The 72,089-nt window shown below is 40.3% G+C and overlaps 1 pseudogene; it reads left to right on the top strand.

Annotated features, from left to right (window-relative positions):
• The first annotated feature begins 12,290 nt into the window (after positions 1 to 12,290).
• LOC148039864 (uncharacterized) lies at positions 12,291 to 24,071 on the top strand (annotated as a pseudogene).
• The last annotated feature ends 48,018 nt before the right edge of the window (positions 24,072 to 72,089 follow it).

Here is a 72,089-nt window from a genome sequence, read left to right as displayed (position 1 = left end):
ATACCCAACTCATCATCAATGCTCTGTTCTGAGCCACTGGATTCACCATCCACATAAGAGTGACTTGCATTCACATCAAACATGGGCTGATCAACCTTCTCTTTTCCTTTTCGTGATACCTGCATACCACTATCTGCATTGCTTTGAGAAGATTCTCCTGATCTCAATCTGCCTGTCCATGGCGAAGAATGTGAACCACTGCTAGAGGACGCTCCAGGTCCACTAATATTTTGTGACTGCTGCTGTGAATTCTGTGCAGCATTACCATTTTGTGCATCTACATCATCAATCACATTTACTGGTTTATACCAGCTACTCATCTCATCAAAAACAACATCTCTGCTCACTGTAAACTTACGAGTAGAAGGGTTATAGCATCTATACCCTTTTTGCTGCAGAGAGTAACCAATAAAGATGCACTTCTCAGCTTTTGGATCCAACTTGGATCTCAACTCATCTGGCACATGTACATAGGCAATGCAACCAAAAATTTTCAAATGAGAAATATCTGGTTTCCTACCAGTATACCTCTCCTCTGGAGTCATCCCATGTATTGATGCAGTGGAAGTCCTGTTCATTATGTAGACTACTGTAGCAACTGCTTCAGCCCAGTAAAAATCTGGCAAGTCTTTTTCATTGAGCATGGCACGAGATACCTCTCCAATATGCTTGTTTTTCCTTTCTGCAATTCCATTTTGTTGTGGGGTATGACTGCATGAATATTGCTGCTTTATGCCATGCTCCTGCAGGAACCTTGCAAACTCATTTGAGGGGTACTCTCCCCCTCCATCTGACCTTAGGCATTTTATTTGCAAACCTGTTTCTTTTTCAACCATAGCTTTAAGAGTTTTGAAATGCCCAAAAACTTCACTTTTCTTTTTCATAAAATACACCCAAACTTTTTTGCTATAGTCATCAATAAAAGTGACAAAATAATGACAGCCTCCAAGAGATGCAGCTTTAGTAGTCCACACATCAGAGTGGATTAATTCCAATGGCTTCTCACTCTCTTGAACATGTCTGGGAAATGGTTTCCTTGCCTGTTTTCCAAACTGACAGGCTTCACATACCTTATGCATTTCTGCAACCTTGAATTTGGGCAATCCTGCAACAATATTTTGGGCCTGCATTGATTTAAGTCGCTGTACATTAACATGACCAATGTGTTTATGCCAGATATCAATATCTGCAACTACACCAGTCCCATGTGCAAACATTGCTGCACTCAATTCAGACATGTCTGCATCCAATGTAAACATTCTGCCCTTCTTCTTTCCTTTTGCTATCAAGCGACCTTTATTTTTCATATCCTCAACAAAGCATCCATGAGGATTAAATCTGACCTGCAAGCCCTGCTCAACCATTTGACCGACAGAAACCAGATTCTTGGTGATATTCGGGACATGAAATACATCGGACAGGTATTTCTTTTTCCCATCCTGCATAGACAAGGGAATTTTTCCAATCTGCACAATAGGATGTGCAGTATCATCACCAGTCTCCACAAATCCTTGCGTATTTGTGCTATACATTTTTGACAAAGTATCCCATGCCTCCTTTGGCATACTTGCATCCTGAATATGCACAATCATAGAGTCTGAAATGTTGATAGACAGCCAATACATAACTTTCCTGGCTCTCTCATGCCATGCTTTAAATGCCTGCATTTGCTGTTGATTGGGAACATCAGGAAGAACTGGTTCTTCTTCATTTCCTGCAACAAATTCCCAATATCCTTTTCCCATAAGGAAATTCGTCATTCTAAACTTCCATGCTTGGAAGTTGTTCTTGTCAAGCTTTTCAGTGACAATCTGTGAAAGAGAATCAGATGCCATTACAGAAGACTGCAAAAAATTCTGTCATTGCAAAAACCACAGTTTCACCCTCACAAGGGAAAATCTGCAAAACTGGTGAAAGTGGTATTTGACCACACAGTCACTTCCTAGTGACGATTTTGCATCAACAGGCAACAGGGATGATTCTATAACTCCCAACGTCTCTGCGCACAAGCATACAATGCAATTTTTACAGTAACTATTCACCGATCTGTAGAACAGTGGCTGCACAGCATAAAACTGGGCCTTTTCCTGAGTGCGTGCAGAAAACTTCCACCTCCAAAACAGGCCCCGAAATGGCCTCAAATCAAAAAACAGGGTCGCCTCTCCCGCAGCATATACTGCCCTCTTGCTTCACCGCGAAGGGCGTCTCAACCTGAGACAATGCACTCCTGCAATTCTCGGCTGTGCTACCTGTAGAGATCTGCTCCCAAAACAGAAAATGAAAGCAACACTGCTCCTCTTACCAGAACACCGCGAGCTTGGCTTGCTTTCTTGAGCTCCTTACCACGAACAAGGCTCTGATACCATGTCAAGATTGTGGGAGAGAAGGAAGGAGTCTCGCTTGAAGCTTTCTTGCTTGCACAATGGGGGAAGACACACAAGGGTGGAGGCTGAAAACAGTTTTCCTCTTCTTAGTTGTGTAAGCCAAAAGAACTCAAGTACAAAGAAATAGAAGAACCCTATATATGGGTCTCAAACCAAACTCAACTAACTAAGGTGGCATACTAACTGAGCCACGAACTAGAATAGATAAGGATAGCTATCATGTAGCTATTATTCATGGGCGGTGTACCAATCGCATCTGCAACTGACACGTCGGTGACATAAATGGACAACGGTCACCCTGGCGTATCATGAGTGGAGCTCGATATCTCAACAGTCACGTCCTTGATGATCAACAAGTTGTAATGCCTAGCCAAGGAGTCCTTGAGCTACGGCTTGATAAGATCTTAGATGTTAGGGAGAGGCATTTGAGATCCAAAACCTTGAGAGAATACCTCGTCCAGTGGAAAGATTATCCCGAAGAGAATGCCACCTACATGGATGAAAGTACTCCCAACCAACAATACCCCCGGTTCTTCTCGAGATGAGAACATCTTGATTCCTCTAAGGGGGAGAGAATGTAATATTTTCGCACGAAATATTAATGATCCTACAACCCACACACCCCGCGCAAGAGCAATTTCAAGTAATCTCCCGCAATGAAGATACACTGGGCTAAGTGCTCCCTCCGCGTGCCTCAATAAACACCAACATGCGTTGCATTTAGAAGGCCGTGGCTCAAAATTCGTAGTTCCACGTAGAAACACACCCTCAAGGAACAAAAAAGGGATAATGGATAATGAATTTGGTGCAAAATTTTTTATAATAACCCCCTCCCCTTCAACTGTTGCATGGTGAGGGAGAGGGAGTGTGAGAGGAGCTTGGGTTAAGTGGAGGAGGAGCATGGAAGGAGGAGGCATGCAATCTAGCCATATGTGTGGCTATTTCCCCCCCCCCCCCCCCTTCCACCTATATGAACCCCCCCCTCAAGCTTGAGGGGAGGGAAGAGAGAGAGGATAGGCTGCTGCCCTGCCTGTGGAACCAGGCTGCCGCCATGCTGCCTTCACGCTGCTAGGCCACACTACTTGCTACTGTGCCATGCTGCCTGCATCACCACCATCATCATCATAATCATCATCCTCTTCATCTCCTTCATCGTCATCCTCAACATCTTCCCAATTATTTTTATCCTCCACGTCATTCAGCCTGTTACAGAGGCTTAGAAGCTTCTTTGGAAGCTTTCACTAAAGGTTTCCATAAGCCTTGTTTACGTGTGCCTTCCCCGGTTTTTAAAACCTTGTCCTGTAAGGCTTGTGTCTTGTGCGGAGGAGGAGATATCGGACAGAAGTGGCTTCATAGCGCGTAAGAGAGCCAAGAGGAAGATTTGCTAAGTCGTGATCTACATCATCGATGGCTCCTAAGCAAAAGTCACGAGGCGCAGACACAAGAGTTTCCACCCCGAGTACGCGTGTGGATAACACCCCGAATCTTAACGCCCAGGTTTTGATAAAATTCTTGCATGAAAAGGATGCATTTAAGCATGTCTTTAATTCTCATAAGCAAGTTTAAGTGCATTGGAGGATTTATTTGCTCGCGCAATTATAAAATCTAATTGCATGTCGTGCATTTGAAATCGCTTGCACTTCCTTGGTCAAGTTGCAAATCCTAAACGCATGATGCATAAGTAAATAGACAGAATTGTGCAAAGGCACCTTTGTTGCATCGCACATAGGACAGGTCATATAACACATAATGCATAGTTGTGAGTCGCATAGAAAATAATGTCCGAATAGTTGCAATGCATGGAAAGGAATTATGAACTTGCAAATTGCACGCGAAGATGCTTACATTTTAGATCCGGTTAAGTGCCAAAAGAAGGATTAATTTAATGATGGACTCATGGCATTCGCACATGCATGGAATTCTCTTATCAAAGTTTGAATGCATCTTCATTAAAAGTATTAAAGCCTGATTTTGTTGCATCAACATAGGGCCATAAGAGTTAGTTCAGAATTGTCAATCATTCTACTTTAGGCAAGGAAAAGTAATGATCATTGTAGATCTTATAGCTGCATAGAAGGAAAAAGTCTATGGTCTTGAAATCGCATATTTGCATGGAATATTATATCTTGCAGTTATTTGCATCTTCTAGGGAAAGGTACTTACTAACTTAGAAGGAAGTAATTGCATCTTTAAAAAGGATGATCGTCTCTAATCATGGGTTAATTAAATCAACTAAGTAATTCGAGTATAATCCAGTAGCTCACGTGAAAATCATAAAGGTACGATTAGATTGCTTATGATGATTACCCCAAAGTGCTAGGTAGGGTTAAGTTATGTTAAAATTCTGCCTAGTATCGCACTTGGGATGCCGATTTAGGACTTTCGATCCCAAGATCCTATCCACATTCACGCAATGTTAGGGTTAGCTAAACGGCTATTCAAGAATGATCTAGGGTTCCCACCCTAAGGATCAATTGACCAAATGCTAGACTTCCGTAAGGGAATTAGGAACCCTAGGGCCAAAGCGCTATTGGCCTAGTCAAGTTAGGGTTTGATTGGGTCAAGAGGACTCCCAAACCCTACATCTTGACCAAAGGTATTCGTGACCAAGGGATACCAAATGATGGGAAAATTAATCCCAGAAGTTAGATGCGATACCTATCTCGTGCAACAAGTTGCAACGTTGCATGATTTGCGTCTAAATCACAAAGTAGTATTGCCACTCCTTAGAATAAGGTTGGCAAGTTCTAAGTACAAGTCTAATTTTTTTAGAGGATGAACAGTCATCCTACTACATCACCCTTCCTTGAGGCTGAATTACCAAGTTAGGGTAATTATGGATTGCCTGGCAAGCAATTGACCAATCAAGTGAGGACAACGAGATTATCTAGGATTTATTGACCTTAATATAAGGAAACCTAAGGCATTCACAATTTGAGTCAATAGGGTATAAACCCTAACCCAAGAAAAGAGGGTAAATAAGCAACTCAGATTATGAAACCCTTAGGATCTTGCCAAGTCGCGATTGATCCCAGATCAAATGCTGGATATATTTGGAGAGAAGGAATCATACCTTGGTAGTTGGCCGTATAAACGACCATTGGAGTGCTTGTGATTGTACACTTAGGAGCACTGTTTGTTCTTCTTTGCTCAAGGAACTAATGTTGGAAAATCATTAATGCTTCAGGTTGATAGCCTGGAGGGAGACGCAGCATCAGTTACCCCCGACTGTCTGCCTGACCCTATCTAAGGGGGTTTTTAGCCGCGCTGGGTACATGGACTGAACCCACCGCGAGAGGTCTCTCCGTGGGTGCTACTTGGAGCAGGAGGATGCTTGGGTGCCAAAGGGGGATTTGGCCATAAATTCCTTGCCTCCAGACCTTGCACAAGAGGCCAACATGACTCGAGATGGGATTTCGAGGCCCGCATACTAGTCTACAGGTGGAAATTTGGAATAGCGATCCCTGAGGATTGCTAGAATTGGCTTCGGGTGGATTATGGAATAGCCTTCGGGCAGATTAGCCTTCGGGCTGGATTATATGATGTATTCCAAAGGCTGATAAATAAATATCAAATGTTGAAAAGGAACTTGCTTGACATTATTTTTCTATGTCAGTGCCTAAGTTACGTAAAGGAACAAGTACTTTATTGGCTAATTAAGGAAGCTATTTTTGCTTGTCAAACTAAATGTGGTAGGTAATTAGATAACTAAAGCAACCTAAGGAAAGTGCGGTGGATGTGACCCTGGGTCTGTCCTACGGAAGGGTAGTCCCGGTTGGCCGGGAACTTTTCTCAAAGGATTTGATAGCAAGGTAACGATGACCTAGAATCTAGAAAGCTAGAGTCCCGTTTTATAGTGTTTTAGGGGAACGGAATGGGACTATGCCTTACGGGCAGAGAGATCAAGCTTTACATCCCTCTCGTTTCCCATTCTCCTTGAACCAAGTGCAGTATAAATCCGCTTTGACCTTGATGTTTCTACATAGAGTAGTTTGTTTGGGGTTCGATGCTAGCTACCATTCTAGGAACTTGACCATTAGGAAAACCCTGATTCAAGTCGGTCCTAAGTGGGAATGGCCAGAATGCTTCCGCTTCGTGGTAGACTCGGGAAGACCTAGATCACAAACCCCGTGACATTTCGTGGGAGTGTCAAGTGGCACTTTCTGGACTCTCTTCCTAATGGGCTGCTAAGATGTGTCCTGCAAGTGGACAGGGGGACACGTTACATATTGTGACTCAATAGTGGCTCCAGATTACTACAACTCACCCTCATAGATATTACCAAGTTTGATCACTAAACTAACCACCTTTACAAGGGCATGATCCCGTTGCTCGGCACTGGAAACATATCATGTGAGGTAAGCTAGCTTGTCTTCCAAATCCTTAAAGGTAGCCTTATGTGAGTCCATGATACTCGTAGCTTCTATCGTCTGTTTATGGATATCACAGAGAGTGGCTTGTTTTGAAGCTAAATCTTGGGAGGCTTTCCTCAGTTGTTTGGTCAAGGAATCCACCTTGTCATACCATAGACATTAGAAACATACCATGTCATACCATAGACACTAGAAACATACCATGTCATACCTCTTGCAAAAACATAAGATAGAAACATTACTAAGCTGACCCTTTTGGACCTTTTGAAAATGTTGATCCATTTTTGTGAACATAAATAAGGCCCAATTAAACATAGTGTCATCAAGAACTTTGAACATAGTGTTGTCAAGAATTTTGACAAAGTCAGTAAAGAGTTCTTTTTACATATATTTTGGTAGGTGGTTGCTAGACATGAACCAATCTTGAAGGAAGTGGCATAGCTGCTTCCATAAGGGATTAGAAAAAATGGGCCACAAATACACCAAAACTACTAATGACTTTGGTTGGCATCAAAGGTGAAAAAGCTTCCTTCTATAGCACTTACACAATCTACTCAACTAACAATAGATGGTCAACAGTAGGCACTAATGTAGAAGAGGGAGGTAAAGACAATGCTTTAGTGATATTGGCAGAGGAGAGGGTAAAAGCACAATCAAATGCCCAATCGATATGGTGTTTATAGAAGGTCAAAAATGAATAATGGAGCTTAGTATACATCAAAGGGAACTCGAGAGTCATAAAGCTGCATATGGATGCATATGCTTCCAAGAGCATGGAATAATCATGAACTAGTGGGATATGCTAAACCAATATCAGGGAGGGTGAGGGTGCCAATCAAGCTACGTAGGACAACTGCATACAGGCATCACAATTAGGAAGCAAATACCACAGACCACAATTGAGAAAGAATCAAAGAAGAGATCCAATGTTGATAGGACGTGACTAGACATCCCCAAGCAATGCATAAGACTACATAGAATATTGGGCATGGCATATACACATATGTGATCAAAAGCTTGGTGAAATACAAAAAAAGGCATCCAAAACCTTGTAATTAAGGATGCATTTTTTTTTTGGTTGTTTGTCATTTTTCTATGGATCTTTGTATATGTGTGTTTACTTTTTGTTTTTAAATAATGGATTATAAAGATGTGTCTAGATTTTTATTTTCTTTTTCCTTTGCCTACTAAGAGAAAGGATGCATGAATTTATTGTAAGAAGAGGTGTCTATCAAGTATGAAGTGTGTGAAGTTGGAAAGTAAAATAGGTTGTGAACAACAACGTCCATGGCACATGAATGCAAGAACAAATACTACCACGTGAACCAGCATGTGTAGTTAACCATGTAGGAAATGGGCAACATAGTGGCATGTGTAAATAGTAGCTAGAAAAAGGGGAGATCTCGCAAATACATGCATGGCATGCAAACAACTATCGGGTCATTTGGGAAAGATGGGGGAAAATGAAGAAATTTTTAAGTTACCATAGGGAAGGGGGGGCCAAGGCTCGTTACATACTAGGTGATGGATGGCCAACCCCACTCAAAGTGTGGGCAAACACTTTTGAAACTGGGTGTAGACATGAGTACAATACCTTTACACACCAAATGGAAACAATTTGCAAAAAAAATAAAAAATAATAAACTTAAAATATTTTGCTTGATTGCAAATGCAAAAGGCACATCCTTGTTTTCCACTTTACAAAGTGGAGAGGAGAGACTCCAGGTCCAAGGGGAGTTCACCTCTTTAGTTGATAAACGAGGAAGAGGGGGGGAAGAGATTATGAAGAAGAAAGGAGGAGAAGAAGCAACAAAGAAATAAGGAACACCAGAGGAGGAGAGAAGGTGGAAGAGAGAAGGAGAGGAAGGAGGAGAAGAAGGAGAAGAGGAGGGGAGGGGAAGGAGATGAAGGAAGGAGGAAGGAGGGAAGGAGGTGGGGGGAGAGGGTAAGAGGAATCATAGATGCACAACGAGGGGTGAGGAGAGAGAAAGAGAGAGAACGAGAGAGAAAGAGAAGAACAAGAGAGAGGGGGAGGAGGGAAATGATGATTGAGGAAGGGTAGTTTTTTAATTCGTTAATTAAATTAAATTAATTTGATTTAAAAAACTTTGCATGTAAAAAAACAAAGAAGGATGGCTCTCCCCTTTCTCGAGTGGGGGATTTTATTTTTGCGGGCTTTCATTTTCGTTCTTTTCTAATCAATCCGTTTTTTTCGAGCTTTTTCGTGCAATATATCCATTCTGCATATAAATATCTCTTTGTAGCACACCCCACATGGAAATATCTCATGTCATGTGTGGTTTGCATGTATACATTCATAGCAAGATTACTAATTCACAGTCATACTACCTGTGGGCATAAAGTGACACAAAAAGAAAATAGAAATTATTCACTCTTACTTAAGGAGTACGACACGTTGCATTTACATGAACACGCATCAAGAAAACAAAACCAACAAAAAACTAGTAAAATATACGTGTCAAATAGTCGCAAGGTACACTCTCCTAAAAACAAATCAAAGATCCCAATGCATGTAATCTCTTAGACAAAATCGGACATAGTCACATGATGAAGTGTATAATAAACATATAAAAGTAGTAACAAAATGAAATGTCTAGAGTCTCTCGAAAAAAACACACACTCTCTCTCTCAGCATGGTACCGGTCCACACACTATGGTGGACAAACACTCCCCATAGAGCACACCATCTATTTCTAAACACATGCAATGTCTCATCTCCTCTGCACTGGCCCACACCAAACCACCACACCCCGCAAACACATCCAAAACATAGTCGTAGTGCTTCGTAAATGCAGCCAGTAACCACCTAACCATATCACCAAAAAGAAAATGAGTGCATAAGCCCACCCATCATCCACGCGGACGCGGACGATTGGGGGGCTTCAATGTCAAGGATTTGTGCTGAAAAAATGGGCTGCATGACGCCACACATCAACGAAATGACTCCACAAAAGGAGAGAAATGACTCCACAAAATGACGAATACGAGGCGCATTATGCACATTTTTGCATTTTGAATCGGAGAGGTGTACCTCAACAAGGGCGAGTTGATGGGGCGAGAGCTGCGAGCTGATGGGGCAGGAGCTGATGGGGCGAGCTGATGGGGCAGGAGCTGCTAGCCGACACACTACGAGCTGATGGGGCAGGAGCTGCGGGGCGTTCCTCAAGGGTGGAGCCATGGGCAGAGGAGGGTCCAGGCTACAGGTCTACAGAGGAGGGACGCGGGTCAAAAAACACGTGAGAGAGAGTGTGTGTGTGGGGGGGAGAGAGTGTGTGTGTGTGTCGCGAGAGAGAGAGAGGGAGAGAAGGGAGAGAGAGAGTTAGTGTCTAAGTCTTTTTGCCTTGGTCTAGCTAGAGAGAGAGAGAGAGAGAGAGAGAGAGAGAGAGAGAGAGAGAGAGAGACTAATAAGCTAGTTAGTCTCTCTCTCGTAAGTTAGCTAGTCTCTGATCGGTTAGTAGTCTATTAGAGTCTATTACTAAGTTTATTAGTATGTTGGCAGGCTCAGTATGTGTATTAGGAGGCTTATAGGGATAAAAATAGTTAGATATATAGTTAGACACGTATTAGCCGTTAAATAATTCGGTAATTAATACAACATAAATAAATCTTTAAAAATTAATTTAATATAATTTACAACATTATTTTTAAAAACTCATAAATAAGAACTCTTAATTATGAGTGCATAGTTGGTTATTTAGTTAGATATATAGTCAGAAATGTAGTTGGACGTTGAAAAACTCACAAATAAAAACCTCACAAAGATAGAGAATGAGAGAATGATAGAGGGCAATAAAGGTGAAGGATGGTGGGTGATTGAGTCATAAATTTTGCTTTTAATTTCTGATGATTATGCTTATTTATTATTGCTCTTAAATGTCGATGAATGACTGTGGCTCTTAAATTTTGATGAGTGTGCATATTCATTATTTAGTCATCTCTGCTTGTAGTGACGGTTGCTATAGCTTTGAGGTTATTCTAACCCTCTTGTAACTTCCTCCATGCCTCCCTTTTTCCTCTACACAGTCATCCGACGGTGAACTGTTGCCTTCTCTTCATCAAATACACACTGTGAGCTCTATTCAGAGTTTTCTTCTCTTCATCAAATACTAACCCACCAGAGGGCACAACATGTCGAGTTTTGATATTTTGACATGGATACTAGCCATTGATTGCTTAGAGCACAGGATTTCATTAAGAAATGGAGAGGTTCTTTTGAGTGAGTACTACCTACAGAATCTATTGCCTCCAACACAAAAATTCCAGGGGTTGCAAGCCGTCATAGAGAATGATGGTGGAGCAAACAATGTCACTGTGTCTCCAAGATGGGATCATCAAGGGCATGCGCACTATCTGATTGATAGTACATTATCAGTCACCTACTCTATCATGCACTCAAATGACTATGTGTACATCTCTAATAGTATTGAGTCAATAGAAGATGAGATTGACAACTACATTGATTGTACTCCTGGTTGTAGCAAATCAACTCCAGTGTGTCTTGGCATACCCTCAGATAACAAGAAGGATGTTGATGAAGTAACAATTTCAATAGGTGCATGCAATGACGGAGGGATCCATAAGGATATACATGAGACAAATGTCGAGGAGGAGCTATGTGTGGGCAGCCAAAGCGAGGACTTATCTTCCTATGATAACTCCATTGCAGCCTTCATTGAGGAGAAAGCTAGAACAGGTAGATTGAAAAAATTACTAGCGCTCTGTGGACCTCCACAAAGGGTGGATGAGCTCCCAATCGAGTATAATGGTACAGTTGCTTTTGAGCTTCCAGCCACACATAGCAAGAAACGAATGATGGGTATGGAACAAAAATATGATGGTCACCTGTGGTCGCGGCCCTCACAAACAAATATGGCAATTGAGTGCACTGTGCGCTTGAGCTATTGTCTTGGAAGTCTTCAATGTCTCAGGATCACTTGTCCTTACTACATAACTGAGAGAAAATACAATGATGTTTTTTTCCATGGTCACTTGGATAGAACCGTGAGCATGGGTTATCCTGCAAGCGAGGGAAACTCCAAGATAACATGTCACTATTGTCAAAATGTTGCTACTTGTGCAGCCATTTGCAAATGCATGATCTATTATGTGTTGCCACTGGATCCTACAATGACACGTTTGGTGATCCATGTTGGGGAGCATGCTCACAGTGTTCAACAAGGCACAAAGAGAGCAACCCTTGACAAGGTGCGGAGGCTTGTGAGCACGGTCCTAAAGATCAAAAAGGGAGGCCCACGAAAAATACAGATGCTAATCGCTCGGCAGATGTTGTTTGAATCTTTAACAAAAGAAGATGAGTCGGAGGCGACTGAGGTGAACCTTAATCATTTTCTAGAAGAAATGATGCCACTTGTGCAAAATAAAGGGTAAGCTTGTGCATTATTATTTTTTGCTTACAATGTATGTCCTGCATTTGAAATAACCATCTAATAAATACATAGATTCAAAGGCATTGTTTCACAAGAGAGAGCCAAACAAGGTCAGGTGGTTGGTGATGGGTATGACAACATACTTCTTTTGCAAAAACGTTGTCTTTCCATTTTTCCGTGGAAGTAGATTTCTAGGACAAGGTGATGCCAAGGAGAAGTGCTACTTGTTTAAAATGTCCACCAAGGGACCAGCATCAGGGGTGGACTTAATGAATCGTATGAGGCGAACAAGGACTAGAGATTTACGACATGCATGGGTGCACTTTGATCATACCCATAGGATTGATGGGTGGGCAACTATGTCTTGTTCAGTTTATGATCACGGGTATGTGGCAACATAATTAAAGCTTGTATTGAAATTAAATTGTTGTTAATGAACACTATACTAATGTATCAATCATGAACTAGCATGAGAGCATTACAGGTAATTGCAATATGTGAATTTAAAGAGGAGGACGAAGAGTCTCAAATCTTGTTTTGGAGAAATTTGAATTCTATCATGGTTCAATACGGCCATGATCCACCTGACTTTGCTGGATTTATGTCCGATGAGGCAAGTGCGAATTGGATGGCAATAAGGGCTGTGTACAATGGAGGACCTCATAACATAATGGAAGGGAGGGAGCGCTCTTGTCTTTTTCATTGGGAGAAAAGTTTGCAAAAGCATACCAAGAAATTAGTCACTGTGGATAAACAAATGCATCACATTGAATTGTGTGAAGCATGGAGGCTAGCAACGACAACTCAACTAGCCTCACTTCAGGCCTCTACTATTCGAGATTGGTGGGCATGAAATGTAAACAAGGAACACATCAAGGCTTTGGATAGGTGGTTGAAATGGTGGGAGCAAAGAATTGCCCACTAGGGAGGAATTGAATCTCATGTAAGTGTGTCATTTTTTCTAGCTCATTAAGATCTGTTGCACAATGTAGCAATGGGGAGAGCTACTGATTCTATTTTTGGATTTGACCCCGCAGGCTAACAAAAGTCCTTGGGAAAATGCTCAAATTCCAAGCATAAACTTATCAGAAAGTGTCCATGCTAGTTGGTTAGGAGGTGAGGGTGGAAAACAAAAGATATCACTTTATGATGCATGTGTTAGTGATGTTTTGAATGCATATATTCAATGTGCAAAGAGGTTGGGCTATACCACAAGGAGGTTTATTGGATCTGGGCCTTCTATGGAGTCTTTGTTGGCTAGTGCCAGCAAAAGGGAATCCCCAAATCCCACCTCTGTTGCACGTGCGTTGCAAGGTGTTGTAGCTGGAAGTCCTTTGTACGAGGAGCCTATAATGCAAGGTGATAGGGAGACTGTGCAAAGAAAAAAGAAGGGAGGTGGAGCAACTGTAAGTTCTCATAGACCAAGGTACGTGATGGAGTCAAGGCAAAGGAAAATCAGGGGCAAGCCACGGAGTATACAGTTTGACAATGGAAAGATGGAAGAGATATATATCCAGGAGGATGAGGAGATACCAATCAAGCCCTTTGCAAGTGGAGTAAGTGCACCAGATGCGGGAACATCAACCCACGTAGAAGAGGTAGAAGTGGCACAGGAGGAGTGGGCTTTACGAAGGACACCACCTAACTGTGTGAGTGAGAGCAGAATTTTGGTGCCGATAAGTGCTTAAAAATACCTAAAAATTATGAATATCAAGGGAAAAATATTCAACGTTGAAGGCGGCGGCCCGATCTAGGACGATTTTAAGCGCCAAAGTGCTTTAAAGACACCCGAGCGACACTTGTTGATTTTTCATAATTTTTCAGACTATCATGCGGGTTGACATGAGTTACCGGCCAATGCAGGATGCCAAGCCGGATACCCAGGATTTTTCAAAGCTCAATTCGGAGCCCGAACGGGGAAATGGCCAAGGAACCGGTCAAGATGCGAAGGGGTGGACAAAATTTGGCCAAAATGGGCAAGTGACCCTTGGGAGCCCAAAATTTAAATGTAGCATGAAAATTTTTCATGAAATGAAGGAGAGAAAAACGTGGAGAGGGCATGAGCAGGAGGGCGCCGAAATTTGCGCCCTCTTGTTGATCATGCCTCTCCCTGCCTGCAAATAACCCACATCAATGATCATGGGGCTTCAATCCCCCCTAGATGCTGACTCTATCACCGTGCTTCGCTCCTCCAATGGCGGTCTCTATGAACAATTCTGATTTCAGTCTTTCTCTCTCCTCCCTCTCTCTCTCCTAAAGGCAGATTCATGTGGTGAAGAAGAAGAAGAAGAATGGATGACGGAGGCTTGTCCAATGAAGACCGGATTGCTCCGTGGTGCAAGAGGAGGAAAGATTTCTGATTGTGGACTGTCATGAGCATTAATGGTGGCTGGAAATCAGTCCCGAGATATGGCAAATAAAAACCCGCAACCCACAAAGAACGGTAATCTCATTTTTACAAAGGAAATTGATGTTTTATGCAATTTGCTTCATGAATACTTGTTCCCATGGGATGATTATGCATTATGATGTTGTTTGCAATGTCTTCCAACTATTTGAAATCAGAAAATTAGAAAATCATAAGCGTTGTGGATGAAATTAGTAGAGTAAAACCCATAAAACACGCTAAATATGGGGAAATTGGGTGTTTTTGAGATATCAATGGAAAATATAATAAGACACACCAACTAAACTTGTATTTTTGCTGCAAATGAACCTAAGGGCCACAGCCCACAATTCACTTTGTATTTTCAGTCATTTAATATTACAAAAAAATAGGAAAATTTGATAAAAATAGGGAAAAAATAGATTTTGAGTGCCGAAAATTAAGGAAAAATAAGAACCATGTTTGTGGATGTATGGGGGGTCTGAAGTATGAGGTTTAGCCTCAGTTCAGCCCTACCTTTATGTTTTAGTGAGTTTTTATAGCTTTTTATACAAAAAAAATGTGGAAAATGAACCCTAAACCGGTCAACGATGCACAACCTAAACGGGTGAGGGGGTAGAGTGTATAAAAAGTGTTTAAATGCTGAATGAAATGATGGAAAGCTTGTTGGTTTTTATGCATACCATTTAGGTTGGTCGATAATTAAAAATTAAGGACCTACTAGCACGAGGGTTTCTCGGTGCTAGGTCCATGCAACGCCGTATAGGAGTGATAGTCAAAATCATTGAAAGAGATGCTTTCCACATGTGCACCAATGCTGATTTTCTTAATTGTTTGAGCACATGGACATTCACAATTTGCACGAATCATAAAGAAATTTAAAAGGTATCAGACAATACCTCTTGGATGCATGGCAATTGCTTTCTAGAGGATATGACCAACGTTGAGTGAGTAAGGTTGTCCAAGCTGTAGGCTAGGCGTTGGGTCTAAGGGGAAAGAAAGTGAGGTATGGTACATTCCTGGATCCGATCAATCGGTACCTTGAGTGGAAATGTGTGCGATAATGTGTTATATATGTTTAGTGACACATCGAGGGGCCAATCCCCAAGGTGTAGGAGAGTCGAAGTGAGGTAGCGGCAGTCAGCCGTGGGAGGACCTCCTATGTTTGTACTTCGTGCTATTTGGAAATGTGCTAGGGACTCCCTCTGAGAAGTGTTAATTGGGTTAGAGTTGGACTACGAGACGTGATACAAACGCAAGATGTTTAGGAAGATGATGTGTGTGTCATCCACGCTCCTGGCCACGAGGCCATGGGGTTGTTGAGCGCATGATAGAGGTCCGGCTAGTGCATGAGCCAATGCCGGCCCGTTTTAGGTCCCATCAGTGAGAAAGTGTTTTGGTATGGAGGGTAGAAAGAATTGCAGCAGCAAATTACAGAGTTGGCAAGTGGGGTTAGTCGCGCCATGCTTTTGGTCTGAGAGAGCCTATAAGAACAAGGCCATTGCACAATGGATATGGTTCTGTAATCATGATGTCAAGCATACAAACGCTATGCAGAAACAAGTGATAGCATCACCAATTGTTCCATCTTTGTGGCCAGTTGATATAGGAACAAATATATCAAGGAAGATTGTAGCAGCCTAAGACATGCTGGTTTCAAGTTTGCCTACTTTACAGCACCACCAAGCCCAAATTACAAAATAGCAAGCTTTTAGCTTTTGAGTTTGCTTTAGCACAAAATAGGAATAAAGCTAATGGGTGGTGCCCAATACAATGTCCAAGTACAAATAACATAATCGTGCGCCCATGCGCATACAAAATAATAATAAATATCCAACGCCTCAATAAATAGACGCGACAAAATATAGGCACCATGCCTAAGGTATGCGCCCATCAAAATATAAATGATAAATCGAATACTCGCTATCCTCCAATGCTTTCCTCCGCCAACTGCTGCTATCTCTACACATCAACTGAAGCATTCACAATCGTTAGTAAAATAATACAATTAAATCGACAAAAGTGAATACCTAGCAGTCTTCAGCTACATAAATAAATCAACTGGTTAGAAATCAATCCTAACCTTAATTTATTACGAGTGCGCACTCTAAACTCATAAACGTTTATTAATTTAATATGCATTTTGCGGAATCACCCGCTATGGAATCACCCATGTACACATTAAATTAATGAAATGCCCGAAAAGGACAGGCGTCCCCATCAACTTCTCACACAAAGAATCCACTTTTTGTATGAGCCCCGGTCATCAAAGTTTACGGAATCCACCGTGGCACGGAATCCACCGTGAAATATGCCTCCTGGCATCATACCCCCAGGGTGGAATAGCAATTGACCTCAATTGCTATTAGCTCAATGTGGAGCTAACAGAGTGGAGAAAGCATTTAAGTCTCTAGCATGCATCCATTGTGCTTCTTCTACAGGATGGTTCTTAAATTTAACTAGATATCTAGAATATATTCGGCCAGTTCTAGTGGTCATAAAGTCAGTGTCTATGATAGCTTCAGGTTAAAGTATTTCAATCTCTTCCTCTAACAAAGGTGGATTTTCATAAACAGGGTGTACAGGTAATTGGCCTCTAAATGGTCGTAATAAACTAATATGAAATGTGTTGTGAATTTTCCAGTGAGGTGGTAATTCTAACTTGAATGCATTGTCATTAATTTTATGAATGATCCTAAATGGTCCATAGAATCTAGGTGCTAATTTCACAACTAGGTGTCTATCTACACTTTGTAGTCTACGTTTTTCTATTCTCAACCAAACATAGTCATCAACTTTGAAATTCATTGCTTGTATTTTCTTATTCGCTTGTTTGGTATATGATTGCTGGGCTTTAGCAATCATGACTTTAACCTCATCAAAAATAGTATTGTGCATACTAGCAATATCTTCAGCACTCTGAATTCTATTTGACAAAGATGCAATAGGTGTAGACAATCGATAACCATAAATCACTTCAAACGGTGCTTTCTTTGTAGATGTGTGTGGTGTATTGTTATATGCAAACTGTAATAAATGCAAATGTGTATCCCATGTCTGAGGTTTAGAAATAGTATAAGCACGTAAAAGATCTAGAATAGTGCTATTAGTGGCTTCTGTTTGCCCATTAGTTTCAAGATGAAATGCAAATGAGAAATCAATCTTTGTGCCAAGGTTAGCAAACAAAGTAATTCAAAAGTTGTTACAAAATCTAGAATCACGATCTGAAATAATAACTTTTGGTAATCCATGGTTAATGAAAACAGTTTTCAAAAATAATTGTGATGCCTGTGATGCTATTAAAGTTTTCTTACATGGAATGAAATATGCCTGTTTACTAAAGCTATCTACTACTGTCCAAATCATATCATGGTTAAATTTAGTATTAGGTAAACCAGTAATAAAATCCATAGAAATTTGTTCCCATGGTCTCGATGGAATAGATAAAGGCATAAGTAATCCATACTGTTTACCATGATGTCTCTTAACTCTTTGACAAATCAAACATTCAGAAACAAAGTTAGATACATCAATGTCCATATGCAGCCAATAAAAATCTTCAGTTAATGTACGTAAAGTAGATATTATACCTCTATGACCTTGATATGGAGGACAATGAATCTCATTCAAAACAAAAGATCGGAATGGAACTGTAACACATAATCTCTTTTCATAAAACATAAATCCATCATTATAAGATAGTGAATCAATAGGAATCAAGTTATTTTGAACTAATTTATTCCAATCAGCATGAAAAGTAATATCCTGATGATAAGTATCTTTCATAGCAATCAAAGAATCAAAAGATATAACAGAAATATTATGAATGGCAGGTCTTCTACTTAATGCATTAGCCACTACATTTTCTTTATCGGGTTGATATTGAATGATAGGATGAAAACTTTGAATAAAGGATGCCCATTTGATATATCGGTCAGATATTTGAGGTTGGCTAAGTAAATGTCTAATACTTTGCTGATCGGTCTTTATCATAAATTCTGAACCCATTAAGTAGTGTTTACACTGTCTTAATGCTTGTACAGCAGCTAATAGTTCTTTGTCATATGTGGAATATTTCAGTTCAGAGGGTTTCAGCTTACAAATAGAATAGGCTATGGGATGATTGTCCTGCATAAGTATAGCTCCTATTCCTGATCCACTAGCATCGGTCACTACTAAAAAGAATGGTCTATTAAAATCAGGCAACTGTAGGACAGGGGCATGGGTTAATGCATGTTTCAATAAATCAAAGGATTTATGTTGATTATCAGACCAATGATAAACAATTCCTTTCTTCAGAAGTTTAGTCAATGATAAAGCAAGTAATGAAAAATTACGCACAAACTTCCTATAGAAACTAGCAAGACCTAGGAATGATCGTAACTCATGCACATTTTTAGGTACAGGCCAATTCAATATTGCATTTATTTTCTTAGGGTCAACTTTAATTCCATCAGATGATACAATATGACCTAAATACTCAATTTTTGTTTTAAAGAATTCACTTTTTTCCAGATTTGCATACAGTTGATTATCTTTTAATAACTGGAAAACCAATGACAAATGCTCATAATGTTCTTTCTCATTTTGACTAAACACCAAAATATCATCAAAGAAGACAATAACACAATACTGATATTTCAAAAATATATGATTCATCATTCTACTAAATGTAGGAGGTGCATTAGTCAATCCGAAAGGCATCACTAAAAATTCATAATGACCAAACTGTGTCCTAAATGCAGTCTTGAATATGTCAGACTTATCTAGTCTCACCTGATGATAACCAGACTTAAGGTCTATTTTACTAAATATGGCAAAACCTTGCAGTTTATCCATAAGGTCATCGACTCTAGGAATTGGATACCTATTTTTTAGAGTGATCTTATTTAAAGCTCGATAGTCAATGCACATACGATAGGTCTTTAAAATGTGCAAGAAATTCTTTATGCCTAGGGTGCATATGATTTTCTTCAACTTGCAGTTCATTCACCCAAATGAGATAGGATTTACTACTTTTGTGTAATGCACGTTTAGCTTGAGTATACGAAAGCAGTGGAAAAGTATTAGATGCATGCATACCATACAATGTAATATGTTTTCCTTGAAATCTAATATTAATTGAATGCGTGGAATAATCTATATCTGGGTTATGCTGATGACGCCAAGGCATACCTAAAATAATATCACTAGACTGGAGTGGTACAACTAGAAAATTTCTTCTTTCAGTGTATTGACCAATTTGAATTTCTAAGTCATGCACTTCCTGTGTACCATTATACCTAGTGCCTAAGAATGCTGCTTTAATGCGATAATGCGTAGGTACAGTCTGTAATTTCAATTCTTTTACTAACTTTGCAAAAATAAAATCATGAGTACTACCATCATCATGCAAAATAATATTTTCATTTCCATGCACTAAACATTTCATAGTCAATAAAGAATGTGGAGTTGGCATACCTAGTAAAGTATCCGAAGGAGTAGTAGTGTCGTCCTCATCTTCCGTGAAATCAGGCATTTCTTCATGTTCGTCTTCTTCCATTGCTCCAAGGTAGTTGATATGGACAGGTGGCTTCTTTGAATGGCAATTTGTTGCTAGATGTCCAGGCTGGTGGCATTTATAGCATACTATAGGCTTGGCTTTAGTTACATTGTTTGCAATGGCGGGAAGTCTAGGGACATTAGGATTTGGCTGTGGAATAGGCTTGGGGTTTTGATTGGCATTGGATGGTAAAGCAGGTGGTTTTGCCCAATTCTTACGGAAAGATGATGAAGAGAAACGACCTTGATTAAATCTTCTAAAATTTGAGTTGAATTGCTTAGATCCATAGTTACCATTGGCTTGGAATTGGTGTGGACGTCTATCTCTACCTCGCAACTTGTCTTCAGTGTCATGAGCTAGTGAAATTGCGTCTTCAAGAGTAGCAAGCTTGAACATATTAACTTCAGCATAGTAATGCTCAAGGAGTCCAGACATATACTTGCGCTTGTGTGTCGCTTCAGGTACGTCTTCAAGCATGCGTAACTGGAGTAGTGCATTCCAAAAACGCTCTGTGTACTGAGAAATAGGCTCACGATCCCGTTGCTGAAGAAGGTCCCATTGGTTTATGGCTTTTTCATGGAATTGTGGAGGAAGGAAATTATGCATAAACTTCTTCTTGAAATTCTCCCAGGTAGTGGGACAATCTATACTCTTGCATACCACAGTCCACCAAAGAGATGCTCTATCCACTAAATGATTAGTGACACACTTGATTTTATCTTTTTCTGCATAGGTTTTCTCATGAAATAGTCGTCAAACTGACTAATGAATGCAAGAACAGTTTTTCCCTCTCGAGTGCTATTGAAAGTACGGAATTTGAAATTTCTTTTACTTATCTTTGTTTCCTTGCGGATGGATTGAGCTTCGAGAGTCGCGTCAATGGTACGTCGGATAAGATCTTCAAATTGAGGTTCCTCTTTGTCGGTAGTCGATCTTTGTAAATTAGCCAATTAAACTTGCAATGCTTGTCTAACTGGTCGTTCTTCATCCAACTGCATCATAATTAAGTCCAGCTTTTGCTCCATCGTAGGTTCAGGTAGGTCGCCTTCAGCCATTAAATCATCCATATGTGGTTCTGTCATCCTGCAAAACTCAAAAGACCTCTCACTCTCAAAATCAAGTTAGCGGGATGAGCGTAGCTCAAGTTCGGGAATACAAGGCTTATATATTTTTGGGTGTGGCTTTCACAATCTTTGAAAAATCTGTGTTTTATCCTTCTTCGTATGCTGAAAATGCTTCAGCAAACCTGCATATGCGTAGAGTACCTTCCAATGAACAACTTTGCAGTTCGGAGTTTCTGCGTAGGAATAGCCCTTCTATGAGTTTTGAACAGAAGTCAGTTTTGACTTCAGATGACTTATTTGACTTGCAGAGTTCCAAACTTATGTGACTTGCAGAGTATGAAGACTTACAGAACTTGGTTGCTTTATGTAACTTGCAGAACTTCGACTTAGAATACTTGCAGAACTTGAACTTTGCAGACTTGCTGAGTTGTAAGGCTCAAGTGACTTAGAGCTTTGGTAAGTAAGCTTTTAAGCTTACTCAGCCAAAAACGTGAAATCGTGGGGGGGGGAAGGCGTTTTTCTTCAGGCGGCAAAATTTTCGGAGGTATTCAAATACCTCACAATGACGTTTTTGAAGCTTTAAGCTTCTCTTAAGCTTTCTAAGCTTTAAATTTTAAAGCTTTGAAAATATGGAGTTTGTGACTTATCTCTGGTTCTTGATGACTTGAAGAAGAAGAAATAGGAGTGGTCATCCGCCTCTGCCAAGTGGTCCTTCACGATCTGATGATGGAAACAGAGGTTCTTGATCGTCAGGAATCCATCCGTATCGACCGTTCGCGACGAGATTGACCGTAGAGCCCGATCGTTCCAAGAGCTCCGCCTTCGCACAAGATGGGTAGCAATTGGAAGCTCTTAATCTCAACTTCGCTCTGATACCACTGGTGCGCAGATTGGATGCTGTACGCTCGCGTAGTGAATGCCGGAAGGTCCCCAAGAACAATAGAACTCTACTTTTTGCACAAAATTCAATGTAAAAAGCATGAATGGCATGAACAAGAGACCAATTGGGTGCAATCTCCCCTCATGCCTTGTGTGAGCGCTCCACAAAGCATGTATTTTATGTATTAATCATCTTCAAGCTCAAATAATAGCCCAAATTACAAAGTAGCAAGCTTTTAGCTTTTGAGTTTGCTTTAGCACAAAATAGGAATAAAGCTAATGGGTGGTGCCCAATACAATGTCCAAGTACAAATAACATAATCGTGCGCCCATGCGCATACAAAATAATAATAAATATCCAACGCCTCAATAAATAGGCGCGACAAAATATAGGCACCATGCCTAAGGTATGCGCCCATCAAAATATAAATGATAAATCGAATACTCACTATCCTCCAATGCTTTCCTCTGCCAACTGCTGCTATCTCTACACATCAACTGAAGCATTCACAATCGTTAGTAAAATAATACAATTAAACCGACAAAAGTGAATACCTAGCAGTCTTCAACTACATAAATAAATCAACTGGTTAGAAATCAATCCTAACCTTAATTTATTACGAGTGCGCACTCTAAACTCATAAACATTTATTAATTTAATATGCATTTTGCGGAATCACCCGCTATGGAATTACCCATGTACACACTAAATTAATGAAATGCCCGAAAAGGACAGGCGTCCCCATCAACTTCTCGCACAAAGAATCCACTTTGTGTATGAGCCCGGGTCATCAAAGTTTACGAAATCCACCGTAAAACCTCACAGAATCCACCGTGGCACGGAATCCACCGTGAAATATGCCTCCTGTCATCAATGCAAGTGGGGATATGGAATTTCCAAAGATGCACAAAAGAGAATAGAGGCAGCTGGTTGCATGGTTGTGACATTCTTGGAGGATGTAGTGCAACTTGAGAGACAACATTCAGTATTTCGAGTCTTGACAGAGAATTGTTATGATGTGCACATCAAAGAAGAGCCTAGGTGCACTTTATCCTGATTTTCAAAAAAGAGAATCTACCCAAAAGGCATTTCTTGCTTGCAAACATATGTATTATATGTACATGCACATACTTGGCCTTCAACCCAAGGAGCACATGGTCATACATTAGCCTGCACTAACTCCCACTGACCTTGCCTTTGTGTTAGGGCAAACACGTAAGATATGCCCTGTTATGTAGGAAGCCCAAAGTAAGCATGGCTCATTCATTATTATGGCCAACTCATCATCATGCACTTCATTAGGGTGTGACATGTCCTTTTTGTTACATGAATATCAAGGCGTAGCAATCTTGGAACCTTTCTAGATATTGTACTCCTTTTGGGTAATGCAAAACTTTGGAATGTTATTATTTGTTGTGATTATTCAGCACCATTGGAGTGGGTGTGGGATTTATATGTGTATGTGTGCTTATTTTTAGTATTAACAAAAAAATGAAGAAAATTTGAAAACATTTTGACACAAGAACAAGTGGACACATCAACAACAAAAGTAGAATCAGGAAGGGATTATAGATAGGGTGGGTGGAGATTCAACATGAAAAAATTTAAGAGATGAGCATTCACATGGAAAAAATAATCACAAAAAAATGTTCACTTCTTTGAGTGGGGATAAAGTCATTGATTGCATTTGCTCTTAGCTTCTTCCATTGACCTTGACCCTGTCCTTGCGCCCTTTTAATTTAAGCTCTCGACATCCCTGGATTTTGGTCTCTGTAAGCCGTAAGTCTGAGGAATGCATTGATTCCAACCAAGTGTTTATTGGCGAATTCAGTCCATCACAAAACTTTGACGCCTGTTGGGGGATGCTCATTGTCGGGGCGTATTTTAGCAAAGAAACAAATTTCGAGTAGTATGCTTCCAGAGACATGCCCAATTGCCTCAACTTAAAAAACTCATTCATTTTCTGAGTTCTATACACAGGTGGCATATACCTCCCCTGCACTGCTTCCTTTAGTTTTTCCCAAGTTATTGTGATTTCACTGACTGCTTAGTCTTTACACCATTGCTTCCACCACAACCTAGCCTTGCTAGTGAGCTTGAGCTTAGCAATCATGGCTCGGTTCACATGCACCGTTCCCGCTGCACTAAAATAGTCTTCCATAGATTCAATCCATATTTCACCATTAGCTTCAAAAATCTTCCCCTTTCCATCAAAGTTTGGTGGCTTAATTTGTTTGAGAAGAAACTTCTTCTCTTGTACTTCTGCTGAGCTCAGTGTGGTAACAGAGTTCTGGATCTGTGGTTGGGAGTGTATATGATTGCCATTCTAACTTTCTCGTGTTAGGTTCGCATTTACACACCCCTATATAACTTAAATCAAAGCGCACATATTTTTCCATTGCAATCATTTAGATGAACATAAAATTCTTATTTAACCATAGAGAAACATAAGCCTCAATTACAATTATTTGGGAATGGATAGGGTTTGGCTGAGTCAATTTTTTTTCCTTTTTAGGAGTTACATTAGCACCAGGTTAATAATTCTCAATTGGATTCAGCTAATGGATAGAATAGTAGTATGGATTTGGGGAATGGATTCTTAGGAAACGATAAGTCATGGGAAGTTCAGGAAATCCCTGTTTCTGATAGCCATGATGTTCGTGTCACCCCATTATTTTAATTTTGTCCGCTGGTAAAATTTTAACCATCTCATCGTAGATGCAACGGTTCTGATCTACTTGCTGGCACTCGATGTGTTGGGTTGAGTTCACATGAGCCTCATGGAAGATGAATAACTTGATAATCTTTAAGTCTTCCAACCACTTTAACCTCTTCAGATTGTTTGGAAGATAGGTGAGTCAGTTGGCGTCTATGTAGCAGTGACTTGCGCTCCAAGTCCAACGCCTTTCCACATGCAGCAATGAGGGGTTATAGAGCCGATCCAGGATCCCCATCATGTCAGATCGTCTGCGATAGCTTGATGATTTCATAGTTGTCATCAACATGATCTGAAATACGAGGAACCTATTCCATGCCTCGTAAGTTTGGAAGCGGCATCAATCCACAAGTGAGTATAAAGGAAAAACATTTAATGAACACTCACTCTTCTCGATTTTTCTCCCTAATTGTTTTAGTGGTAGTTCGGCTCTCATACCAACTACAATGTGCCCACCTATTGGCTGTCCAAGCATGTTTTTAGTGGTCCATCAAGAGACGAGTCTAAGCGACGCCGCCCGGCACTCCCATGGAATGTTACAGGGTTTGTCGCCTAGGGTTTCTCGAGTCCACCTCACAACAGAATGTTTGCAGCCAAACCCACTAGGATTGACCTCAAACTTGAGTCCCTAGTGGTCAAGGTCTCTTGACAGCATTCCAGAGTCGGGTTTTGGACATCCTACTTTACACAGAGATACCTAGTCGAAGCAGACCCATGCCGCACTTGGTTCAAAGAGAATGGGAAACGAGAGGGATGTGGCACTCCACCTCTCTGCCCATAGGGCATAGTCTCATTCTGGTCCCCTAAAATGGCATGAATCGGGGTTCTAACCTAACGATTTCTAAGTGCTGGTCGTCAGTAAAACCTTGTGAGAAGCCTCCCAGTTCTCTAGGACCACCCTCCCATAGGACAGACCCGTCGGGGGTTCCACCCTCTCACTTCCCTCACTTGGCATACTTTAGTTGTTTAATTAGTCCTATCACTTTTAAGTGTGACATGTAAAAACAGCTTCCTTAATTAAACCTTTTTAGGGGACATGGTTCGTTCACGTAATCTTATGGCGTTGACACGAAAACAAATTTGAACAATTTTCTTGGAAGTACTTAATATTAACAAATTATCAAAATTACAAGTATTGTTCAAAAGAAACAATATTCGCAATCCGTAAGGATGCAGTTTAATTCTACCAAGTTTTTGCCATGCACTAGTAACAAGGGCCCCTCGAAAATATATTCAAAGTCACGTTGATCATTTGAGTAGGGCCCGGAGGCAGGGAATTTACAACCAGAGCCCCCCTGCCATCCAAGCGTCCTCGTACGTTCAAACCAATCCACGGAGAGACCTCTCGTGGCGGGTTCGGTCCATATTCACATCACGGCTATTTAGAATCCCCTTGGCTAGGGTTGGTGGCCAACTGGGGGTGGTTTGGCGTGCCCTCCAAAAGTTCCACCTAATTCACTATACTCATTTATGAGTTTGGGGTTACACAATTTTTTTAAAAAAAATTTAGAAATAGTGTTTCTAAATTTACAAGCACAAACAAAGGTGCATGTGAGTGCTCGAGACATCTGCTAAGGTGGGGTCCCTCTCTTGACCCAAGCATTGTCCTTCATGCCTTCGCGGTAATTTCCAATATCCTCCGAAGGGTAGGGAATCTCTTGGTTTCGTCCCCCTATGAAGTAACCCCAGATTGGCTTAGTTTCTTCGAAACGCTAAATAAGTTGAGTTGAACCCTATCCTTGCATGTGTAGGGTTCACTTATATTGAACGGCTCTTTAAAAAAAATTTATATTTCATAAGTGCAATTGATAGTTATCTTCAAGATGAATCCCTAGCAGCGTAACTAGACAGATCATGATGCCACACAATTTACAGGCGTAGCTTTCCTAGACAATACAATGCTGCAAAGCAGACCTTTGCTTTTGGGAATTCATTTCGATGCGCTTATGCCAAACACAAATAGAGACTTATATATATATATATATATATATATATATATATATATATATATATATATATATATATATATATATATATATATATTCCTGGGGTGGAGGACGTGAAGTTATCAGTACTAAGGCAAAAAACGAACTCTCCCTCTGAAATTTTATAGGATTCGGATATCTGTTTTAGTCTTGCAATGGTCTAAATATACTTAAATGTTATCGTAGCAATTCAAGAATTTCATGTACTTGATTCAAACCCTCACTTCTACCTTTCCAATTTCACAAGTTTGTGATGCAAAGAAAAAAGGTACGATTTCTGCTTAATTGACGAATATGCGTAAGCGTTTCAACAACCCATTTTTTAAGCATGCTAACATTAGTGGCATAATCTGAAGTATTACGAGCATAATCAATAAGGTCCTAGCTTCTCCTTTTGCATGCATGATTACACAATTTCCAATATGATAAAATAATGTAAACTAAATGGTGGTTAGTTATGATAGACTTTTGCCGAATAGTTTTCCATTCCCAATGAAGTCGGTCTATGTCCTTAAGACCCCCCATCAGGGTAGGGTGAATGAAACGCACCTGATTACCAAGTGACGTGGTTCCTTTCCCCATGGCTCCATCGGTTGAGGTAGGATTCGTGTTTGTTTGGACCTTACTTTGTTTGGGAGGCATCGTATGATTTGGCTTTTGCTTCGCCGCTATGCACCCAGATTGCGGAAGAGACGGCTCCTCATGGAAGGGACTAGTCTGCGAGGATTTTCTCCAAGGGGGGAAAGGAAAGAGAGACGACGAGCTCCAATTTCTTCAACGAGGGAAGAAAAAAACAATTTCCTTCTCTCTCTATCTATCTCTCTTTCTCTCTTCTCTTACCCTCCTTCTTTTTCTTCTCTTCTTCTTCTCCTCTCTCTCCCCCTTTCTTCTTATTCTTCTCTACTCTCTCTTTCCCTCTCCTTCTTATTCCTTTCTTCTTCTCTACCGAGCAGTAGCATGTCGTGCCCTCCTAGCCTTCCCATCCCCTAGTGGTTTATATAGGTAATTGGGGGGGGGGGGGGGGGGGGGGGGGGGGATTTGTTATGGAGGCTCTCCCTCCTCTTCTCCTGGCACGTGGTTGCCCCGCGCGCCCTGCCACCTCCAAGTAGTGCGGCAACCCCCTGCCCTTCCAAGCATGCAGCAATCCCCCCCTCCTGCCACCTCCTTTGCCACGCAGAAGCAGCCCCCCCTTCCACCTCTGTCGACATGATAGCCTCCCTCCCCTCACGTCGTCCACTAGTTAGCGGCGTAACCAGGGGGTTAATTCTTTTTTTCCAAAAAAAAATCATTTAGGGGGGAGGGGAGTCTGTTGAGATGACAAGCTCAACACATGCGAACATTGATTATGGACCCCCTGGTTGATGGGTCCACACGTCTACACTTAGCACGTCGGTGGTCATTATGACTCTCACATGGCCACTGACTCATTACTTATTATATTCAAGTTGTTACACCTATTTACAACTAGCATAGGTATAGCGCCAGTCGACTAGTATAGTCGGTTATGCATTGTTTGACTTAGTAGGCCACTTTCCTTTATGTTGTATCTTATCTATACTTTGTGTACATTGTAAAGTGTGTGGAACAAGAAGAAAAAGCCAGCAAGAAAACGTTTTGGCCTCCATCTCTCTTCTTGTCTCTTGAGTGAGCTTATCCTTGTGCATTCTGTGTATGTTCGGCGCAGCATCTTGAGCAAGTTCCCCCACCACGTGATTCTTGACATGGTATCAGAGCCGTGCCACTGAGAGAGGCTGATTTCGAAGGCTGAAGTGAAGGAGAAGAAGCAAGGTTAGAGCAAGCAAGCCACAGGTAAGAAGCTCTCCCATCCTTCCACTCTTTTTCTTGAATAGTGCCTGTGGAGGCATCGGAAGCAGGGCAGAGCAAAAAACTCAGATTGCAATGAGATTTGGTGTGCACGAAGAGTGCTGCTTTTCCTGCAAATAGGCCCTTTAGGGCTTTTCCACAGTTATTTTGGGCGTCTGAGGCCGTTTCAGGCCCCGTTTTAGAGCCGTAAGGTTGCGGACAGCAGTTTCAGGGTACACTGTGATTTCGATTGTTTTGACCGAAAGTGGGTGCGGAGGTTACAGATTGTGAATCTGTAATTCTTGAGATGTTTGCAGGAAGCAAACATAAGGTTTATTTGCAAACAGGTTGCAGATTGCATGTATTGTTGAGCAGACAGTGAAAAAGGCTGTCTGGTGTATTACTGTGCACTACAGGTCGAGGGTTGCAGAAGATTTTCTTACTGTTTGGTATTAGTTTTGTGATAATGGCAGAGAACAGTGGAAGCCCCATCATTGAGAAGCTCGACAAGAACAACAACCCTTAATGGAAGTTCCGTGTCACAAACTTCCTTATTGGAAAAGGCCTCTACGAGTTTGTTTTGGGTGAAGAAAAGAAGCCGGAGGTGAGTGATCCTCCAACTACAGAAGAGACAAAGGAATGGAAGGAATAGAATGCAAAAGACAAGAAGGTCATGTATTGGCTGTCTGCAATAATTGACAATAATATGATGGGACATATTAGAAATGCAAAGAATTCATATGCAGCTTGGACCATACTTGAAAGTATGTTTTTCGTAAATACAAAGGCACGAAAGATTCAACTCAAGCAAGAGTTGAATACATTGAAGAAAGGGAAGATGTCTATCAATGAGTATACACTGAAGGTAAGGAGCATTGCAGAGGCATTGGCAACAATTGATGCAATGCTCGAAGATTATGATTTGGCATCGTCTACCTTGGGTGGACTTAACAATGAAAAGGCTTGGAAGTCTTTTGTAACTTCCGTATATGTTAGAAATCCATTTTCAGATTTCGATGAGTTGGTTTCCCTTATGATCACTGAAAAGATCAACATGTAGAGTGAGACATCTGAAAGAAGTGATAAACAGGTTCAAGCTTTCTACTCCAGTTCAGGAAGGGGATATGGTAGGTTCTCTTCAAGAGGCCGTGGTACAGGATGTGGTAGTGACAACCAGCAAAACAGATTGAATCAGCAATTTGGAGATATGCAGGGGGAGATTTAGAGGAAGAGGTGGATGGAAGAACAGAGGTTCTAAAAACTCTGGTATTGTGTGTCACTACTATGGCAAAACAGGTCATATTGCAGCCCAATGTTATGCTAAGAAAGATGATATTCGCAGTGGTAAGTTGCAGCAAGGAAACTATGCATCATCTTCACGACAGAATGAAGACAAAAATGAACGTCTGTTTGTTATGCAGCATATGCTGAATGCTGTTATAGGAAAGGAAACACATGATTATGTTTGGTATGTTGATTCAGGTGCATCCAATCATATGACCAGCCATGCAGAATGGTTTGGAGAGATGCAAGATTTGCAAAATGCAGGTTATGTGCAGACGGGTGATGATTCATGCCACCCAATTTCACACATTAGAAAAGTTCCCTTGTCTTTGCATGATGGTAAGACAATGAGTATTTTAGATGTATTACATGTGCCATCTATTACAAAGAACTTGGTGTCAGTCGGTCAAATGGTAGAGCAAAGGCTGCAAGTCAGATTTAATGCAAAGGGCTGCTTTGTAGAAGACTTCAATGACAAGTGCAGGCTGGTAGCAAAGGGAAGTAGAGTTGGACGTATGTTTACTCTGGAAGCTTGAATTCCTACTATGAATGCTGCTATGTATGCTAAAGGAAAAGGTGTTGTTGCAGATATTGAAATTTGGCACAAACGCATTGGACATGCAAATGTACAAAGGTTGAAATTAATGCAGTCCAAAGGGTTGGTTACAGGTTTGCCTACATTTAGAGTTGCAAAATTTCATAAGTATGCGAAGCATGTCAGTTTGGTAAGCAGGCAAGACAACCCTTTTCACATGACAGAGATGTAAGCAAAAATATCCTTGATGTTGTGCATACAGACATTTGGGGGCCTACACAAAATGTATCTCTTGGAGGCAATTCATACTTTGTCACATTCATTGATGATTGTTCTAGAAAGCTATGGGTATATTTTATGAAGGAAAAGAGTGAAGCGTTTGAGCACTGTAGAACTTTCAAGGCTGCAGTTGAAAGAGAAACAGGCTTGAAAGTAAAGTGATTAAGGTCAGATGGAGGGGAAGAGTACCTCTCGAATGAGTTTAGTGATTTTCTGAGGTCTCATGGGATAAAGAGATAGTTCACATGCAGGTATACCCCACAGCAAAATGGTGTTGCAGAAAGGAAAAACATGCATATTGTAGAAGATGCACGTGCCTTGATGGGCTGAAAAGAATATGCCTAAGCATTTTTTGTCTGAGGCTGTTCATACTGCTGTTTATATTATGAAGAGAACTCCCACAGCTACAATTCATGGGATGACTCCTGAAGAATGCTTTACTGGCAAGAAGCTTGATGTATTGCACTTGAAGGTATTTGGCTGTGTTGCATACGTTCATGTGCCAGATGAGCTATGGAAGAAGCTTGATCCAAAGGCAGAAAAATGTGTCTTTATTGGATATTCTTTAGAGAAGAAAGGGTATCGTTGTTATAACCTTGTCAGATGTAAGTTTAGAGTGAGCAGGGATGTCATCTTTGATTAAATAAGTAGTTGGTATGCATCTAGTGGTGATACATTAGATGATGATGATGATCATGACACTCATGTGCAAGCTGAAAGCAAGAATCACGGACTCTTAGTGGACCAGAGACATCATCTGGTAGTCCTTGGTCTGGGAGACTAAGGAATAGCTCTACATATTCAGGTGCATCTAGTAGCACTACAGGTAAAGACAAAGGAAAGAATAAAGTGTCAGAAGGCATTGATGCAGTTCTTGATGGAGACTCCAGTGGCTCAGAGATCTTGGATGATGAGCTTGGCATTCCTTCAGTGAGGACACCAAGTGTACAAAGAGCTCATAATAATGTAAAGACTCCATTGAGTGATTGGGTGGTACGCAGATCTAGCAAGGTCAGATACCATGTTAAAAGATTTGGTTTTGAAGGTTATGCAGCTCACCATTATGCTTATATGGTGAAACTAGTTGAGGATGTTGAGCCCACTTGTTTTGAGGATACTGTTGGTCATACTCATTGGGATGTAGCAATGGATGAGGAGATGGCTGCATTAGAGGCCAATAAGACTTGGGATCTAGTATCATTGCCGAAGGGAAAGAAAGCTATTGGATGCAAGTGGGTTTATAAGATTAAGCACAATGCGGATTGTTCTATTAGTAGGTACAAAGCTAGGCTGGTTGCAAAAGGCTATGCCCAGACATATGGCATAGATTATGATGAAACCTTCAGTCTAGTTGCTAGGATGGCAACTGTCAGATGTGTGATTGCTTTGGCAGTAGCCAAAGGTTGGAGGTTGCAGCAAATGGATGTGAAGAATGCCTTCTTGCATGGTGATTTGCAAGAAGAAGTGTATATGGATCAGCCAGCAGGTTATGAAGATTTAGAGTATCCCACGTATGTGTGCAGGTTGAAGAAGGCGCTTTATGGGCTCAAGCAAGCACCTAGAGCATGGTCTGACAAGATCAGAGAGTATCTTCTCAATATTGGCTTTTATGTTTTTTATGGTGATCACTCTATGTGAGAAAGGGAGATGCAGGTTTGGTCATCATAGTCATCTATGTGGATGACTTGATTATTACAGGTGAGATAGTGGGATTGCTGAAGTCAAGGATTTTTTGAAGAAGAAGTGCCCCAATGCCAAGGGCCACTTCCATGGCCCCTGAACCCCAAAGTAGGGGCCCCTCTTAACTCCCATACCCCATAACTCCATGCATTGTGCCTCAACTTGCTACCAGTATAACTACTCTATCTAACCCAAAGTCTAGATCCACAAAGGTCACCTTTTTTCCATCCGATTACATAGGCCTCATCTAACATACAAGTCAAGACCCACACAATGTCCATGCTCACACATGGCTTCTCCTCATTATGGGAGTCTCATAACTTAGAGCACCATGGATCCTTGGTGGCACCTTATGAGAGTGGGACATTGAGCATATCTAACAAGTAATTCATCCTAGTCAGGGGCATCTGCTCTCACAAAAATCGACATGTCAAATGCTTTGTACTCCTTTTATAAGCCATTCAAGGTGACTACAATCAAGTCATAATCTTTAACCTTGAAACCAATAGATGCAAGCTAATTTGTAATGGTTTCAATGATGATGGACCGCCTGGTTAGATGGGTCCACATATCTATGCTTACCATGTTAGTGGTATTGAGATATCGAGCTCCACTCGTGATATGCCAGGGTGACCATTGTGCATTTATGTCACCGACTTGTTAGCTGCAGATGCAGTTGGTACACCGCCCATGAATAATAGCTAGATGGCAGCTATCCTTATCTACTCTAGTTTGTGGCTCAGTTAGTATGCCACCTTAGTTAGTTGAGTTTGGTTTGAGACCCACATATAGGGTTCTTCTATTTCTTTTGTACTTGAGTTCTTTTGGCTTACACAACTAAGAAGAGGAAAACTATTTTCAGCCTCCACCTATGTGTGTATTCCCCCATTGTGCAAGCAAGAAAGCTACAAGTGAGACTCCTTCCTTCTCTCCCGCAATCTTGACATGGTATCAGAGCCTTGTTTGTGGTAAGGAGCTCAAGAAAGCAAACCAAGTTCGCGATGTTCTGGTAAGAGGACCAATGTTGCTTTCATTTTTCTGTTTTGGGAGCAAGTCTCTGCATGTAGCATAGTCGGGAAGTGCAAGAGTGCATTGTCTCAGATTGAGACACCCTTCGCGGTATAGCAAGAGGGTAGTATATGCTGCGAGCAAGGGCTTTAGCCCTTGGTTGCTCTATTTTTTTGATTTGAGGCCATTTCACGGCTTGTTTTGGAGGCGGAAGTTTTCTGCACGCACTCAGGAAAAGGCCCTGTTTTATGTTGTGCGACCACTGTTCTACAAGTCGGTGAAAAGTTACTGTAGAAATTGCATCATATGCCTGTGTGCAGAGACATTGGGAGTTACAGAATCATCCTTGTTGCCTGTTGATGCAAAATCGTCACTAGGAAGTGACTGTGTGGTCAAATACCACTTTCGTCAATTTTGCAGATTTGCCCTTGTGAGGCTGAAGCTGTGTTCTTTGCAGTGACAGAATTTTTTGCAGTGTTCTGTAATGGCATCTGATTCTCTTTCACAGATTGTCACTGAAAAACTTGACAAGAACAACTTCCAAGCATGGAAGTTTAGAATGACGAATTTTCTTATGGGAAAAGGATATTGGGAATTCGTTACAGGAAACGAAGAAGAATCAGTTCTTCCTGATGTTCCCAATCAACAACAAATGCAGGCATTTAAAGGATGGCATGAGAGAGCTAGAAAAGTTATGTACTGGCTGTCTATCAGCATTTCAGACTCTATGATGGTGCATATTCAGGATACAAGTACGCCAAAGGAGGCATGGATACTTTGTCAAAAATGTATAGCACAAATACGAAAGCCAGGAAAATACAGCTCAAGCAGGAGTTGCACAATGTGCAAAGAGAAAGTATGAGTATCAATAACTACCACATGAAGGTGAAGAAGATTGCAGATGCACTTGCTTCCATTGGGTTGCCAGTGGAAGATGATGATTTAGTTTCTGTGACCTTGAATGGTCTAGGAAAGGATTATGCACAGTTCCGAACATCCATTTCCGCCCGTGAAAGATTTTCTTGATTTTGAGGAGTTGATTGCTCTTCTAATTTCTGAGGAGCAGAGAAATGGTGGTGCATCTTCTTCAGGAGGAACTTCAAAAGAAGCTATCTTCTATTCAAATGCTGGAAGAGGTAGAGGGAGAGGTAGAGGAGGCCGATCTGGAGGCCATGGTAGAAATCAGAATATGCAGCAAACTCAAGAAAACCAGTCCTATGGAGGAGGATGTGGTAACTCTAGAGGCAGGGGGAGCCAAAGAGATCGTGGTGGATAGCAAGGAGGCCAAAATGCAAACAGCAATGTTGAATGCTACTACTGTGGTAAAATGGGTCATATGGCTAAAGATTACTATAAAAAGCAGAATGACATCATGAATGGAAAATTGCAACAAGGGAATTATGCATCTTCTAGTAGACAGGGTGATGACAGAAATGAGCATTTGTTTATGGTGCAGCACATGACCAATTCTGTGACAAGTGCAGAAGAAAAAAACGATGTGTGGTATGTTGACTCAGGTGCATCAAACCACATGACAAGCCATGTAGAATGGATGCAAGATGTAAGGAAAACGGAAAAACCAGGATTTGTGGAGACTGGTGATGATACTGCACATCCTATTTTGCAGATTGGAAAATTTCCTTTGTCTATGCAGGATGGGAAAAAGAAATACCATTCGGATGTATTCCATGTCCCGAATATCACCAAGAACCTGGTTTTTGTTGGTCAAATGGTTGAGCAGGGCTTGCAGGTCAAATTTAATTCTCATGGATGCTTTGTTGAGGATATGAAAAATAAAGGTCGCTTGATAGCAAAAGGAAAGAAGAAGGGCAGAATGTTTACGTTGGATGCAAACATGCCTAAATTGAGTGCAGCACTATTTGCACATGGGACCGATGTAGTTGCAGATATTGATATCTAGCATAAACGCATTGGTCATGTTAATGTACAGCGACTTAAATCAATGCAAGCCCAAAATATTGTTGCAGGATTGCCTAAATTCAAGGTTGCAGAAATGCATAAGGTATGTGAAGCCTGTCAATTTGGAAAACAGGCAAGGAAACCATTTCCTAGACATGTTCAAGAGAGTAAGAAGCCATTGGAATTAATCCACTCTGATGTGTGGACTACTAAAGCTGCATCTCTTGGAGGCTGTCATTATTTTGTCACTTTTATTGATGACTATAGCAGAAAAGTTTGGGTGTATTTTATGAAAAAGAAAAGTGAAGTTTTTGGGCATTTCAAAACTCTTAAAGCTATGGTTGAAAAAGAAGCAGGCCTGCAAATAAAATACCTAAGGTCAGATGGAGGGGGAGAGTACCTCTCAAATGAGTTTGCAAGGTTCCTGCAGGAGCATGGCATAAAGCAGCAATATTCATGCAGTCATACCCCACAACAAAATGGAATTGCAAGAAGAAAAAACAGGCATATTGGAGAGGTATCTCGTGCCATGCTCAACAAAAAAGACTTGCCAGATTTTTACTGGGCTGAGGCAGTTGCTACAGCAGTCTACATAATGAACAAGACTCCCACTGCAGCAATACATGGCATGACTCCAGAGGAGAGGTATACTGGTAGGAAACCAGATATTTCTCATTTGAAAATTTTTTGTTGCATTGCCTATGTTCATGTGCCAGATGAGTTGAGATCCAAGTTGGATCCAAAAGCTAAGAAGTGCATCTTTATTGGTTACTCTCTGCAGCAAAAAGGGTATAGATGCTATAACCCTTCTACTCGTAAGTTTACAGTGAGCAGAGATATTGTTTTTGATGAGATGAGTAGCTGGTATAAACCAGTAAATGTGATTGATAATGTGAATGCACAAAATGGTAATGCTGCATAGAATTCACAGCAGCAGTCACAAGATATTAGTGGACATGGACGTCCTCTAGTAGTGGTTCACATTCTTCGCCATGGACAGGCAGATTGAGATCAAGAGAATCTTCTCAAAGCAATGCAAATAGTGGTATGCAGGTATCATGAAAAGGAAAAGAGAAGGCAGATCAGCCCATGTTTGATGTGAATGCAGGTCACTCTTATGTGGATGGTGAATCCAGTGGCTCAGAACAGAGCATTGATGATGAGTTGGGTATTCCTTCTATTGTTATACCTGGAGTAAGGAAGATCAGGGATGTTTTGAGAGCACCTGGGAGTGAACCTACTTTGCACTTTTGAGCAAGCCATGGGAAAAGAGAAATGGGAGAAAGCCATGGATGAAGAAAGGGATGCCTTGGAAGCAAATGCTACATGGGAATTGGTACCTTTGCCTAAAGATAAGAATGCAATTGGTTGTAAGTGGGTTTATAAGGTGAAGCACAATGCAGATGGTTCTGTGAACATATACAAGGCAAGATTAGTAGTCAAGGGGTATGCACAAAAATATGGCATTGATTATGAAAAAACATTCAGTCTGGTTGCAAGGATGGCAACCATAAGAGCATTCATTGCTATGGCTGCATCAAAGGAATGGTCTTTACATCAGATGGATGTAAAGAATGCTTTCTTGCATGGTGATTTGCAAGAAGAGGTATATATGGAGCAGCCACCAGGTTATGTGCATGCTGTTCATCCTGAGTTTATTTGTAGGTTGAAAAAAGCCTTGTATGGCTTGAAGCAAGCACCTAGAGCATGGTCTGACAAGATAGGACAGTATCTTGTCACTATTGGCTTTCAGATTTCTAAGGCAGATTTTTCAATTTATGTGAGAAAAACAGAGAAAGGTATTATGCTACTTGTCATTTATGTTGATGATTTGATTATGACAGGTGATAGTGATGAAGATATCCTTCATGTGAAAATGCTATTGAAGCAGAAGTTTGAGATGAAGGATTTGGGAGAGCTGCATTATTTCCTGGGCATTGAGGTGATTAGATCACCAGGTGGGATACGGCTCTTGCAAAGGCAGTATGGATTGGACATGCTATCCAAATATGGGATGACAAGCTGTAAGCCTATTTCAGTTCCTTTGGAGCAGAATGTGAAGCTGAGCGCAGACGCAGGTGAGCTTCTCGAAAACCCTACTATGTACAGACGCATAGTAGAAAGTTTGATTTATATGACTATTACCAGGCCAGATTTGAGCTATGCTGTTGGATTGGTAAGTCATTTTATGGAGGATCCAAGGAAACTGCATTTGGATGTGGCTAGACACATACTCAGGTATGTGAAGTCCACATTGCAGTATGGACTACTTTATGAGACTCGGATTCAGATACAGTTGCATGGATACACTGATGCTGATTGGGCTGGTAGTATTTCTGATAGACGATCTACCAGTGGATATGTGTTCTCTTTTGGGAGTGCTGCAGTCACTTGGAGCAACAAGAAACAACCTACAGTTGCCTTGTCGAGCACAGAGGCTGAGTACAAGGGCGCAGCAATGGCTGCACGTGAGGTAGCTTGGTTGCATAAGCTACTTTATGATATGCATCAGCCTACAGATGGGCCAGTTGTCATTTATTGTGACAAAATGAGCAGTATACACTTGGCAAATAACCCAGTCTATTATGCTAGAACAAAGCACATTGAGGTGCATTATCACTATTTGCGGGAGAGGGTTTTACTAGGTCTTATTGATCTAGTTTATGTCAGCACAGAGGATCAGGTAGCTGACATATTTACGAAGGCATTGGGCGTAGAGAAGGTGCGCAAGTTCAGAGATTTGCTTGGTGTGCAGGAAGTGGGGTTGAGCTCGAGGGGGAGTATTGAGATATCGAGCTCCACTCGTGATATGCCAGGGTGACCATTGTGCATTTATGTCACCGACTTGTTAGCTGGAGATGCGGTTGGTACACCGCCCATGAATAATAGCTAAATGATAGCTATCCTTATCTACTCTAGTTCGTGGCTCAATTAGTATACCACCTTAATTAGTTGAGTTTGGTTTGAGACCCACATATAGGGTTCTTCTATTTCTTTTGTACTTGAGTTCTTTTGGCTTACACAACTAAGAAGAGGAAAATTATTTTCAGCCTCCACCTGTGTGTGTATTCCCCCATTGTGCAAGCAAGAAAGCTACAAGTGAGACTCCCTTCTTCTCTCCCACAATCTTGACAAGTGGTCATTATGATCCTCACATGACTACTAACTTATCACTTATTATATTTAGTTTGTTGCACCTATCTACAATTGGCATAGTTATAGTGCCAATAAATTAGTGCAATAAGTTATACATTATTTGACTTAGTAGGCACTTTTCTTTATGTTGTATCTTATCTATACTTTGTGTGCATTGTATAGTGTATGGAAGAAGAAGAAGAAACCGGTAAGAAAACGTTTTGGCCTCCATCTCTCTTCTTGTGTTCTTGAGTGAGCTTTCTCTTGTGTGTATGATATGTGTTTACAACTCAAGAAAGTCCCCCCACCATGTGACTTGTGACAATTTGAAACCACTAGATACCATGAAGAAGCCAACCATGTCACCTAAGATGCACATCGCATGTGCATACACACATGTATGCATGCATGAATGCACATGCACACGCACACGCATACACATACAAAACATGAAGCCAAGTATTATGCAATGAACTAGTACACCCAAAATATCACAGATTTATCAACAAGTATTTTAAATAGTACCATGTGAAAGAGTAGCTAAGTACCAATAAGGCCTATATTTGGAACTAGACATTGGTGTCCCCCAAGAGCCTATTATAGTATGTTATCCATCATGCTTAAGAGAAACCACCAAGATATGAGGTTGTAGATCCTAATGACTTAACATGATAATAGAATCCATGAAATGCTATTGTGAAGGCATTTACTTCGATCGGAAAAGTGGCCATTGGCTCATGTAGATCAAGTACGAAAATAATTAGTATCACATAAATAAATAGAAGCTTTGTTGTTATGGGAGAAAAATATGAGTATGGTGCCAATGCTTATTAGTTGAGTTTTTTTGACAAATGAGTGATAAAATACACTTTATGTGATTGATTTTTGGAATCACGTATGTAATGCTTATCAATCAATTGTGTTGGAATTTTCTAAGAATATTATGTATATCTTTAAAAAAACACATTCAATTGGAGTCCATAATTGGAATCCGGCATGGCGAGACAAATCAAGTCATGCTTTTATCTAGATGTGATCTTCTATGAAGATGTAGAAAAGCATCTTAAATTCTTAAAGTAGCTTGAGGAACTTAAAGTAATTAGGCTTTATATGTATGATACTCTTCAAAAAGATAAGGTGAAGTTCATGGATGAGAAGTTTTTAAGGACAAATAAATGGGTATATAAGCAATATACCAAAGCTATATCACCTAATAGGATTGCTCTTATTAGGAGAGTAAGATCTAAGGATTATGAGCTCCCTGATTCTCTTGATCTCCCAAAGTGTTGTCAATTTCTAAATACTAATGCTAATTCACCTTACTTTGTAATAAAATATATTAATGAGATAAACTATTTTCTTATGGATGTGCTATGATCTTCTAAAGGGATGATCATGCTTATAAAAATTTCATGGTCTTCAAAGTAATGAACATATGAGAGACTTGCCTAGAATTGATATACTATTAGAGGATATCCTCCTTTTCCTACAATCTATAAAAAGTTCATGATGTTCAAAGTAATGAACATATGAGAGACTTGCCTAGAATGGATATATTATTAGAGGTTATCCTCCTTTTCCTACAATCAAAGGGCCTTAGAAGTAACTGAGAAACACCCTATTTTTGTAACCAAGCCATTGCACGAAGTCCATGATTCTAATAACTATAATATGTTTTTCATAATAAATATTACAATAATCTTTCATTACAAGTTGTGTAAGAGAGAGATCTTAAATCATTGGGGAATTGAATCCTAATGTTTGACTTGCACTACCAATGATAGTAGCTCAGTAGATTACAGGGTTCTGACAAGGGTTAAATCTATCTCTACATAATTATCTTGAATTAATGAGATAGGCAAACCTTGAGGATGTCCTAATGCAAGAAAAATCAATTGCCAAAGAAACCACTTGGAACGGTAAAAGGAAGCATCATATGAACAACAATAATAAAAGGAACTATCTAAACAATGGTGCCAATATGGTCACTACTAGAGGAAATGTTTGAGCTTATACCATTCCTCAAGGGCCAAATGGGTTAGGCGATAGGCAATGCTACCAATGTGGAAGGACTAGACATCTAAAGGATTACTATTACCCAAATCATCCATAGAATCCTAATCCAACAGTCAAAAAAGGCCATGGAAATAGTACAACAACAGTTGTGGAGGTAGAAGAGCGGCCAAACTTGAGAAAATAGAATGATTGATCAATCTGAAGAATGCACCCTAGGTAAAGAAATTGAAAGAAGGTCCATACATGCTACTCTTAAGAATAAAGGAGTGGATCTCCAATGCTATATCATTCAATTTGAGCTATTGATTGTGGAAGTACTCACTCTTTTCTCACAAAAATACATAGAACCCATGTGAAGGAAGAAAATGGTAATAGAATTGATGGGTGGAAAGGAAGTTACCTCTTCTAAAATTGTAGGGAAAATACAATTTGATGACTAGACAACCAAATAAGTGAACATGAGCTTCAAATTCTATATTTGGGATTATATAGATGTATATTGGGAATGGGTTGGCTTAAGAAGAATAAAGCTTCCATTTTATGTGCCGAAGAGGAGGTGATCTTCCACAATTTAGAAGGGAACATCATGAAGACATATAAAAAAGATGGGAGAATCATATTCCAACTAGCCAAGGCAAGCCAACTCTAGAAAGGATTGAGAAAAGGGAAACCAATGTATATGACAAATTACTTCTAAGGCCCTATGATTTGGAAATACATCTTCAAATACATTACCTTCCTGAATCAATGACTTTGAAGATGTATTTCCAAAAGAACAAAATTTCCTCCAAACTAAGAAGTTGACCATGAGATAGAACTACCTCTTCAAGATAAATCTATACCCAAACAACTACATAAGATGTTTATACCTAAAGTCATTGATCTAAAGGAATAGCTGAGACAATAAATTGAATGACAATCCATTCACCCAAGATATTGACCTTGGGCAAACCTATTCTTCTCCAAACAAGAAAGATGAATCTCTCAGACTCTACATTAAATTCAAAGGACTAAATCAACAATCAAGAGTATCCTGTAACCAAGATGAACTACTAGACCAACTATACAGAGCAAAGGTATTTTCAAAGATAGATTTGGAATTTGGATATTTTACCAAATCAAAATCAAGGAACAAGATATTCTAAAGATTTCCTTCAACACTATACATGGTCATGACGAATTCTTATCATGCCATTTGGATTGACTTAATGCCCTCCAGCATTTAATCATCTAGTGCAAGATATATTTTGACCATACCTAGATGATTTTGTGCTAGTATTTTTTTATGATGCATTAGTATACTTAAAATAATTAAATTCTTGTGAAATTTTTCTAAGGTTTCCATTACAAACTCTTTGTGAAAACCAACCCTATGTGAAGAAGAGAAAATGTATATTCTTCACCAAAAAATTTGAATGCCTACACATCATCTCTACCAATGGGATCTTGATAGATCTACAAAGGTGAAAGACATCCTACACTAGTCAATAGCTAAATAATTTAAGAAAATCAAATGGTTTTTATGACTAATAGGGTGGCATGGAATCTTCATCAAGGATTATTCCCACATAGCAACATCCCTAACTAATCTCTTGAGGAAGGGGATTATGATCAAATGGGTAATTAAACATCAGGAGAGCTTTGATAAGCTCAAGTTGTCACTACTACCCCAATACTAAAGTTCCCCAAGTTCACCCAACCATCGAAGTAATTATCAGAGGAATCCCTTTTTTCAAGCAAGCATTCCAAGCACAAAATAAAAACTAAGCAACTTGTGGCAAATCACTACCTCTAGTACAATTTCACAATCCCTCCATTAGTACAAGATCGCATCCACTCTCATACTTTGAGAAAGACATCACATTCACTCCCATAGTTTGAGCAACACATACACAATGCCTTAATGACTACAAAAGGTTAGTTCAAGGAAAGATTGCTTGAATGCCACAATAACAACTTCATGAATAGGGAGCATTATTTAAGGGTTGATCAATCAAAAATAATGCATAGATGATACATCATGAATGAGAAGTATACCCTAGATTTGATATTAAAATTATCTTCACACCAAAATGTAGTAGATACAAAGGAGAAAAATCATAGCAACATAGCTTCATACCATTACACATCTATCTAAGCAAGTTTAGTGTTGCACCACCATAATTTTCTCCAAGTAGTTAGAAGCATCGAAATCTTGTGCACTCAAAAATTCACTACAACATATAACTATAACTATTGCACCTCATGTCTCTCTAAGCAAGCACATTGATCATTCATCCTCCCAAAGGTTGAAACAATTCAACTTTTTCCAAATCATCTTTATGAATGAACTCATTGACAAGGGTTCCAAGCCTAGAACATTTAAGAATATGTTATACATATGCTTCGCAGGGGACATAAACTTGATGCTTGCTTTCTTTCTTTTGAAAACCATCACATGTGCAATGTGGAAACTCTAAAATTGATATGGACTAATTAACATCTATATCTTTACTCACTTTTGTTCTAATGGACTAATTAATACCTATATATTTACTCCCTTTTGTGCTAATAAGAACACATGCAACTCATTGCACAACACAATGGCCTCCTAAATAACTTTTCCATCCAATGTGCTATCCTTTTGAATATTCTCTTGGAATTTTTTTGTCACTCTTGATCTTCACTTCACCGACTTACCAACCTGATATCAAGGTCAATATCCATGGGGAATGAGAGGATACACATGTTCTTATGGTCTAGCACAAGCTTTAGACTTCTAGGGGTAACATGCCACACCTTGCATACCTTGAGAGAGAGCCCCTAGATTTAAGGACGTTTATGAGAAAAGTAAGGGAGTGGAGGTTAGGATGGGAAGGGGCAATGAGAATGTTCATGAGCAAAGTAAGGGGTCAAGGGAGGAACCAACAGCGACCATTGCAATAATAATGAGAGGAGGAATGTATTGAGCTAGGAAGTGTCCTATTGAGTGGTCAAGTGTCAGGCATACTCCCCAAGTTCAATGCTCTCAAGACCTCCAAGTCATGTGGGGTGGTGCCCCCTATTGAAGTGCTCATGGTTGCTCCCATGAGGTGCAAGTTGTCTCACATAGAAATGTTGATGCCATGCACCTTCTCTCCTCCACCCGCAATGCTTTCTCCGTGCACTTGCTATAGATGTCCATGATGTGCTTTTCTAATCCTTAGGAACAATGCCACAAGCTTGCCTTTAGAAGCAAAGATAGTGTTAGAAGATGCAGATCTAGAGCATGACACAAGCTATGGTGGATGAAAGATAAAGACCAAACTCATAATGACATGGACAAGTAGAGACAAACTGTTACACAAGTGAATTAGGTTCCAATATAGATTAGCTTGGACTCATAAACACAATCTTGTGTAGAATTGACAATGACAAGACACTTAACTGAAAGTACAAAGCATCATGACATTGTATTCATTTCATAGTCAAGTACAATGCTTTATAGACTTTGAGTTGTTCCACTCTCCTCACTGTGTATATGGGATTTCGAACAGCTCTTCTTGGAGCAAACATCATTTGTCTATTTCTCAACACCCCCCTCAAATGATGAGTCCCTACACTTGGTGGCTTTTGCCCCCCTACATGATAACATGGCCCAGAAGACTAGCTCATAGGCAACCTAGTCAAGTTAAAGCTTGAGATTTTACATCTTTGGCAAGGGTTTTACAATCAAATCCACTAAGGGAACAAATTCCTTAGAAAAACTTGTCAGAGTTGTTGATGGTATCGGAAGTATCTTTTTCTTCTTCTTCATTCATAAATTGACTTTGGTGATGGTCATTCTACATCTACTGTTCTCTTTTCCTGTGGAAGCATTCACTGACAATATGGCCGGTTTTACCACAATATTGACATGTCATCCAACTCATGTTGTCGGTGTTGAATCCTCAACCTCTTCCCTTGGGTCCAGTAGCTCCTCTAGTGTATAAGAGGTTTTCCCTTGAGCTGGTCTCTTTTACATTTTTTCTTTTAAATTTTCTTTCTCCATCAAGTAGTGTCAATATCTTTGAATGAGAGACTCGGAACATTACTTAGAGTGGACACAAGGTTCTCATATGGATCCTTGTTTACACTTGCAAGCAATACGGCTATTGCTTCATCTTCATCAATATTCTTCTTAAGAGTTGCAAGCTGGGTTTTTAGGCTCTTGAACTTGTTAATGTGCATGGTCATAGAAGCACTGTCTTTGATATCTAGTTTATAAAACTACATGAGGAGTTTTACCTTTGAATTCTTTGCATGGGTACCAAATATTCTGCCAAGTTCCTCCCAAGCGGTTCTAGCATTTCTAATGCCATATATATGATGTAGTACATCACCACTTAGTCCCCATGCAATGATGCCTAGTGCCTTGTTATTCATTTTCTTCCATTCTTTGGTTTTGAACTGGTCTTCTTCAATGAACCCGTCTTCATCATCTTCCCCCTTGCTATCTGCATCATCTTCAAACAAGTCCCACAAGTCCTTTCGTATCAAGTGATACATGGTCTTCTCCTTCCATGCATGAAATCCTTCACCATTGAATTTAGCTATTTGCTCAAGCTCTGCCATGTTGCTAAACTTCAATTAACCATCAAATGTTTGTATTTTAATGTGTCAAGAGACACAAGAGAATTAGTGTCAAATTGTCACTAGTTGAGTGTTAATGGATACTAGTCGATACTTGATCTGCTTTCTCTCACAAACTTCCTGGAATGGCTTCTGAGCTTGCTCGGGCACTTCCAGAATAATAATGAACTTCATAGAGTATTTCTTAGTGATTAAAATCACTGTTGATGACTTCAGTGAGAAGAACCTGTGAAGATTGTTAAATTTTGAAGCTTTGGCTATGGCTTCCTGGATTAGGGTTTAGACACAAGTCTGGTTTTTTATTGATTTCATGAGCTACAGTGGATCATTTCCAAAAGTTTTTTATGGAAATGTAGCTCTCTTCAAGCTCTACAAAAGCCTTATGATCTAGGTGGAAATCATGTTGCATGGAAGGAGAATAGATGGCTCGAATGGAACCAACCGCAGATCAGACATCATCATCCAATTTTCGCAATGCTGAGTGGTTGGGGGGCCAATGTCTGACTGTCATGTGCCAAATAGAAGCACCTATAGTTCACAAAGGTTTTCCTAGAAGAGACCTTGGAGAGATATGGCCTCTATGTGAAGAGACAACTCCTCCAAGTCAGGTGGATGCTGCTGTCCACAGACACAGATATGGCAGCAACTTTAAAAACAGGCAATGCTAAGGCAATAGTAACCCAATGTCAATGATTGAGGTGCAAGGGAGGAGCTCTGGAAGCAGGAAAGAACTTCTCTAGAAGGAAGTCTAGAGAAATTTGACCTGTGGAGAGAGATATAAAAGCTTCAATCTGATAGGGTATTGTTGGCTATGGCTGCCATGGAAGCTTTATTGAAGGTAGAATTGCAAATGAAGTTGGGGATGAGATCCAACACTCAACCTGAGCTAGGAAGATATGGAGATGATCTAAGACATGCCCAACTGGGATCTGATACCATGTTAGAAGATGCGGATCTAGAGCATGACACAAGCTATGGTCGATGAAAGATAAAGACCAAACTCATAATGACATGGACACGTAGAGACAAACTGTTGCACAAGTGAATTAGGTTCCAAGATATAGCTTGGACTCATAAACATAATCTTGTGTAGAATTGAAAATGACAAGACACTTAACTAAAAGTACAAAGCATCATGACATTGTATTCATTTCATAGTCAAGTACAATGCTTTTTAGACTTTGAGTTGTTCCACTCTCCTCACTGTGCATATGGGATTCAGGACAGCTCTTCTTGGAGCATACATTATTTGTCTATTTCTCAACAGATAGTATGTGTGGCCCATTTGGCCCTTGCTATTGCTCCTTGAAATGCCATGAGGGGGACCTTATGAGGAGGCTGAGAAGCTTGTACTTACACTATTATGGTAAGGGGGCCAAGAAAATTGCGTCCCCCGATGATGTGGCTTTTATATGAAACACATAGGAGCCAATAATATGGCATTATGAAGGGTGCAATGGTTACCTTGTCATGACATGGACCTTCACGATTTGTTAGTAGAGGTTCAATTCCCATCATATTATCGGTGCACATCCACCTTTCCTCATTGGCCCTCATATGTTACATAATAATAGGCCTTTTTTTTATAGTCGTGAAAATTTGTGTATCCAAATTATGATGCCAAAAATGATACAAAATCACACAAAAACTATTTTGTAGCTCCATCACACCACAATGAACCGATTCTAATTTGCATCCCCCTTGGACATTGTAAAAGTTGGATGTATTTTGAGGCTACCAATAGGTTCCATACTTTTGGCCCCTTTACCATAAAAGCACCCTTGTTCTCATGTGATGGTACTAGAAAGGTTGTAAGGTCTAAGACTTTTTGATGGTGTGATGGCCATCAATCAAGTCATCAACAAGTCCATCAGCTACTCTACTACTTAAATTGGCTTGGATGCCTTTGTAGAGAGTGAGGAGAGGGGAGATGATATAGGCATGTAGCTCATGTCGATTGAACCAAGGCAAACAAGCCCCAATTTACAAGATTTAGCCTTCCATAGGTGGATATTCCTCTATTTTCTTAGGAAATTGGCTTAGCACCGAATATTCAACAAACTTTGCTTGGTCATCTGATCCTGTAGGTCAACAAGTGTTAGGGCTTGTGGAGGCAATCAAGGCCACTATTTTGGGCATGTATGCACTTTGTCATTCACAACAAGCTTAGAGACAATTATGAAGATAGGGGAAGAGAGAGGGACAAACACACACACACAAAAGAGAGAGAGAGGAGGCAAGATAGGGAGAGGGAGATAAGAGGGTTGGAGATAGGGATCAAGAGAGATGGGGATAGAGAGGGAGATAGATAGAGGGAGGGAAATAGGAAGAGAGATAGGGAGATAGAGATGGAGAGAGGGAGATAGGAAGAGGAAGAAAATTAGCAAGAGAGAGAGAGAGAGAGAGAGAGAGAGAGAGAGAGAGAGAGAGAGAGAGAGGAATGTGTGTGTGTGTGTGTGCACATGCAAGTGTGTGGTTGGAGATAAGAAGTGAGAAATGTAGGAAAAGAGGGAGATAAGGAGACAAAGAGATTGAGATTGAGGAAGGGAGAGATAGGGAGAGAGAAAGAGGGGAAGAGAGAGATGGAGGGAGAGATGTGTAGAGAGAGAGAAAGAGAGGGAGAGATCATATTCCATGTCTTGCCTAGTTAATATAGCCATTATGATTGTCATGGAAGAGAGTATGATGATAAAGGTTACTATAATGATAATCATTGTTTGTGATAATTTTGGAAATTTGTGAGGTCAATTTCATCTATGAATTGGTTTTTCCATATTTGTTTTTTTCTTTCTCTTAGGATTTTTTTAGAAATTGAGTATTATACATAAATCTTAATAGCAATAAAGTGTGCTCATTTTGTGCTTTCTAATTACATTATTGGAAGTTTGTTGGTAGTATATGTATGTGGAATAATTTTTCTAATGATGCTAAATGTCTAATTTTGAGAATGATGCATTTAGAGACATATTAATAGAAACATTATTATATATATATATATATATATATATATATATATACTTTCTATTGTGTTTTTGCCTACTCTAACTCATGTGCTTTGCCACGTGCTGCTTAGTTTACTTCTTTTTCTCAAAAAAGTTCACTCGAAGAAAATGAAGGCTCCTATGATGCAAGTGGGATAGCAATCAAAGAAATATCACATAAGTCTTAAGTGTATTTTGACCCAATTCAACCTAAACATGAGATAGAGAATGTCAATAGTCTTTACATTATCATGTGCTCTCTATATACTCGGTGCCCTAATTGAAGGAATACCAAGCTCACCATCCAGAATAGAGATTCCATTCAGAATTGAATAACTAGGAGATGCATCATTATCATTTGACACTTTCTTATTTCCTTTGTCATTGCCTTTAACACTAGTAGATTGGCTTACAATTAGCCATGTCATACTTCTTCAGTCTATCCAACATATACTATCTCTATCATAACCATATATTCTTTGGAGTCTTGATTATCGCTATATAAGAAAAATAGCATAGCTCACCCAAATCCTTCATTTCAAACTTGGCCTTGAGAAGATTCTTCAAAAGTTCATTCTCACCTAAGATAATCAAGTCATCTACATATATAGTAATAATGACAATACCAATATCACTCTCATATACATAAAGTGAGTGATTAGCATGTGCTATGTGGAATCCAATAGTAACAATGTATTTTCAATCTTGTTATGCCATGCTCTGGGTGCTTGCTTCAACTCACATAAGGCCTTATGAAGTTTACATACATAATCATGATCATTGTCATCACATAACCAAGCCTAATTTCTCCATATAAACTTATTCTTGCAACTCCCCATGCAAAAAAGTATTTTTAACATCCATCAGATCCATGATCCAACCATTTGATGTAGTGATTACTATTTGAGCTCCCATAGTAGCCATTTTATCCACATAAAAGTCACTTCACAATCAATGCCATGAGTCTATACATACCCTTTGGCAACAAACCTTGCCTTATAGTGCTCCATTGGAATTATGCTTCATCTTGTAATTTGTTTGATACTTTAAGGATGCTATTTTGGTGCATGGATGGTATGCTTATGCTTTGAGATGTCACTTGGATTTCTTAGAGCTTGATTATCTCAATTTTGTAGAGACGTATTGTTGTCATAATAGTTTGGATAGGAAGCATATGACAATGAGCTTCATGCTTTGAATACCTATTGTGCTTACATGGTATTTCAAGTATGCTACATATCTAGGGTGATTTCTTGTGATATTCTAACTTTATTTTCATTCTTCTCAACTTCTTGCAACTAGATTTGAAGAATTCTAGACCATTAAATAGAGGAAGTCTCAAACAAAAATAGTTTGAAGTTCGTAATCTGACACTTTCCCAGGTTGATAGGGACTGTAGCCGTCCTTTACAGAAATCACCACACAAACACTAGTCATAAGCCATAAGTCATAATTGACTAAACCCATTTAAAACTTAGCAAGTAAGGCAAGTTTAAAAGCATTAAGCTTTCAATCTTTAAGCTTCATGGAAAAAAAAAAGATTAAGAGAAAGATGACAATGAACATGTTGCACCCCCTTTTTTTGACAAAAAAAAGCACACAATTTCTCCTAAATTTGGAGATCGTGAATGCATGAGCAAAAGCCTCAATTCTCCTCCTCAATCACACAGCAAAAAACTCCAACAATCTCTCCCTCTTCTCAGTTTGATGAGAATCTTAGATTGAAGCAAGATCATTCAAGAGCTAGGTGAATCGGTCATGGCATCTTTGGCAGCCTCTCTAGATCTCAAAGATCAAATCGCCAGCATCAGATTGCATCTTGAAAGCTTCCATATTGATGATTTGCCAAGATACCCTCCATGAAGAGCTCCTCTTCTTGGCCACGACCCTTCTTCTTCAATTTAACTATAAATATGAGGCATGAGGAGCCATTGGAAGGTAGCCTAAGCAAGAGAGGAGAGGATCTTCTCAAGAGTATAGAGCAAGGGGGAGTGGGGCAAGAGAAGCACAAGGATGGGAATTCTCGTCACAAAGACAAGGAGGATACTCCACAAGCTCTTGGAATTGAATCCTCTATCCCTTTTACCCCACTTCCGTGTGGAATCAAGACTCTTCTTGATTTTTCTAAATTCCTAGTGATCGCCATCCCCCATCAATCCAATTGCGACAACCCCAAAATCCCTTGCCAAAATCCCCTTTACAATCTCGCGATTAAAGACCATGTCCCCAAAGAAGAAAGCTATGAAGGTCGCGGAGGCAGGAGCTGCTAATAACATTATGGACACAATCACTACAAACAGAATGACAAGTACTGGGATTACAAATGAAGCTATGAATACCATCAACCAAGCACTCGTCATGGATCCCCATTTACTATATTTTGATAATAAAGGCAATTGGTAGGCCATCATCCCATGAATTGGCAACAAAAAGCTACATTTGTAAAATAGGATTTTATTTATTTCCTTCATATAATTTTTTAAAGGAATTCTTAACCGCAAATTCCAAGGGGTAATTTGGGTTTGTACAAGATGTGCCAAGGAGAGTATTGTGTCCTTAAAAGACTTAATATTTTTTATTTGTATTGATTTAACAAAACCTTTGATGGATAAACACATACGCTAATTCTCGGTATATAAAAGACCTTGAGATGGAATTGTCAAAAGAATATTTTTTGTAATAAAACTAACCAAGATCTTTTTTTAATCATGGGCAAAGACCCACGAAACTCCATGGAGAAAAGTCCACCAAGGGAGTATTCTCAAAAATAGAATTCTTGTTTAAATTCAGTCCAAACTAGATCCCGAGGAAGGGGAAATTCGAGGAGACTATTGGAAGGTATTGCCACTTACGCTAAGTTTTTCCTTGATATTATTATTTTTGGAAAGAAAAGATTTGTCTTGGAAATAAATTTATTAAAAGTTTATGTATAATGCATTTGAAATAAGATGCTTGTGATTTTAATTTAGGTACTAATCTTTCCTAAAATCATCAGGCTAAAAGATAGATGATCGGGTACAAATCACCGACTAAGATAGTATTCCGATGAGCACAGAATGCCGACTGAGGCAATGTTCTTGATGGTGCTAGACCTCCACAAGGTGGCCAGCCTGAATAAAACCTACTCCAAGGGGTTTTCTTTTTTGTTTCACGTTCATGAGTATAGACCAATCATGAGGCAAAAGGTCTTGTCGTAGTAGGGAACTCTAGTCAACACAGGAGGAGGTGGGGATACCAAGGGGCTCTGGTCATAAACTCCTTAGGCTCTTACGGACTGCCAACTACCCTTCAAATTCCAAATAGTATCATGGAAGCTCCAATACTAGTTTAAGAACTGAACTTGGAGAGAATAATGCCTTCGGGTTGACATCATTCTAGTTAGAACATAAAACATTGTAAAAAGTTATTTTTCTTATAGGAACTATTGAGAAGAGATTGTTTTGCTCTGTTTTTGTATCGTGAAATAAAGGTGTGTAACAAATTTGTATCAAGAGATAATTCAAAGAGGCTATATATGTTGAACCTAAGGTGATAGTAGGTAATTAGGTAATTAAAAATACTCTCTCGAGGGAAGCGGGAGGATCGGATCTAGACCTATGGTTGGGTGGTCTTAGTAAGCCAGGAGCTTTCCAAAGAAGGAATAAAAATCACATTTTTTATAGACCATTAGAGATCAAAAAGCCTGACGTGCATCACTTTAGAACCATGGTAAGAAGGGATCAAAGTGCCACACTCTCCTTCATCTCTTGTTCTCTAGCACAATGTAAGCCCATTTCAGTCTGCAAATCCTATAAGGGGTGGAAACTCGAACCGTTGACACTAATCGACCTGTTAGTAGTTGATTTGACAAAAAATACTCTGGTCCATCTTCATGGGAATAGTTGGAACTTCCATTGTAGGGTAGATTCAAGCGAGCCTACTTAGCAAACTTCGAGGGTTTTCATCAAAAATCTCGGATGGCATTTTCTAGGACATCTCTTGATGGGCTACTAAGAACGTACCGTCGAGGAAGTAGCTCAAGCGGGCACATTACATTTCTAGCATTGATATATGGGCCCAAATATGATTATAAAATATTTTAGTACTTGGATTTGAGCTACATTTGATGCACTTAGGCTTTGGTCAATTTCTTTGAGCTTCTGTACTTACTCACTTTACACGTGTATTGAAGCTTCATTGGACACTCATGCTCTTGAATGTATTTGTGATACACTTTGGCTTCCCAGATGCTTTGATGAATATGTCTTGAGTCTTGTTTGTTCACTTTATATTTTTTATTTACTTCTAGTAGGACATACTTGTACTTACTTAGCAAAGCGTGGTTCTTTGAGATAGTGGGACTCTTGGTTCATGTATATGCTCTCTCATATGCTATTAGGCGTAGTTATCTCTACTTTGCCGACGACTAATTTGATTTTGTATGCTTTGGATACCAGTAGTTACCTCTATCAACAATTTTTCAGTGATCTATATGCTTATGGAATTTATGGTTTACTGACACTTTGCAGTCTTTGGTATAGGTGGTCTATGCTCAGTCTCACTACTAGTTGCATTCTTTGGATCGTGATTGCTACTCATGTATTCTTGATATTTGCATTCTTTGGATTGTGATTGCTACTCAAATATTCTTTGGATTGTGATTGCTACTCAGATATTATTGATAGTGGGAGCTTGCTTTCATGGCTATTTGCCTATAATTGGATTAACATATACTACTACCTTTATTTTAGCATCATTGTAATTACAATTTTTAGCATTATCTTGGAGAGTAGACATTGTACTTTGATAGTCCATTACTTGCAATTAGTGGACAACTCTATACTTTGGTATTCCCTCCTATTTTTCCTTATTTTGGCTATATTTTGGGAGCTAAATTGATGCCATTTATAGTAGCTCATTCTCTTAGATTTTGCATTCACATACTATCATTATGACTGGTTCTTCGAATAATAGTACTATTTTCAAGATTGAAAAGCTTGATGATACAATTTGACCTATTGAAATATGCAGATATGGTAGGTACTGGTTCAAAAGAAGGAGGTCGACCATTGGAAACCAAGAGTGCAAAGCCCGAAGGCATTGATCAAGATACTTAGGATTAAGGGCAGACATGATGGTAAGAATAATAAATGACTACCATGGTAGAAACTCATAGAGGTCTCAATCTCGTGGGCAATCTTGTAGTAAATCCTACAATTGTAAGGCCTCTCTTACATGCCATTACTACAAGAAGTAGAGTTGTATTTGATTATAGTGCCATAAGATGCGCGACAATATACCCAAAGAGAAAGGCAAGGACAAAGTGTAGGAAAAGTCTAATGATTACAGCATTGTCTCTAGTAAGTCCAATGTAACATAAGAAGCTAGAGCATGTAATTGAGGTACACATGGTGATCTTTCACAAGGAGCCTCCTACTACCATACAACTAGTAGAGTTGATGTTCCAATAGCCCATGATCATGATGTTGGACACAATGTACAGGCCTTATAACCTATTTTGAAATGGTCTAATAGAGATAGACATCAACCTGATCGATTTGAGCCCTTCATGGACTATATTATGGTGACAGATTCTAGTGAGTCACTTACTTATGAGGAGGCCATATATGCAAAGATGATAGTCACTCTTGGGAAATGGTCATGTAGTCAGAGTTTGATTTAATGCAAAAAAGCCATACATGGGATTTGGTTCCTTTGCCCAATGGAAAACATGTATTACTGTTTAAGTTGAAGAGAACCCCTAGATGTCCCAAACCAACATATCAGGTCAAATTACTTGCTAAGGGTTTTAAGCAATAGCACCATGTTGACGTTCATGAGGTATTTTCTACTATAGTCAAGATGCACCCTATGCTTGGTATTACCCTTGGCTACTCAGTTAGATCTAGATCTCTACCAAATGTATGTTAAGATTATTTTTCTATATGGGAACTTATATGATGATATTTATATGCAAAAACTTAAGGGCTTTCAGTCAAAGGATAGAGAATACCTAGAATGCAAGTTGAGAAAGGGCCTTTATGGTATTAAGCAAGCACCTAAGAAATGGTATCATAATTCTGATGCATTTATGCGATCACACTCTTACTACTCCCACAATGATATGGATCCATGTCTCTACATGAAGAGGGCTTGTGATGGCAACCTTATTATCTTGATGCTTTATATAGATGATATGTTGATTGCTAGGTGAGCTCATAATGAGCTCAATGCTTTGAAAACTTGGCTCAAGAAGAGCTTTGAGATGAAAGACATGGGGAAAGCCTCACATATTCTTGGGATGCACATCACGCGTGATCGCTCTTAGGGGTTCCTTTACTTGTCACAAAAGGAGTACATACAAAAAATCATTGAGTGCTTCCAGGTGCAATATGTTAAGCCTATTGGATGTCCTTTAGCTTCCCATGTGTAGGTTAGGCAAGCAAGTTGTCCTTTAACTTCCCATGTTATACTAATTATGTTCAAGCTTCATAAGGTCTTCGCTAGGCTGCAACAGCAAGTACCCAATCTATGGCATGATAGGATTGTAGAGTACATTTCTATCATTAAATTTATCAATGCACATATTAATCACTAACTACACACACACACACACACATATATATATATATATATATATATGTATGTATGTATGTATGTATGTATGTATGTATGTATGTATGTATGTATGTATGTATGTATGTATGTATGTATGTATGTATGTATGTATGTATGTATGTATGTATGTATGTATGTATGTATGTATGTATGTATAGGAGTGATGTAGATAGTGATAATCACTAAATATGTAGATGACTTGATTATCGTGGTGGGTGATAGTGAGACAATGATTGATCCTATGAAGGGTCTTATCAAGCTAGAGTTCAAAATGAAAATTTTAAAAGAGCTACATTATTTTCTTGGCATTGAGATAATCAAGTTTTCGTAGGGGATATAGTTGTTATAGAAATAATATGCTTCATGTATGCTAAAAAAGCATGGTATGGCTAATTACAAGTCAATTTCTATACTTCTCGATGTCAATACTAAGCTTAGTGCACGTGAAGGTGACTTGATTAAAGATCTCACTATGTATAGAAAGATTATGAGTAGCCTTATCTATGTGACAATCATTAAGCCAAACCAAAACTACATGCTTAGATAGGAGAGTCAATTTATGCAACTTCTATGAAAGCCACATTTGTATACAATGCGGTGCACAAAGTGTTATGTAAAGTCCACACTAGATTCTGCCTTGTTCTCTATGCTACAAGTGTACCATTGGACTTGCATAGTTATACAAATGCAGATTGGGCTAATTGTATTTCAAGGAGTGGTTTTGTGTTCTTCTTTGGGAGTGCTATTGTTTCTTAGAGTAGAAACAAGCAACCTATAGTTGTATTGTCTTACAGAAATGTCTAACAGAAAGGCAGTGTACAAAGATATAGCAATTACATGTTAGGTATCTTGGCTATACAAGTGATTTGGGACTACATATGGACAAGAAGATTATTACTATGCTAACCTTGGTAGCATTCAGTTGGCCAAGAACATAATGTATTATGCATGAACCAAACACATAGAGACACATTACCATTTCATTCAAGAGCACGTTCTGGCAAGTGATATTGACTTGGTTTATGCTTTTAATGAATGAGGTTGAGAGAAGAGAGGAGAATGAATTGAAGAGAGCGAAAGAGAGAAGGAAGAAGAGAAAGAAAGACTATAAGAGGAGAGTGAAAGACAAAAAAGAGGGGAGAAAGGAGAAGGAAGCCATGGAAGCTCAAGATGAAGGTGGAGAGTATGTTCCTGATAATAACCGGTTGCCCTAAACTGGGAATCTTACACCTTATACACCCCGGTCAATGTGACTGGGTGTCTAATCCGTAGTTCCCATGTATCTTGCTTGTTACAATCCATCTCCAACTTGAAAGTTTTTGACCTAAAAAACAAAAGACAACTAGAGGGGATTGATAGATGGGCTTAAGGATTCGGGTGCAAAGTACTACTCTGAGACACTTTATAATGAAAATGGGTGGATAAAGACTAAGGACAGCATGTTGTCCATTACAAACCTATTGAGGTAAAATTTCCATAACTTTTGATAGGCTGCTCCAAATGGGGAATGCCACATGTCAAAACGGAGCTTATGATGTGTACTTTTAGCTCGTGTAGGAAGCACATTGCTGAGACTTGGGCAAGTACAAAACTATTCTAAAATAGTGTGTAGTCTGCTGGCACGATGTGATCAAAAGGGGACATAACTTGCTAGTTTGGAGGTGAGAAAGCTCATTGACAATAGTGATTGGGTACAAAGAGACTCTTCCAAGGGTAGGCCTTGCCATTTGATGAGATACTCCTTGATGGATTGAGATCTTAAGTGTTTATCTTGTTACCTAATGATTGCCTCATAGATATATTGAATGATATCTTCTTCATCTATGGGGGGAAGTTCTTCCACATAGTTCACTAAGGTGCCAATGAAGGGATTCAACTAGCTGACATGAAATACATTGTGAATCTTGGTGATAGAGGGAAGCTCTAATCGGTAGGCCAAATCACCAACTCTCTTAAGGATCCAATAGGGGCCATAGAAACAGTGTCCTAGCTTGTTACTACTACCCTCTTTGAGAGTGGAGTAACAAGATTTAGGCACTTTCAAGAGGACCAATTCCCCCTCTTGGAATTCAAATGCCTTCTTTTATCATCATCATAGAGTTTCATGTGAGTTTGTGCCTTTTGAAGGTTCACCTTGCATTGTTGAAGTAGGGCGGCCTGTATGCGATCCAACTCGCCTTTGCTCTGAGGGTTGATATTATCATTGAATAAGACCGTAGGAAGGAAAACCTTATACACGTATAATGCCTCCAAAGAGAAAACCCCCATGCTCAAGTGGGTGGAGTTGTTATATGCGAATTCAATCAAGTGGAGCCATGTATCCCAAATGTGGTGTACATCATGGCAAAAGTGCCATAGTTACTTCTCAAGCCATTTATTTACTCTTTTAATCTGGCCATTTGTCCAGGGGTGGTATGAAGTGTGGATGGAGCAAGCTTGGTGCCCATAACTATGAAAATTACCTACCAAAAGTTGCTCATAAACTTGGATTCCAATCGTGCACTATGACTTGTGGTAATCCATGCAACTTGAAAACATACTCCATAAACTAAGTGGCCACCTGAGAGATAGTGTATTATGTCTTAGTAGGGATAAAGTGGGAAACTTTGGTGAGGCAATCAACTACCATGTATATACTATTCCATCCTTTCTTGGTAATATAGAGAGGCTTGTGATGAAGTCCATGGTGATATATATTCATTTTCCTTTAGGAATAGGAAGGGCTGCAAGAGGCCAGTGGACCTAAGCATGTTGTCCTTGTTTAGTTGACATGGAACACATTTGGTTACAAAATCCATAAGCCTTTCCAATAAAAGCTCTTGGAAATCATATCATATGTTTTGAAAACACCCAAGTGACGAGTAATGGAGCAAGAATGCATCTCTTCCATGATCTTTTGAGTGAAAGGAGAAGTGTGGGGGGGTGACAATCTTGCCATGGGATCAAATAAGGCTATTCTTGAGCTAATATTGGGAGTTTTTGTTGGGGGTAAAGGTGCCTCCACCTAACCACCTGTGTATTACCACAGTGATAGTACCCGCCACTACACACTGCACGTGGCGGGCACCCATCACTGTCACTTTATTCTTGATTCTTTTAGTGACAATTTGAATAAAGGAAGGCCCGATCACACATTATGACTGTTGGAGTTCCCATTTTGTGTCTCTCTCTTTCTTGCTCTTACTCTCCCGCCATAGCTCTTCCAAGCAAGCTTCAATCCTTCTCACCTTTCAACTAGTATCAGAGCAGGTCCTTCGCAAGCTCTTCTTGGTCTTTTCCGGCATTCATATGAGGTATGAGATCTTCATTTCAGCCATTCTTCATTCACAGTAGGGTTTCGAAGAGATGGCGACCATTGTTGAGCTCTCCCCTTGAAGCTTGAAGCTTCCCTACTTGGTGAGCCCGTTAGCAATCTTCTTTGGGCTCTCATGACCCCCCCAACCTTGGCAAAGACTTGAATCAGACCCACCACAGCAGGCACAGTTTGCATAGTTCATAGCAGGCCTTTGGACATCACGTCTCCTCCATGGCAGCAACCCTCTAGCTCCCCTCTTCAACAAGGCACTTAATCATGGCTTACTGAAGCCCCGAGCACTTGGCTTAAAGGCATGTCACTTGTATTTGTACTTGGCATTTGAATTTGATTTGATTTTACTTCAGTCATGGACTGTGTAGCAGTCCTAAGATCTGTCTAGAACAGAGCAACAACCAACATTTCATGCCTATGCTTATTTACCCATATCATTTGATACCCGATCATGCCAAGATGGTGCCTCCATATCAGGAAATGTATGCCTATCACTTGGCTACAGATTTTATCTTGGATTGAGTATTGTTTAGCTTAGATTTGAATTGTTATATGCTACTGGATACTATAGGGCTGAAGCCATTTAATGCTATGTTTGGCTATGCATACTGGTCATAGGGTGCTCCCGGCTACTTAGGGTTATGTACTGATGTATTTGGATGACACCTATTGATGAGTGATTGTTGGGGGATGCAAGGCATATGTTTTGCCATGATCTTGGATTGATTTTTGGACTGAAAAATCACAGTTTTCAACAATAAACCACTGTTGTACAATAGTGGGCTGAAGTCTATTACTTCATGTTTGCCTATGCCTCTTGGAAAGAATCGGGACATGCTTTGGAGATGTACTTTGATGTATTGATCATCGGGGATCGACTTTGAGCTTGATATTGCTTCGGATCATTGGTTGAGCTTGAGCTACACTTTGTAGCACTTGAATCTCCTTGTACTTGGGCATGTACCTCACTTATGTCTAACTGGTCTTGACATGCTTGGCTTATGCTATCTCTATACATTGCTAGTTACATTGTCTTGGAGTTGATTGCTACTATAGCTTACTTAGGCTTTGATCATCTGGAGCTTACTTTGGCTATTTCTTGGCTTGCCAGAGTTACATTTGGATGTACTTGATGTCTATGGATGTTGTGTGTACGGATGCTACACAGCCTACATGCTCATGATGTCTTATCGATGCTTGATCTTAGATATTCTATCACCTCACTGGTGCTATCATATTCCCTTGTTGAGCTTCTACACTTGATATTTATGGCTTTTGTGCCAGTGGGAGCATCTTTGGATGCTTGATAGGCATAGAGCAGGTGGGTTTATGCTACTTAAGCATTCGAATACTTGAGACTGCAATCTTCACTTGCATGTTGCATGGTTGATATGCCGTGGTCCTCACAATTGTACTTGGGCTAATTTGGGCTTTAGACTCCTTGAACATACACCTATTTGTGTCTAGTCTTGCCAGTATTGTGTACACTTTGCCCTATTACATAGGGGGTGTGCCAGTTTATTGACGTATTCATTTGACATGCTTGGGTATTTGCTCGATGTCCATATGATTGTCACCTGCTGATTTATGCCCACTTGATGCTGGTTATGCTTTGGCAATCAATGGTTGACTTGGTGCATTCATTTTTCCTATAGTTTGCTCTCATTGTACCTGGCTGTAGTTTATTACAGTAAGCAGTTATGCATGGACAATAATGTATTTTTCATGCTGAATCGTCTTGATTTTATGTACTTTTGATGGTATTTGGTGGGCAGTATCATTAGCTATCAGTTTGTGGTCATTTTTCCTTAGTTTTTAGTGGTATTTTGGCTGTTTGCAGCAAAAAATAGCAAGCAGTTTTGAACTGCCTGCACTGTTTTGGACTACAATATGGCATCTTCTTCCAGTGATAATGCTATCTTCAACATTACCAAACTTGATGGTACTAATTATGGCTGTTGGAAGAGCCAAATCTAGCAAGTACTCGTGCTGAAGAATCATGTAAAGCCACTGAGATTGAGCGGGCAGCAAGCCTGCAGGCATGTCAAATGATGATTGGGCTTATCTTAATGCATTATGCAAGTCTACCATAATATTATCTCTCACTGAAAAAGTGCACTACAATGTCGTGGATGAGGCACCAGATTACATAGCAGCTTTGGAAAAATATCAAAAACCTCTGTGACAAGAAAAGTCTAGCAAGTCAGATGTATTGGCTAAAGTAGCTTATGGACCTACGCATGAAGGAGAATGTGACGATGTGTGCTCATTTGAGCCAGTTCCATGCTATTCTCAAGAACTTGACTTCGCAAGGTATTACTTTTACTGATGAGGTTATACCATTGTTTTTGCTTGGAACTCTGAGTGAGTCATGGGATGTATTCCGCACTGCCTTATGTGGTTCTGCTACTACTTTGAAATTGCATGATATGGAGAGTGCTCTTCTACAGGAAGAGATCAACCATAAGAACTTGGATGCCTCTCTCGTGTGTTGCATGCTTTGACTATTAGAGGTAGAGATGGTAATGAAAAGAATGACCGTGGGAATGTTCATGGTAGAGACTCACAAAAGTCTAGGTCTAAATCACGTGGCAAGTCACGCAGTAAGTCTCGTGGGAGAAATGCTAACATGGCATGTCACCATTGCGGAAAGAAGGGGCATATATGTCCACAATGTCATGAGTTGCACAATGAGAAGCACAAAGAGAAGGGGAAAGACAAAGTACAAGAAAATTCATCTGATCACAGCATTGTGCCTACAAAATCCAATGTGAAAATCAAGGAAATAAATGTCATGCAAACTTAGGACTCCAATGGGGAGTACATAGTTGCAACTAGTTCTTGTGATGCTAGCAGTTGACCAAGGTTCACTCTATGTATACGCAATGTTGGCTTTTGGATTCTGGTGCTTCATTTCATGTTACACCATGTCATGAGTGGTTCCACTCCTACCGCACTGTCTCTGGTTCTTGGGTGATGACATGTCACTTGCTATTGTTGGCATTGGGGATATACGGTTGCAATTCTCTACTAGTAATATCTTTCTATTACATGATGTACATCATGTACCTATGCTTAAACATAGTATTATGTCTGTAGGGGAAGCTTGATGATCCTGGGTTTCATGTTTCATTTGGGGATTTTACTTGGAAAATCACACGTGGCAGACTTGGGCTTGCTAGAGGTGCCAAGGCTGGTAGCCTCTATCCTCTTGTAGTTGATGGGTCCTCTGTTGACCGTGTTTTGTCAGTGGGTTCCATTCCACATGTATCTCTTTGGCATGCCCATTTGGGCCATATGTCCTTGAAGGGAATAAAAATGATTTTTGGTTTGCAATACTTACCGCACTTAACTATGCATGTTTTGATTCGTGTGAGCATTATCTTTATGGCAGACAGACTAGAAACATGCATAAGAAGTCTGGTAGGACATGCATGAGTGAGCCCTTGGCATTGGTACATTCGGATGTTTGTGGACCCATGCTATGTGAGTCTATGGGTGGTGCAAAGTATTTTGTCACGTTCAGTGACCATTTTTCACGGAAAGTATCCCATTAAGCTTAAATCCAATGTCATGATTGTGTTTCAGATGGCTTGCATTGGTTGAGAACCAAACTGGGCATAGGCTGAAATGCCTCAGGACTGTTGAAAATGGTAGAAAATATGTCACATGCCTTTGAGAAGCTATGTGACGAGAGGGGTATTAAGTGTCAGTTGATCGTCCCCTATACCCCACCCTAGAATGGTTTGGTTGAGTGGATGAATAGAACCATCGAGGAGCGTGTACATAGTATGCTTAGCTATGTAGGTCTACCACAAAGCTTTTGGGTTGAGGCACTCAGTATAACTGTGCATATCATAAATAGATCACCTTCCAATGGTTTGGATTTCCAGGTTGTAGAGGAGGTATGGACTGGGAAACCTCCGTCTTATATGCATCTACATGTCTTTGGATGTGAGGCATTCTGCCATGTGCCCAAGGACAAGTGTAGTAAGCTGGATCCTAAGAGTGTCAAATGCATTTTCCTTGGCTATGGAGATGCAGGTGAGATGGGTTATCACCTCTACGATCCGCAAGCAACACGGAAAGTCATCCGTAGCCATGATGTAGTCTTCCATGAAAACAAGATGCATAGGTAGCCTGAGAAGGTGGTAGAGATATGTAGGGTTATATTCCAAGAGGAGCCACGTGCTCTAGTATAGCCTGCATGGCCAGTTGGACAACCTGCACCAGCAGTTGATATACATGGCTAGGGTGTTGGATAGGTAGTTGGACAGGCAGTAGGGCCTACAATGAGATGGTCTACTAGAGATAGACGTCTGCCTAATAGATTTGAGCCCTCCATTCATTATGTCTTGGTTACAAATGCAAGAGAGCCTCTCACCTATGATAAGGCTATGTACAAGGGTGACAGTCACTCATGGGAGAGGGCTATGAAGTTTGAGATGGACTCCTTGCATAAGAATATGACTTGGGATTTGATTGCATTGCCTAAGGGCAAGAAGGCAGGGCCGTGCAAATGGGTGTACAAGCTGAAAAGTACCCCTGGAAATCCCAAGCCAACCTAGTATAAGGCAAAACTTGCTGCTAAGGGTTTTAAACAGGAGCATGGAGTTGACTTTGATGAAGTCTTTTCTCCTATGGTCAAGATGACCACCTTACGCTTGGTTTTGGCCTTAGTCACGCAGCTTGACTTGGATTTATACCAAATGGATGTCAAGACTACATTCTTGCATGGGGATTTGCATGATGAGATTTACATGGAGTAGCCTAAGGGCTTTGCAGAACCTGGCAAGGAGCGCCTAGTGTACAAGTTGAAGAAAAGTCTTTATGGCTTGAAGCAGGCACATAGGGAGTGGTATCATAAGTTTGATGCCTTTATGCAATCACAGGGCTACAACAAGAGTGCTATGGATCTGTATCTTTACACGAAGAAAGCCCATGATGGCTCATTTTTTATTTTGATACCTTATGTGGATGATTGATGATAGCAGGGAAAGCTCATTATGAGCTGGATGCTCTTAAATCTAAGCTGAATAAAAGCTTTGAGATTAAGGATTTGGGACATGCCTCTCACATTCTTGGTATGTACATTAAGCACAATAGGCATCAGGGACTACTCTACCTCTCACAAAGGGAGTACATTCACAAAGTCCTTGAGCATTTCCGCATGCAGAACGTGAAGCCTATTAGTTGTCCATTACCTTCTTATGTGAAGGTCTCACAAGTCGATTGTCCGCAGATAGATGAGCAGAGGGCCATGATGGCCAAGATCCCTTATGCATCAACCTTGAGCAATTTGATGTATGCCATGATAGCCACTCGTCCAGATATTGCCTTTGCAGTTGGTGTTGTGGCACGCTATATGGCTACACCTAGCAAGAAGCATTGAGATGCCATGAAGGGTATCATGAGATACCTAAAAGGCACATCAAATATGTGTATTTGCTATGGCAGCCAAGATACAAGAGTTGTGTGGTACACAGACTCTGATTATGCAAGACATGCAAATAGTAGGAAGTCCTCTTCTAGCTATGTATTCATCTATGTTGGAGGTGCTGTCTCTTGGATGTCCAGGGTTCAGATGTGTAAGGCTCTATCTACCACTAAGGCCAAGGATATTGTAGCTACCGAGGCGTGGAAGGAGGCCATTTGGTTCTTGACATTGGGATTGATGCTATACCTACGTTGCATTTGAATTCTATGAGTGCTATTCAGCTAGCCAAGAATCCAGTCTTCCATGCGAAGACGAAACACATTGAGGTGAGGTATCACTTCATACGTGGGGTCATGGAAAATAGGTTTGTTGACCGTATCAAGATCTCCATTGATGAAGATCCTGTTGATCTGCTCTCGAAAATCCTTACTACTGAGCACTTTGCCTTCCTCAAGAGATTGATGGACATTGGATGAGATGACGTCTTTCCTCATCCTGTTGTACATGTATACATTGTACTGCCTTTTCTTTTTTCTTTTTACTCCTCACTAGGGGAGATTCTCCTTTAAGTGGGAGGTTGTTGGGGGTAAAGACACCTCCACCTAGCTGCCAATGTATTACTACACTGACAATACCCGCCACTACACACTGCACGTGGCAAGCGCCCGTCACCGTCACTTTATTCTTTACTATTTTAGTGACAATTTGAATAAAAGAAGGCCCAATCACACATTGTGACTGTTGGAGTTCCCATTTTGTGTCTCTCTCTTTCTTGATCTTACTCTCTCGCCATAGCTCTTCCAAGCAAGCTTCAATCCTTCTCACCTTTCAGTTTTCAGCCATTACCCCATGCTATAATTTTTGGAATATGTGGCTAAAGTCCTCATCTAACAAATAAGCTTCTTGAAGATCCTCAATCCAATCACTATGCAACTTTGAAATGGAGGATACTCTACATGCCCACATCCAAGAGAGTGAATCGGCCATGATATTATCTTTACCCCGAGTGTGAGAGATGTCAAAATCATAGTTTTGCAATATTTCCACCCATCACCTTTTCTTAGGAGTCAAAATAGACTGAATTAAGAAGTACTGGAGGACTCGATGGTCGCTCTTTACTTTAAAGTGGCTACCATGCAAATAGCAGTGATAGCATGGAGGATGGCCAACATCTCCTGGTCATACACATTCATTCACACCTCCTTGTCATCAAACTTATGGCTCTTAAAAGCAATTACACAATGCTCTTGCAACAAGACCGTGCCAATACCCCTGCCACTAGCATCACATTGAATTGTAAATGCCTTGGAGAAATCAGGGCATACGAGGATGGGGGCTGAAGTAAGCATTTTGTTCAGCTATTTAAAGCTATGATCAATAGTGGCATCCCAAAAAAATGATTCCTTTTTTAATTGATCAATCAAAGGTGCTACAATAGTGGCATAATGCTTAATGAAGTGTCTATAAAATGAAGAGAGACCAAGGAAACTATGTAATGAAGTAGTGATGGATGGAATGGACTAGCCCTTCACACATTGCACCTTCTTGGGGTCAACCTATATACCATTTTTGCTAACAATGTGTTCCAAGTACTCCACGGATATCTAGATAAAAATACACTTTCTCTCCTTAGAAAAGAATAGATACTCTCTCAAGATATCAAACATCCTTCTAACATGTGCCAAGTGCTTCTCTTGTGACTTGCTGTAAATTAGAATATCATCAAAGAAAACGAGCACAAACTTGAACAGGAAGGGGTGAGGAATTTTATTCATAAGGCTTTGAAATATGGCAGGGGCGTTAGTCAACCCAAAAGGCATCACAAGAAAATGATAAAGCCCACGATCAATCCTAAAAGCTATTTGATCTCATCACCCATCATGGTAGCCAAAGTGCAAATTAATCTTAGTGAAAAAGCATACCCCTTTCAACTCATCCAACAAGTCATCAATCGATGGGATGGAATAGCAGCTCTTCACTATGATCTTGTTCAAGTCTCTGTAGTCCATGCACATGCAAAAAGAGCCATCTTTCTTCTTGACTAACAGGATAGGGGATGTATAAGGAGAAGAACTCAATTTAGTGAAACCCATCTCAAGTAACTCCTTGGCTTGTTTTGCAACAACTCCATGTTCACACTTGGAGGGTCTATAAGGTAGATTATTATTGGCTTGGAATTGGGCTTTAAATCAAGTGGGTGGTCCACTTGCCTCTTAGGGGGAATGGCTATAGACATATAAAATAAATCACTATACTCCTCAAGTAAGGCATATAAGGTTGAATCCTTAGATACTTTGGAGGGCTGATCTAAATTTTCCGTATTCAAGTACAAGACAAAGGTCTGTGAGCATTTCTTAAACTCTTGTTTGAGTTGCTTTGCTATAATGAGCTGAAAATTAGAATTATCATGAACTCCCTCTAAGCAAAAGAGTTTTCCATGCATCATAAACTCCATGTAGAGGTGATAGAAGTCCATAGAAATTTTCCTCAATTATTTCAACCGATCACAATCCAAGACAACATCAATGGGGCCTATATCTAATGCAATTAGGTCAACCAATGCTACATAATTTTCAGCCAAGCATAGGGGGACTATAGGGCATACATGTGTGCTAATTTCTTCCTCGTTATTTGCTACTTGAACTTTCAAGGGATGCTATAATTTTGTAGGGGTGCATTTCAACTGGTCAATGGCTGATTGATTGACAAAATTGTGAGTATTACCACTATCCACAAGGATAAATACATACTTCCCATGAATATTGTCTTGAATGCGAAGAGTGTTGGGGCTCCTAGAACCCGTCCAAGCATCCAAGAAGATGAAGCAAAAGGGAGGTGGTAGCCAAGTGGGATGTCAAATCAAGTGCATGGGATGGACAACCACTTGGGTCAAAGGGGAACCCATCCTCCTGGTTATAGAACTGCTCATGATCCACATCCTCACCATGCTCCTCATTGTCAACAAGTATGTGATCCTCATCATTATGCCAATCTTCCACTACATACATGCTATGAACCTTGGCTATCTTGTAAGGGCACTTTGAGGCATGCTTTGCAATGTACTTATCCTCACATTTAAAACATAGACCTTTTTTCTTCCATTCCTTCACAACATCCGTTGGAGGGTGATGCAGTGGAGTGTCTATTTTCAGCATACGCTTAGCATTAGAGCCAAGTACTATCCCAAAAGTGCCATATTTTCTTTCAGTATGGAAGGGGGATAAGTAGGTATTTTGGGGTTGCTATTAGACATGGAATTGCCTCTAAAACCACCCCCATATGGGGCTGACCTCAATGGGATACATGGTTGTCCATAACCTTGCTAATAACTCTCATTATTATGGTATTTTCTTGCATATCTTTCACCCAATTTAATTGCATCAAATAGTGTGGTAGGCTTTTGATCCATGACATCCGTCGTTGATAGGCTTGGTTCCAACCCATAGATGTACTTATGCAATTTGGCATCATCACTATGCTCTCCACATACATGGTCAAGTTCATATTTACTTTTACCTTACTTTTCATGGGGTGTAATTTTTGGTGGGAAACTCCAATTGATGAGATTTTTTTATTCAAATTGAAGGGGAGGAAGCCCCCTTCAAGATGAGGTATTAAGCTTTGTGATAGAAAATGATCAAAAAATTCTACAATTGGATTTTCATGTCTGTCGTGGAGTGATCTGCATCCTATCCACAATGACATCAGTGCACAAAAATGGCTATAACTTTTAGACTGTAGCTCCACTCTTGGAAAGATTTTTTATTCAAACCAGAGAAGGCGAAGCCCTCTTCGAGAGAAGCTATAGGGTTCACTCCCAAGTATAATACTGAATTTTTTGTAATTGGATCTTTGTGATTGTCCTGATTGACTGTGACTAAAAACATTGTTTGTCCCTTGATGCAAATGCACTATATTGATGGCTCATAAGTTGAGGGGCTTGAGCAACATCATAAATAGTATCCTAGGTATACTAACCATAATCCTAAGCACATTTACATGACCATCTTCTATATCATCACTATATAAGTGAAGCTTAATGCCATACATCTCTTTTAATTGCATACACAAATGTCATACATGGGTACCATAAGCACTAAAGGGGTGTTCAAAGGGGATTATTTCATCGAGAGTGGTGGTGATCATAGGAGGATACTTGCACTTGCACACACGTATTGGGCTTCGAATCATCGGGAGATGGGCAAACTCCCCCTAGGTCGGGTTATACACCCCTTTAAGATCTTAAGTGGTAAGAGAGGATCACCACTCTTTTGGCTTACCACCTTGCTTGGCATCGGCCCTTTTCCTCAGCCGAAGTATACATGGCAAACATTTTTATTAAGCAATCAGCATGAGATGCATTGAAAAGGAAACATTGGATCGTTTCATGAGATGTAAGGATGAACAAGAGCTTGGATAGGGATTACCTTGGTAGTCTAGTGACTCACTCGTTGTGCTACTTTACTCCTTTTACAAAGGCTTATTACTCACTTGGGATTAATCCAAAATACACAAGATCAGGAAAGAGTTAACATCAACAAATGCAATTGATTAAGGATTAATCATGATGTATTGGAAAGCAAATGAAGCATTAATTTCACTAGGTGCATGCATACAATGAAGAATTGAACTAGTCCTACAAGGAGCTGGAGCAAGATCTTAAGAATTATAGGGAACTGGCAACCATGGCAGCTTACAAGAGAAGAGAGAGGAGGGGTGAGGCAAAAAGTAACTGTGACTTTATCCTCCTCTAAACTCCTGGAACCCGTAAAACTTACATAAAAAGAAGTGACGACTTACTAAATTAAATATTTTACCTCGAGATATGTTTGAGTCTCCAACCATAGCTCCTGTAACTGTGGTCCTTTGTATTGTACCTTTACTTGTAACCTAAGTAACTAGGGTTTTGAGACTTGAAAATGGACTAGATGGAGAAAGAGAAAAGAAAAAAATGACCAAAGCTTGATGCTCTAATACCATTTGTAATGAATCAAACTGAAAGGAGGGAAGAGAATGAGCTGAAAAGAGAGGAGAGAAGGAAGAAGAGAAAGAAAGACTAGAAGAAGAGGGAGAGACAGAAAAGAGAGAAGAAAGGAGGAGAAAGTCATGGAAGCTCAAGATGAAGGTGGAGAGTATATTCTTGATAATAACTAGTTGCCCTAAACTAGGACTCTTACACCTTGTATACCCCAATCAATGTGACTAGATGTCTAATCCCTAGTTCCCATGTATCCCACTTATTACAATGCTAGTACAAAGATTTAAACTACATATATTTTTATAAAGGCCTTGGTAGCTACAAAGTTCTGTTGCTTCAAGACTATGCTTAGAGTACGTGAGCTTGTGCTAAGCTCAAAGGGAACTATTGAAATGTCAAGCTCCGTGACCTAACCCATACATGCCTTCGTGATATGGCAAGACTTTACTAACTTGCACATTAGGTAATCAACATCAAGAATATGCCAATGATTCTACATCTAAACTATATCCAAGTAGTCCACTCTTGGCTATGGCGTATTAATTGTACTTTCTTGTCCATCCTTAACAAGTTCACAATTAGTTGACACTTGTTCATATGTTTCAGTACTTTCCTATTAGTCTCTTATCACATTGTAAACTAGTCCCTTTTGTGTGGAAGAAAAAGAAAAAATAAAACAAGATTTCAACTCTACTTCTCCATGTGCTCAAATATTCATTGTGTATGTGTGTACTTTTGGTTGCTTTACCTCTCTCCACTCACTCATTTATAGACCAATTCCATTCATGCTAGATGAAGATAGAGGAACAGTTACGGCAGACAAAATCATCATATCTACCAACATTCTAACAAAATCCTGAATGAGTCCCACATCCTCCTTAGCTTCTATTATTAGATCCTCCATCATCATCATCATTGACATATAGAACATGAAGCAAATCCCCATCAACCTCCTCCCTAGCATTTTCTACTTCACTAGTGTGCCATCACCTCTTTGCCTACCATCAAACGGAAGGGGGTATGTGTGTGTGTGTGTGTGTGTGTGTGTGTGAGGAAGCAAATGTTTTCTTGATTAACACATTATATTCATTTCTTTAGCTCTTTTACTTTTTTGAACTTTATTGGGGGTCACCATTGTCATTTACACTTTCTAATGCCGTTCACACACACACACACACACACACACACACACACACACAAACGGAGATTGCCTTAAACAACCACCTCCACTAACCTTTCAAGAAAGACCTCTATCTTTTTTGCATATCAAACCTCTCCTCCTTGTGCCGCATAGGCTCAAGGAACTTCTCACTTGTTTGGGGTCTCCCAAGCCAAAGCTCTAAAGCATATATAGAACAAATTTGTTCTAGATCCAGGTTCTAATTCCCAAAGTCTCATCAATGAAAATCTGTCATTGTTTTTACCATGTAAACGCTGGTACAATAAGGATACCTTATGAGCCCTCTTTTTGTTTTCACTAGTAATATAAGGGTTGTCCAGTACTGGGCAAAAGGCAGAGGTACCCAGGAGGCACATGTCTTGGGTGCAAACATGTAAGAGCATGAGAAACAGCAACATTGGCTGTGTCCCCATCTACTAGATCAAATGGTTCACATTGGCAAACTTTGTATCTTGTCTAGAAGGATGGCACAATATGCATAGTACACAATGTTGAAAGGTGAGAAGGATCGAAGCTTGCACGCGAGCTATGGCGGGAGAGCAAGAGCAAGAAAGAGAGAGACAAGAAATGGGAACTCCAACAGTCACAATGTGTAACCGGGCCTTCCTTTATTCAAACTGTCACTAAAAGAATAAATAATAAAGTGACGTGACGGGCGCCCGCCACCTGCAGTGTGCAGTGGCGGGTACTGTCAGTGTAGTAATATACGGGGCGGCACGGCGGAGGCGCCTTTACCCCCAACAACCTCCCACTTAAAGGCGAATCTGCCCTAGTGAGAGAGAAAATAAAAAAGAAAAGACAGTACAAATGTACATAGGTACAAGGGATGAGGAAAGGCAACATCTCATCCAATGCCCATCAATCTCCTGAGGAAGGCAAAGCGCTCAGTAGTGAGGCTTTTCGTGAGCAGATCTGCAGGATTCTCGTCAGTGGAGATCTTGACAAGGTCAACAGACTTGTCCTCCACAACACCACGTATGAAGTGATACATCACCTCAATGTGTTTTGTCTTCGCATGGAAGACCGGATTCTTAGCCAACTGAATGGCACTCATAGAATCCGAATGCATTGTAGGTATAGCATCAATCCCAAGGTCAGCAACTAGACAGCCTAGCCATATGGCCTCCTTGCAAGCCTCAGTGGCTGCAACATACTCGGCCTCACTGGTAGACAAAGCCGTACACTTCTGAACCCTGGACATCCAAGAGACAGCCCCTCCATCATAGGTGAATATATAGCCAGAAGTGGACTTCCTACTATCTGCATGTCCTGCATAATCGGAGTCAGTGTACCCCACGACCCCTGTATCCTAGCTGCCATAGCAAATACACATATCTGCTGTGCCCTTCAGGTACCTCATGATACCCTTCACGGCATCCCAATGTCTGCTGCCAAGTGTAGCCATATAGCGTGCCACAACACCAACTGCATACGCAATATCTGGACGAGTGGCTATCATGGCATACATCAAACTGCCCACGGCTGAAGCATAAGGGATCTTGGCCATCTCGGCCCTCTGCTCATCTGTCTGCGGACAATCGGCCTGTGATACCTTCACATAAGAAGGTAATGGACAGCCAATAGGCTTTACGTCCTGCATGCGGAAGCGCTCAAGGACTTTATGAATGTACTCCCGCTGTGAGAGATACAAAAGCCCCTGATGCCTATCGCACTTAATGTGCATCCCAAGTATATGTGAGGCTTGTCCCAAATCCTTCATCTCAAAGCTCTTCTTCAACTGAGATTTAAGAGCATCTAGCTCATCATGAGCTTTCTCTGCTATCAGCATATCATCAACATAGAGTACCAAGATAAGCAAACTGCCATCACGAGCTTTCTTCGTATAAAGACACGGATCCATAGCACTCATGTTGTAGCCCTGTGACTGCATAAAGGCATCAAACTTATGATACCATTCCCTAGGTGCCTGCTTCAAGCCATACAAGCTCTTCTTCAACTTGCACACTAGGTGCTCCCTGCCAGGTTCTGCAAAGCCCTTAGGCTGATCCATATAGATCTCATCATACAAGTCCCCATGTAGAAAAGCCGTCTTGACATCCATCTGATATAGATCTAAGTCAAGCTGTGCAACCAAAGCCAAGACTAAGTGCAGGGTGGTCATCTTAACCACAGGAGAGAAGATCTCATCAAAGTCCACACCATGTTCCTACTTAAAACCCTTTGCTACCAATCTAGCCTTGTATGCCGGCTTGGGGTGTCCAGGGGTACTTTTCAGCTTGTACACCCACTTGCATAGCAAAGCCTTCTTGCCCTTAGGCAAGGCAACCAAATCCCAAGTCTCATTCTTATGCAAGGAGTCTATCTCAGACTGCATAGCCCTCTCCCAGGAGTGATTGTCACCCCTACACATAGCCTCATCATAAGTGAAAGGCTCTCATGCATCTGTAACCAAAACATAATGCATAGAGGGCTGAAATCTGTCAGGTGGACGTCTGTCTCTGGCAAACCGTCTCACCGCACGCTCTGCCGCCTGTCTAACTGCCTGTCCAACACCCTGGCCCTGTGGAGGAACTGCTGCAGGCTGTACTACTGGCTGTGCTGGAGCTCTAGGCTCCTCCTGAAATATCACTCTACAGATCTCAACCACCTTCTCAGGCTGC

This window comes from Lygodium microphyllum, chromosome 2 (genome assembly GCF_053477565.2).
Source record: "Lygodium microphyllum isolate KBCC chromosome 2, Lygodium_microphyllum_v1.1.10, whole genome shotgun sequence".
NCBI lineage: Eukaryota > Viridiplantae > Streptophyta > Polypodiopsida > Schizaeales > Lygodiaceae > Lygodium > Lygodium microphyllum.
This window is presented reverse-complemented; position numbering and strand designations above follow the sequence as displayed.